The sequence below is a fragment of the Medicago truncatula genome, chromosome 6, assembly GCF_003473485.1.
Source record: "Medicago truncatula cultivar Jemalong A17 chromosome 6, MtrunA17r5.0-ANR, whole genome shotgun sequence".
NCBI classification, from domain to species: domain Eukaryota; kingdom Viridiplantae; phylum Streptophyta; class Magnoliopsida; order Fabales; family Fabaceae; genus Medicago; species Medicago truncatula.
In genome coordinates, this window is record NC_053047.1 from 10,645,224 (window position 1) to 10,717,312 (window position 72,089).

Here is a 72,089-nt window from a genome sequence, read left to right on the forward strand (position 1 = left end):
CATAAAAAGAAAAGAAAAAAAACTAATTTGTAATACTTTATCTTCCAACCAGACAAATCAACCTTTTTCTTCAGTTCTTCAAAGCTCCCTAGGGTCGTAAATGCCTAGACGGACCCAGATGATGAAGTAGCCTGCAGGGAGAAAAAATATATATATCTATTAAATTAGACCTCCAAGACCTTTTTATCTACTATAACATCGTATAACAACAACAACAACAACAATAATGATTAATAATAACCTTAATGATTAGCGTGTTTATGGTTGACAGAAACTTACTTCTATTCATTACTATAGGAATCCACATTTTGTAAATTAAGTACAATATTAATCCTTTCATGTGGATTCCATCAAAATCTGCGTTGGCAATTATAATAATTTTGCCATATCTTAAAAGAGAATTTTTCTCTTTGCTGAGTTCCCTTCTATTAATATTAAAGTGTAATGATCATCCTTTTTGTGACATGCATCCTTCAATCCAGGTATTTCATCATTCAACACTGTTTTCATGGTATCTAAATTGAAAACGATATGATTAATTAATAACAATAGTATAAAAAATCTATTAAAAAAATTGGTTAGTGTAGAATAAAAGGCTCATGACAGCAAACTTATATTTAATGTCTAGACTAATTTTATATCACTTTAGTAGAAAAGTAATTGTAACATATCTTTGTAATTTAAGTAATTGTATAATGACTTGTAAATGCTTAAAACATCAAACGTTTTTTTCATTGTTAAAGCTTAAAACAAACAATCTTATTTAATCTATATCTCCCAACTTGAGGGAGAGTGTTAAGAGAGTTAGTCATTGTCGTTGGGATAAGTTATTTTTCACAACAACAATAATATTGTTGTTGAAAAATATTATTACAACAATTTAAACCTGTTGTTATATGTATGTAAAAAAAAATTGTATTATTCTCATTGAGATTAATTGTTGTTGAAATAAGTTATTTTTCGCAACGACAATAATATCGTTGAGAAAAATAACAACTTATTACAATGATTTAAATTAGTTGTTGTTATATGCATATCAAAAAGTTGTATTGTTTCTCGTGAAAATAATCGCTGTTGAAATAAGTCATTTTTCGCAGCGATAAAATTATTGTTGATAGAAATAATAACTTATTACAACGACTAAAATTAGTCATTGCTAAATACAAATAAAAAAGTTGTATTATTCTCAACGATAATAATTGTTGTTAGGATATGTCATTTTTCGCAGCAATAATGATATTGATGAGAAAAAAAAAACTTATTACAATGACTTAAATTAGTCGTTGATATATGCATGCTACTGCCAACAAGTTCATTGTCGGTGAGAAAAAGTTGCTGCAAAATGTCTAATTTCTAGTAGTGATAACACAATTTTACAATAATAAAAAGTTCATTTTTCTCTCTAAAGTTTGAACTACGATGTTAAATCTTAAAACAAACAATAAAACAATCATTAATTGTACTTCTTAATTGAAATTGTAAACGACATGAGTAAGCCCTCAAACTTAGTACATTCTACCACTAATCTACACACTCATATTATTCCTGTGAATTGAAGTGGTCAGGTAATAACAACAACATAGTAGAGTATGTCTAGTAAACAACAACTCACAAGGTATTAATAAGTCAGACCCACATCAAAACCAATAATACAATCATATCATGGCACATGATACATGAACATCAGTAAACACCATAGAAATTTTCATTCTTACTAATTGTTCTTTATTCAACAAGTCACACTCAAAATTACTTCAAGTATTTAAATAAAACACTAAACTCTAACATAAGATTTGTGTTCACTTAATTGCTCCAACATAAGATTTGTGTTCACTTAGTTGCTGAGATGTATGGCTACATGCTAATATTATGAAATTCACTACGAAGAAACTACTAGTTGTCTTCTATCAAACGCAACTAGTCTCATTGAAAATAGAGTTTTCAAGCTCAAGATGTGCTCAATCTAAGCATTCAGGTTTCAAAGAAATTTTACAACACAACGGCCTTATTCATAATACCATAAAAAAAATCGTATAAATAATATAAAATTATAAAAAATTTCCAGTAAAAAAGTGCTATAATTGAGCTTTCAAACCCAATTGGTTTCATCCAAAAATTATGTTTCTAACGTAAATTATATGTATTTGAGTTTAGCTACATGTTAATATTTTTGAATAGAAAATCACAACTTCTTTTTTCTTTCTATCACTTTTCATTCTACAACATATCTTTCCTCAAATTTAACAACCATATCAATACATACTAAGACACTATAACTCTAAATGTATGAATTCACCGATCATATTACATTAGGGTATAGGGTAACTACCTTATTTTTCTATTATTTTCCTTTCCTAAATTTTCTTAAAGTTGAAAAGGAATCAAAGTAAATACATCAAACATCTAGAATGCATTTCAATTTTATGTAATAGATATAGACATAATCACATGGGAACATAAATTTACTCAAACATGCAATTAATTCAAGAATACTAATACACCCTACAAAGGTTTTGAGTTTGGGATAAGACTATGCTACCTTGAATTCTTCAAAAGAGGAAAATTTAGCTCACAACTTCATCTCCTTCCTTGAATCCTAACTTTCTTCAATTTTCCTTTCCTCAATGAACCCATGACCATGGGAAGGTAAAGCTTTGGTTTTCCTCCTAATAATTTGTGGGTGAATAAATACATGGAGCTTAATCTTCATCTATGTCGACACTTATGGGAAGGTTGTGAGCCATCCTAACTTTCTTTCATTCTCCTTTCCTCAATGAACCCATGACCATGGGAAGGTCAAAACTTTGATTTTCCTCCAAATAATTTGTGGGTGAATAAATACATGAAGCTTAATCTTCATCTATGCTGACACTTATAGGAAGGTTGTGAGCCATCCTCCTCCTCCTCCTCCTCTCTCTCTCTCTCTCTCTCTCTCTCTCTCTCTCTCTCTCTCTCTCTCTCTCTCTCTCTCTCTCTCTCTCTCTCTCTCTCTCTCTCTCTCTCTCTCTCTCTCTCTCTCTCTCTCTCTCTCTCTCTCTCTCTCTCTCTCTCTCTCTCTCTCTCTCTCTCTCTCTCTCTCTCTCTCTTGTTTTTTTTTTCTTTCCTCAATTATGTGGTGGTGGAATAAATGGGAGACTTACTAGTTTTGCTAAGTGTGGTGGATTTTTCCAAAGTGTCCTTGGTCAAATGTAGTAATTTTCCATGTATCATATCATATGATTTTGGCCAATTGATAGTTAGGTTTGATTCAATCTAATATTCTACCTGGTCTAATCTTCTAACACTAACACATAATTACAAACATATATGATTTACTCAGCAATATGAATAGTCATAAAATAAGGGTTAATAATAAAAATAATAATAATAAAATAAATATTTAGTCATCAAATTTGGGGATGTTACAAAATACAACGTATTTGTCATCTGTATCGATCTCGTACTGATCCTAAATGTGCTTCTTTATCTCACCTACTGTGATATCTAGTTGTTTATCATATGCAATAAGCTTTTCAGCCTCTGTATTAACACAAACTAATTTATCTTTATCCGTTTGATCACCCATTTGTGAAAATCTATATAATCTAAGAAGAATGAAGAAAAAGAAGAGATAAATGATATGGTTTTTAGGGCACACGCAGCTGCTACTGGGTTAAGTTATTCTGCAATACTTAGTTCAAACAAATATTAAACTTTTTAGAGAGTTTTTGGGGAACATGTGGGCCAAGGGGGAGTAGTAGACACGTGGTCTTGTGTAATAAAATCAACTTATTGTAAATAAGTTTGACAATTTTGAAACACTAATTGTCACAATTATCATTTGGAATTGAATTGCACAATGTCACAAATGTTTGTCCTACCTGCACTATGTTAAATTGGTATAAGGTATAATCAACACTAGTCGAGATACTAATCCTTTAATGTGGGTTCCATCAAAATTTGTGTCGGCTATTATAATGATTTTGTCGTTTCTTAAAGAGAATTTTTCGCTCTTGGATGTTAGACCCAAGATCTACATAAGGTTGTTGATGAGCTTATTGTTCAGAAGGTCCTCTAACTTCGACTTTCCAATATTTGGAAGCTTGCCATTCAGCGATATACATCATAACGTTTTCTACATTTTTCAGACTATACATTGAGTCCATTCAACATATATATATATATGAGTCAGGATCCGTTGACACCAGGTGTCAACGGATTCGTTGACACCAAATCTCAACCGTCTATTTCAATTAATCCAATGGTTTACCTCACATCGGCATTCCTTAACAGTGCACCATATTTTGTCTGTTCAATCTGCTTTAACAGAACAAAGTCTTAAAGAACATCCATGAAACCATCTGTCTTCTCACCGATCTCAACCACACAACACATGATTTCTTGTTTATCAAAAACTAATCACCAATTCAATTTAATTTGAAGGGTTTTTATTTTACAAAACTCATCGAAGAACTACGTATGATCACAACTATCACACAATCAAATATGCAATTGCTTTTAATTATTAATCATGGCAAAATATTCCACCAATAGAAGCAAGCACATCAAAAACTCAATTTCCACGCCTGCAATTCCACCAATCGAAGCAATCATATAAATACTACTTTCCCCTAATTATGAAGGGTTTCATACTTTGACCTAAATTGTTTGTTGCAATCTAATCTATATGAAGAATTAGTCAATTAGCCCAAGAAGAATAAAGATGTTATAGAATATCGATGAGTGGAGGGGAATAATTTTTCCAGAAGCAATAAAAGTATATGATTAAAATTCAAGATGTCTGCGAGGTCAAAATTCAGGACTAGCATGGGTTAACTTTAAAATTGTTTTAAGCCGTTGATCTAAAAAAAGAGACGGTTGAGATTTGGTGTCAACGAATGCGTTGACACCTGGTGTCAACGGATCCTAACTCTATATATATATATATATATATATATATATATATATATATATATAAAGAAAAACATAAAAAAAATTATTTTTAACATGAATTGAATAAATAAAAATGTTGCGAAGTTAAATGACTTATAACAAGGGAATTTAGCAAAAGTATGTTTTGGTCAAAGTCCATGAAGTCTCAATCAAAGCATGATAGCCATCATGAAGTGAAGCAAAACAAACAACATCTTCTGAAAGTAAATTATATTGTCTGGATCAACATTCAATATAGTTTGGTGGGATCAACGGTCAAGATGGTCCATCTGAAACAACATACATTCAAGACAATCCTTCTGATTCAATGTTCAAGAAGATCATCTAGAACCCTCTTAAGAACACTTCCCTTAGATCAACCTCAAAGAATCAACCATCAACTAGTCATCTGTATGAAGATCAACATCATTAAAATCCTCACCTGCTACAATCATCTATATCCATGTCCACTACATCCGTGCATCAACGTAGGGGCGAATCTCTTCAGAGACCTCCCAGGTGCCACTGCACCCTCCAATTTATATATAAATTTTATATTATGCATGATATTTCTATTAATGCATTGTCGTTGAAGTGGTTATCCCCATGTATTGTATCAGTAAGGCAATATTACCCACTAGACCAGATAACAATGTTTTACATTTTTATAAACTATTTAATATATATTCTTCAAATATTTGGCACCCTCGAAAAAAAAAAACTCAAGATCCGCCACTGCATCAACGTCCACTACTGAATCATATGATAAATAAACTCAATTACGGATCATCGAACGCTTAATTACTCTGGATTAAGTACTTAAAAACAAAGTTAAATTTTGTTTGAATATTTCAAGACAAAAGTTTCGTTGAAGATAAAATGAAGACAAGATTTCGCTGAAAATAGAAAATACGAGATTTGAAGCAATAATATAACATTAATATTCATTGAAATCAATGAGACGTCCTTTTGTACGATTTATACAGTCTTTCAAAACATGTTATCACTACAATCACGTACAAAGTCCACAACCAGATATTTGGACGAACATCTATCTCGCATTAAACTCCAGCATCTTTCTTCTCAATAAATAGTTTTTCGTATTAAAACCTAGATGATCTAATTAATTGATGTGTCAATTACCATGGATGCTGTGTAAAATAATTATACAACAACAAAATATACATATTCTTGCAAAAAAACAAAAAACAAAATATACATATTAAATTCTAAAAACACATATAAAAATAATAATTTGTATTTACTATTTACTTCTCTTGTACCTCCCTTCTTCATTCAAATAGCCGCATCTCTCTCTCTGACTAGGGCAAACAAACCAAACACCAAAACACTTTCAGTCACTACGAAACACACAGTCACTACGAAACTTCATTTTCGTACAATTCGTACCATTTTTTCGCAACGATGAGAACCAAAACCGTTGGTGGCAAACGCCGTTCGTTAATCAACCCTAATTCACCATTCACTCTTTCAGCACTGGTAAGTACCTTCAAAACGACACTCCCATTTGTCGTTTTCATTAACCCTATTTTTTCAATTTTTTTGAAGTTTTTGAAAATTTTCAAACCCTAACCCTAATTTTCACCCCTTTTTGCAGGAAACCGATGAGGAAGAAGATCCAAATCCAATTTACCGAAAATCAACGGTTTGGAATGAATGGGTTATCTTCAAGCAAGATAAAACGAAGAAAGCTTCAGACTTTAAGGGGAAATCGACGTATAATACGAATCCTAGTAGGAATAAGCCGTGTGTGTATTGCATTGGTCATGAAGATGAATGTAGTGAGGAGATTTTTAGGGTTCCGTTTGATGAACCGAATTGGAAGATTAGGGTTGTTGAGAGTCCGAATCCGGCGGTTTTGAGGAGTTTGGATGATGGGTTTGTGTTGGATGGTGGTGAGGTTTTGGATGGGTTTGGGATTCATGATGTTGTGATTGAGAGTCCGGTGCATTCGGAGCAGTTGTTGGATTTGACGCCGAAGGATGTTGGTGAGGTTTTTATTGCTTTTAGTAATAGGATCAGAGAATTGGTTCATCTTGAGTCTATCAAATATGTTCAGGTTTGTGTTTTTGTGGATTTGGTTTTTATTTTGTTAAAGTTTTGATTTTTATTATAGAAATTTTAAATTTTTAGGGTTCAAATTGTTGTTTTATAGGAAAATTGGTGATTTGAGTGGGATGGAAGTGTAATTGTGTAGTTGGTGTGGTGATATTAGTCGTTATCTATGAAGCATATGATACTGAGTACTGACGACTGGCTGCGACATTGACAATGTATCTGTTTTGAATGAATAGTAGTACTATCTGTTTTGAAATTGTGTGGTTGGTGTGGTGATATTTGTCTTTTTCTATGAAGCACGGACACTAGACATGATATTGATTGCTACACTGACAATGTAGACAGCGATAATAATTTCAGAAAATGGAAGTGATTTGAGTGGAATGAAAGTGAAATTGTGTGTAGCTGGTGTGGTGATACTAATTGTTATATATGAAGCACAAACACTAGACACGATACTCCGACTGACTGCGACATTGACAATGTATCTGTTTTGAATGAGTAGCAGTACTATCTGTTTTGTAATTGTGTGGTTGGTGTGGTCATATTTGTCTTTATCTATGAAGCACGGACACTAGACATGATATTGATTGCGACACTATACATGATAATAATTTAAGAAAATGGAAGTGATTAATATATCTATATCTATATGTGTAAGTGTTGTGTCAATGTCAGATTTAATCTGAAGTATTTGAACATGACTTTAATTGGAAGTGTCAATGCTATGTATTATGCACTTGATAAATAAACCCTAGGTTGGTTGAGCAACAGAATTCAAGAACTTGTTATCCTTTTGAGTCTATCAAAAACGTTAAAGGACTTTAAAATAAAAAAATAATAATTGAATCTTGTTGTATAGGAGAATTGGTAATTTGAGAGTAGTGAAATTAAAATTGTCTGGTTGGTGATAGTAGTTGTTTTCTATGAAGCATAGACACTAGACACGATACTAACAACATAGACGCCGATAATAATTTGAAAGTAGAAGTGTTAGTGTTACTTAGGTTGGTATAGTGGAAGCATGGTAGATATGCAAGTAGGAAGAATGTGTGGAGTGGTATACGGTAGGAATGATGTCTACCATTATTGTTCTGTCCACCTCAGAACAAGGTTGGCTCTTGTATATGTGAGTTTTGTAAGGAAATGCCTTTGATTTAATATCTGTGATCATTTTGCATTCTCAAAGGCTGCTAATGTGATGTTTTTTATCTGTAAGCTTTTAAATTTTAGAGTTATGTTTAGAATAAAATAAAGGAAAACTGTAACGTTATCATCACTTAAAAGTAGTTTTTCAATGGAGAATAGGTAATGTGAGAGTAGTGAGATTTTTTTTCTCTTATTTGGTGATATTAGTCTTTATTCACTTGGTATGCAATGAGGTGGCTTAGTGGAACCATTCTAGATCTGCTAGTAACAAGAGCGTGCACCCTTGTTGCTGCCTTAAAGATATGTTCCTGGGAGGTATTTGGTTTGATTCATTGTGAAAAATAAATCCTTTAGGGTGATGTCAAACCTTGTTGCTCAGCCCATCTCGAACAAGATTAACTATGGTAGAGGAGGATGTATAAGGATACAAGTGGTCAGTTTTCACCCGATGCATAGTGTTTGTGTGATCATTTTGCATCTCGAAGGCTAATGTGATAATTTTGAAGTAAGCCTTCAATATAAGTGGGGGTTATATATTTCATCACTGAAAGAAGAAATTATCACATCAGTTCTTACAATAATGTAATTTGTTAGTTAAGTAAGCTCTGGGACTTATTTTCTTAATTTCATTCAATGTTTTCTAAAATAATGAACTGAAGAATCTGCATGTGTGCCAATTAGGACCTATTCGTAAATTTTAGAAACCGAATAGCCAATGAGTATTACTTATATATTCACCGTAATATGTAAACCTCTAAGTAATTGAGCCACGCACTGCCTCCATTCCCTCTTTTATTTGTATTCAGCGTGCCTTCATATATATATATATATATATATATATATATATATATATATATATATATATATATATATATATATAATTGACTCAATTCAACCACTTTGTAGCTTCCGCTATTGGCCATCTAACATCGCAGATTTTTGGCGTTCCGCTATTGATAACATTGATTTCACTATCTATTCCTTGTTAATTTTGTGTCCTTGTTGTACAAATTGTTATTTTCTTCACAAGTTATGTGAACTTGAATCTTTTTGGCTGCTTTACAGTTGTGTTTGTATGGGGTTTGACACTTCTAATATGAAAGTAGGAAGTTTTGATATGCTTTTTATTCTATATGCAGTGTGCTGTAGTGAGCTATGATTTATGATCTAGGCATATTATAATTGTTATTTGACTTTAGGTAATGAGAACATCTGAGCAAGTAAGCAGTGTTGCTTGCATGCTTCACATCACTGACTATGGTTCTATTTACTTTTACAGTTTTAGTTATTATTTTCTACAATAAGATTAATAATTGCAGTTAACCTAGTCTTGCCTTGTTCTGTATAAATATAAATATATTAGGACGGTTGTCTTCTTCTGGCACCTGTTTCATGTAATTTGTCATTTCTAAACTTGATTTTATTAATCTTTGAAGGTGTTTAAAAACCATGGTGAAAAAGCTGGTGCAGCAATGAGTCATTCTCATAGTCAAATCCTGGGCTTGCCAATTGTTCCAAACAATGTTTCTGCCCGTCTTGGAAATATGAAGGATTTTTTTTATCAGACAGGAAAGTGCTGTATTTGTGACATTCAACTTGAGGATCTTTTGATTGATTCATCTACCTACTTCTTTTCATTGGTTCCGTTTGCTGCTTCATTTCCTTTTGAGATATGGGTTGTTCCTCGGTATCACTCTGCACACTTCCATGAATTGGATGATGAAATGGTAACACTTCATTCTATGCAAAGTCCTATTTATGTTGAAATGCTAAATGTGTAGTTTGATTTTAATGTAAATGCATCTCGTATCACACATGATTTAAAGGCTTTGTATTAATTGTTTTGTGAGACTTGCAGCTGATTGTTAGATGTTAGATCTTTTATAAGGGTGATTACATGCGACACACATGACAGAAACACATTGAAAAATTAAATAAGAAATGGTGTTTGAATGTCACGGTATTTTAGAATATAGTTGTATTATATTTGGTGCCTTAATCATACGGGATAGGACATAAATTTTGATTAGGAATTATAGTATAACTCGGAGATGCTAAGTTCTAATTGTCATGTGCCTTCAAATGTAACTGAATAACAAATGTTTTTCACACATCTGCCTGTGTGGTAAACCTGGATCGTGTTATGCTGTGTTTCAAATTTAATATTTATGAACAAATTCAAAATACAACTCCATTTCAATTTATCATTCAAAGTTTAAGTTAACCATAAAATGCATCACAGTCTTGAATCATAAACTATTTTTTTCTCAAAACTATGAAATAATTCTGCAGTCTAGGTGTTATCAGAAATATGTGAATGTTAGGGGGATAAGCACGGTGAGTCGTGATATTGGCTAAGAGCATGATGGAGAGTGATTTGACAGTGAAAGACTGAGCACAAAAACTGAAAAATGCAACTAAAAAGCAGCATAAAACTGCTGGGAAGAAACCCATGTTTATTAATCCGTGAAAAAAAGAGAAGAAATATAGTAGAAGAAAATAAAAGGTTCAACAGATGCAACACGTGAATTTGGTAGTCACAGTCCATTAGATGACCTGACTATATATATATATATATATATATATACGTGGTAATTTCTCCCGTTTGGAGGTTATTGTTTAAAAGGCTGACCATTATATCTTGACATTTATTTTACAGGCACTTGATCTTGGAGGTTTGATGAGAACGACTCTTAGAAAGATGTCTTTTCAATTGAACAATCCGCCATACAACTTTATGATTCACACTAGTCCACTGCGTGGTGATGGGTCAGAGCTGGCATACAGTCATTGGTTTATACAGATAATACCTCAGCTGATTCCGACAACTGGTTTTGAGCTTGGAACTGGGTCTCACATCAATCCTGTTTTGCCTGAGGATGCTGCAAAGATTCTAAGAGAAGTGATTGTTCCTGTGTTTGCACATGAAAGGTATGAAATTTACTCGGTGACCTAATAAATGTTTATTTGTATATTTATTTCAATTTATGGTAAGTGACTCTGTTAGCTTAGGCGCTGTGAGACTGAGTTCTTATTTAGGTGCATTTGAGAGAGTTGATTCCTCTAAGTTCTTGACACCAAATAATCAAATGTATGCTATCTTTAGTTACTGCTGATTATAATATTAGCATCTTGATTGAAATATGGACTATGGAGAATCATTTGGACATGTAATATTGTTGGTTCCTCCTTTTTCACGTTATTCATTTACTTTTTTGAATTTATCTATTATGACATGGATACGAGAAGAGGAAGAGATTAGAACACAGTAAATGAGTCAAGCCAAGACATTGTTGGTAGCCCAGATTTTTGCTGGATTTAAATTCCAAAAGTTTATCAAGTGTTATGGCATTGGAATTTAAATTCTGGGAGTTCATTATCTCTTAAGTTTTGAGATTTGGTTTTTGGAAGTTTATTTTTTGTTTTGTAGTGAAATTTAGTTTCTGAGAGTTTATTTTAAGGTGGTGTATTGTTGAATTTTTTTGAAGGCGCATGGTGGGATTTTTACCTCCAACTAAGATTGTGGATTATAGTGATGCATTCACCACTAAAGAGGTAATTGAATTCTGAGTTTTTTTTTTAGGAAAAGTTATTGCTGTCATGTTATGATGATTCTGTGAACATTATAGTTTTATTAATTCTTATTTTTAGGTGTTTCCTACTCGCGAGTATCTGCTGAATTGGGCACGAGCCATTGGGAGAGAGCACGGGTTTACTGTTATCATTCAAAGATCAGACAATGGTGGATTGAAGAAGAGGATAGGAAGGAAAACAACTGTGATTTTGGGTTGCGAAAGAAGTGGAAAATATAGACAATACAAGGATGCATTAGCTCGCAAGACTGGAACAAAGAAATGTGGGTGTCCATTTAGACTGAGAGGAAGACCCGTTAGAAATGGTGATGGATGGAAAGTGAACGTAGTGTGTGGATTTCACAACCATGAAGTAATTGAAACTGCGATCGGGAGCACATATGCTGGTAGGCTAAGTGGCGAAGAGAAGTCTTTGGTCGATGATCTGACAAGAAGCAATTACAAACCGAAAGACATATTACAGACACTGAAAGAACGTAATGAAGAGAATCTCACTTCTATCAAGCAGATTTATAATTTGCGCCAACAGCTAAAACGTTCTAGATTAGAATTAGAAATGGAAAATTCGGCATAGATTAAAAGTGGAAAATTTGGCTTAGACCTTAGTTTTAATTGACTGTGCTGCATTCAACTTTTGAATTGCTTTCCATTTTTTTGGGTACTTTCTGTTATTGTTCATATTGCTGTTATCATTAACTAGTCAAGTTTGTTCATTGTACTATGTTTTGTGTTTATGTTTCGAGCTTAAAATCAAGTTTCAGACTCAAGCTATACAGTTGTTAATCATTAAATTCATTTGCTAGAAGGATGAAATCTGGCGCAACAACGAAGATTTTTTTGCACCTTAATAATTTTTTTTATTCTGATAACCCTAATTATTATTTGCACCTTAAGTCCATAATTTTTCACCTAGACCCCAAATATCTCTAAATTATAATAATCTATCACATAAACTTTTTAGACTGCTCTGAACTCAGTTATAGAAGGATAGACATCACATGATTACTTCAAGTGCCGATGGTTTTCTATATTTTTTTTATTTAATATATTGCATGAATACTTCTTTTTTTTTGGCATTCGAACCACCCTAAATTTTTTATTTTTCATCTTAGGTCCAAAGTTCATGAGAAGGCTAAAAACTAGGGAAATATTAAATTACTTCTAATCGTACGAAGAACAATGAATCCTCTAATTCTCTTTAGAACAAAACCTCACCCTAAATGGCATAATCTCAACCCAGATCAAATTGTCAGTGCTCATAATATTCGTCTCCAAGTTCTAAGTTCCTCCCACTAAACTGATGGGGCTATTATCCCTCCGCAGAGGAGCTAGGTTGTTTATCTCAGCTTCTTCAACAAGATGCGACTCCTCATCGACCTCATACATACAACTACAAGCGTACAAGAGGGATTCTCTTCCATATTTTTGTACTCGGGAAAATTCCAAAAAACATCATAGTCATTCAAAATTTAGGTGTGTGCCACCTAAAGCAATTATGTGTACTTCTGGAACACGCCTAAATATAGAATTGATTCAATGTTTCTGGAATTTTATTGAGGATGAAAATATAGAAAAGTATTTCTTTTGTATTAGTATTTATGTGTTCGATGAGGACAATAACTCTCCACTTGTTGAACAATCTAGCTCATATGCGAAGTGTTGTTAGTCTCACCAACTTGAGGAAGGTAGCTTGCAACTCGAAAGAGGAAAATAAGCATTGATTTGGGATAGATTATTTAGGGTGAGATTTTCTTCTAACGAGAACAATCTGATCTCAGTGCTTTTCAATGTCCTTTTTCTTACAAGGATAAGACATTCGATGTAAGGGATTTCAATTTTTTGGAGTCTTCGCTTTAGAAGTGATTAATGAGAAGGTCTTTCCCACTATCATATTAGATTTGGGCATGAATTAATTATTGTGTGGGATATGTTCCCATTTTCTTTTTTCATGTTTGTATCTTTGATTCACTTTGTTCATGGAAATTATTCAATTTTTGTAGACTATAAGAGGAGTAGAGGATGTGAGGGGATGCCCAGACATAAAAAATAATTAGAGTAAAAGAGTGCATACAATTGTATAGTTGATGCAAAAATATTAAGTTAAAATGGTAAAAACACTCTCTTCCTCCTCCTTTCTTCGTTTTTCAAGTGATGTTTGATGGTGTTTATTTATAGGGTGAGAAGAAATTAAGTTTCAGATCCAGAAGTCCTAGCTCAACTGGCAAAATGCCGAAATTGTTAGGTCGGATGTCGTGATCGGGGTTCGAACCCTGGTACCTCCACTTGTGTGTGTGAGTTTATAATGGCTTTGCCATTTCGTCTATCTACCAAAAAAAAAAAAAAAAAAAAAAAAGAAACTAAGTTTCAGAACCTACTACACATGTGTTATGTTTGGATCAAAATAGTAAAAACAAAAAGCAAATGAAAAAGCAAAATTTGGACTATGCTCAAAATTTGTTGGTGCAAATTGTGTAATGTAGTTTTTTCTTATTTTTATTTTTAAAATATGCATAAGTGGTCTGTGAAAGTAAAATGGGAAATCAAAATTTGAATTACTCTTAAGATAGAAACATCATAATTTTCTCTTTGTTATTTTTTTTCTACATTTGAAAACATATAAAGGACACTGCAGATGAAAAACAAAGAGGAGACAATTTTTTTTATCATTAGTGATATGCCAATTTTAATTGTTTAAATGTTTGAATGCAACTTCGACCTGTTATAAAAAAAATGCAATTTTGAACTCTTATTTTAACTGAAATAGAATTCTTGTATCTTATTTAAAATTTGAGTTTTTGGTTTTAAAATTTCACACATTATTGCAATTTTGAACTTAACACAAATTCTTGAAACAAAAAATGTTGCTTTTTGAACTAAAAAAGGTGACGAATTTTGGTTTCTAAAGTGATATTTTTTTTTAATTTTCTCCTCAAATTGGAAAATGAGGCAAAAAAAAATGAATTGAGACCAAGATTATAATAATGTGTAAAATCAGAAGACCAAATTTCATAATTTATAAAATAATGGCACCAAATCATGAGGCTTGAATTGATTCACCAGAATATCATAATGTGTCCTCACTAGATATAAGTAAAATTAAGCACGAATTATTTCTCCACTAGGAAAAGAAGTCCATGAGTTAGTTTGTATGTTCACAGATAAGTAAATACAAACTAATCAGGAATATTTTTCTTATTCCGTCTTCGCTTAGTGGCGAAATTGAGAAGAAGATGAATTCATTTGGGTGGGGTTACAAAGGTTCGCAAAATAAAGGAATATTTTGGGATAAATTGTCTATGCATAAAAATGATATATGGATGGGTTTTAAAAATCTCATGGCTTTAAATCTTGCTATGCTTGGTAAGCAAGGGTGATTTATGTCGGATCCTCTTGTCTCTCACCTTTCTAAGACTATATATTTTTCTCAAAGTAATTAATTATCTTGGTTTGAACCGAGTTACATATGGTGTAATATTTGGAATGGAAAATGTATTGTACATCAAGGCAATAAAATGGTGTATTGGCTATGAAATGCATATTTAGTGCTATCAATGATGATTTTGGTTTGGATCAATTGACTGTTGCTAATATTATGTTGTCTGATAGTAAAAATTGTAATGAGAGTTTGATCAATAGGTGGTCAACATAATTTTGGACACACCTTTTTTACGAATGGTCGATGGATTTAGAAAAGGACAATGCTTACTTTGTGAAAAATGTTTATCATATGAGTTAATTGGCACAACTTCAGTATTGCCTCACAAAATTTAAAATTTAATTTGGCGAATTTGTCGTGAATGCTTGCCTACTAGAACCCGCCTTCATGTGAGTGTTGAGTAGGTTGTCGTAGCACTTGCATTATGTGTAGTCATATTGATGAGGATATTCTTCACCTTTTCTTCAAGTGTTGAATAGGCAAAAAGAAAAAATCTTCGGTTATTTGTACAATGGGAGCACACAATATAGCTGAGGTTTGATATATTGCACCAATACCCCTCGGACCACCCTAAATTTTTTATTTTGCACCTTAGACCCAAAGTTCATGTGAAGATTAAAAACCAATGAAATATCTTAAATTGAGTTATTGCTACTCATACGAATAACAATGGAAACCAATGAATCATCCTTGTCCTTGTCACAAGAAAACCTCACCCTAAATGCTTAAAAGACGCATTCTCTCCTAAATCAAGATGTTTGCACTCATTTTCCTTCTTAGAGTTGTAACTTCCTCCCACTAAACCAGTGGGCCTAACAACACTTTAGAGATGAGCTAGGCTGTTTACCTCCACTTCTTCAACAATAGGAGAAGAGTTTTGCTCCTCATTGACCTCGTAAATACCAATCCACAAGAAATTATCCCCATTCATATTTTGTCCTCAAGAAGATTTCCAAGAACATAAAATCCAATCAAGTTTAGTTGTGTGCCACCTAAAGTAATTATGGGTGCTTTAAATGGTATACACCTAAATATGGAATGACTTTTATGTTCTTCAAAATATTCCTGAGGATGAAAACATGGATAAGTTCATCTCTCGCATATTGGTATTTACGTGCTTGATGAGGAGATAAACTTTCTATTGCTGATGAGAGTGTACACTTGCATACTTAGAAAAAATTCATTAATAGTCCTATATATTTGCATTTTGATCACCCTTAAAATTTTATTTTGCACCTTAAGTCCAAAGTTTTGTACCTAGATCCCGTAAATATCTCATTTATAATAATTTGACACATAAATATTTTTGACAACTTTTTTGCTCCGAACATAGAGCTACAAAGGGATAGACATCACATGCTTGCTTTAAGTGATGAGATTTTTTTTTATTATATTATCTAATATATTGCACCAATACCCTTATATTTTTGCATTCGGACTATCCTCAATTTTTTAGTTTGCACTTTAGGTCGAAAGTCATGCGAAACTAAAAACCAATAAAATATCTTAAATTGAATTCCTTATACTTGTATGAAAACAATGGAAACCAATGAAATTGCTATCACCCTCTTGAGAAGGAGAATACACCCTAAATGGCGTAATCACCCAAATCGAGTTGTTGACGCTCATTTCCCTCATCTGGGTTGTAAGTTTCTCCTATTGGATTAGTGTGACTAACAACCATTCATAGAGAAGCTTGGTTGTTTATCTTCACTTCCTTCTCTTGTTGAAGAAGTGAAGATAAACAACTGAGCTCCTCTGTGAAGGATATTTAATATCACTAATTGGGAGGAACTTATAACACAGAGTAAGAAAATAAGCTCTCCAATCTTGATGTGGGTGCTATATTGATATTTAAGATAAGGTTTTCTTCTGACGAGGATGAAGACAACTTGATGGTGTTTAATATTCTTTATACAAGGAGAAGGTATTCAAATTTTACTCATTTGTAGTCTTGAATTAAGGCTCTGTTTGGATTGAGCTTATGAAAAATAGCTTATATAAATAAATAAGCTTTTATTTTAATTTATAAGCTCTTACTAACGAAAATTGTTTCTTCATAAATTGTTTTTTCATAAACTACCTTAAAAACTTATAAATAATAGATAAAAACTTATTTATTTACATAAGCTGTTTTATATAAGCTCTAAAATAAGCTAATCCAAACAGACCTTAATTGTGGTGTGGGAGGGGTTCCCCTTTCCTTTTTCCACACATGTATCTTTGGTTCACTTTTCAAGGAGATTATTGAATATATACAAATTCAAATAATTTCTTCTCTATGTTTTCTTATGTATTTCCTATCTTATTAACTAACTTGTCACGTAAACGCTTATTTTTAGTTTTATGAAATATTTCTAAATTATTTTGCCTTTAAAGATCAAATTAAGAGTATCTTAATTTTAAAAACAAATTCATGATTCACTGATCAATTGGTTATTAGAACTTTCTTTGTTAAACGACACATACAGCTTTGAAAAATGTTAAAATGCTTTTATGATACATGTTAAGAAAAATTATAAGTTATGTTATGAGATAAAAAAGTAAACATAGAGATGTAGGTGATTGTGTTGCATTATTGTTGATTGTGTTGTTACTTGTTACTAGTTTTAGTCTTTCTAATTTTTATTCAACTAACTATTATTTACTCTACATGACTTTTATCATCATATTTATTTACGAGTTGTAATCTAATTTAATGAAAGAATGCATATATATAATAACAACAAAGAAGTATAATAAATGGTTTACCCCTTGTAGATAGGATCTAGTATGAAAATGATTTTTTTTTTTTTTCCATTACTTCTGCCCATTCTTCTTATCATTATATGTGTATTATCACAATATTGGTGAACAAAGATTATGTTAACTCCCTAAAAAAAAATATTGCCTTATTATCTTTTCAATACTCACTCAAACACTATTTTTTTATTGAGTCAGATCAATGTGAATCTCACGCTTTAGAAACGAGATCTACTAAAATGGTGAGACACACATATCTTTCATCCAACTAAAATGATAGTCTTTAAATGAGTGTTGAAAAGAGAGTATTACCGACACTTCTAAACAAACATTTATGTTAACCAATAATTTCTATTTTCACTATTGAAGCACTCATTCTTTTTCTTTTTTGTAGAACTTTCTTCCTCTACCATTCTTCGTGTTTCAAGCAGTGTTCGATGGAAGTATTTATAGAGTGGTAGATCAGTGAGAAGAGACTAAAGTTGCAGAAAATACAAAAGTGGTCCTACACATCTGTTATGTTTGGAGCAAAATAGAAAAAACAAAAAGCAAATAAAAAAGTAAAATTTAGACTAAGCTCAAAATTAAAATTTATATTTTTAATTTTAAAATATGAAAGGTTGGTAGTAGGTCTGTAGAGGAGACCAAAGTTGTTGAAAATAAACAAGTAGTGGTCCTTGTAACAGATGGGAAATCAAAATTTGGATTACTCTTAAGATAGAAAAATCATAATTTTCTCTTTTGTTATTTTATTTTATTTTTCTACATTTGAAAACTTAGAAAGGACACCACAAAAGAAAAACAAAGAGGTGACAATTTTTTTTTTTTATCATTAGTGATATTCCAATTGTAATTGTTTATATGTTTGAATGCAACTTTGACCTGTTATAAAAAAAAATGCAATTTTGAACTTTTATTTTATCTGAAATAGGGTTTTAGTATCTCATTTTAAATTTGAGTTTTTGGTTTTCGAGTTTCACGCATTATTGTAATTTTAATCATGATACAAATTTTTGAAACAAAAAATGGTGCTTTTTGAACTAAAAAAAATTGAATCAAGAAGTTTGAAACTAAATGTAATCTTATCTTAGATTATTAACTGTTTCTTCATTTTATGACTAGAGTTAACACTAAACAACTAAAATTAATTCTCACACCATTAGAAAATTAAGAAGATTATCTGCAACTCTTAATTTAATTCCAAACTTGTGGTGAATATGAATCAATTTTGAATCATGTTGGTTTGAGTTAACTTATACATTAATTTAACTAGTATAGTGACCCGTGCCAAGCACGGAAATAAAACACTTTTTAATATATTTTATATTATGTTATCTTAAAGTTATAACTGTGGTTATAATTTAAATTTGATATGGAAAAAAATATCATCTTGTTAATTTTGTATATATTTTGAAATATCTAAACATTGCACATAACGATTAAAATATTTGGATTTATACTTATACTAATTATTTGTAGTATAAGATGTACTCATTGTTAAACTTAACATATGTAATATTTTTGCAAAAAATACGCCGAAGTACTGTATATTATTATTTGTTGACATAATGTATTCTATTAATCATAAAAACAAAAAAAATTGTATTTGTTTTTATATAATAGTCAACTTCAGATGTATACACCTAATTTGTGAATGCAAACGTTAAATTTTTTACGGATGTGTATAAGTTTGGGCTACTGAAACGCCGATTGTTATTTGTTTTATTACAAAATCAATGGTCTAATGCAAATATTGTATTTTAGGTTAACAACAATGTAAAAAAAAAAAATAGTTTCGCGTATTGTTATACCTGAAAAGTGCATCATTTAAAAGTCAATGACAGGAGGATCTGCTTATATAGAAATTGCATGTCATGTAATGACCAGTACGCCTTACAAAGAAATTAAAAAAAATGACTTCCAAACAATGCACAACTTTAGTTTTCTAAATTATAGCAACAACAATTCTAAACCATAACCAATGATCATACTTTTTGAAAAAGTTCACGATACACAACATATGTGGTCTCCTTGCAAACATTATTATATTCATCCAAGATGAGCAACTTCAAACCTTTTCTAGAAGTAAGTCGAGAGACAATGACATAGAGTTGTCCATGCGTGAACACGGGCTTAGGAAGATAAACTCCCACTCGAGATAAAGATTGACCTTGACTTTTATTTATCGTCATTGCAAAACAAAACGTCAATGGAAATTATATGCGCCTGAATTTGAAAGGTAGTCCTGGATCACTCAGAATAAGATTCATCCAGGGAATGAACACCCTGGTACTTTCCCTTTTTAATGTAATTACGGTAGCAACAATCGTGGTCTTCCCTAGATGTGTAATTGTCAGCCTCGTACCATTACACAGTCCATTGACCTGATCGATGTTTCTCATCAGCATAACTGGACATCCCACCCTTAGTTTCAACCGGTGATTTGGAATTCAAGAGCTCTTAATACCATTAAGAAATTCCGTTGTGAACCACTCACTTTGGACATCAAAATTTTCACCCGATCGACAAACAGAATCATAGCTTAAATACTCTTTCTCTTCACCTGGAATCAGTGACATCATATATTCGTTAACATGCTCAATTGAATCAAGTGTTGGAGCGAGTATTCCCTTTTCTTGGAAAAATAGCGGGTCACCAAGGTTATCATTCAAATCGGGATACACAAAGTCTATAAGTGACATCAACGGATTTTTTGTGTCCAATATGAGCAAATATTCAGGAATTTCTACCTTCATTTTACCATTCTCATCCGAAGCGTCGTTGCCGTCTCCAATTGAGAGCATCCACGTGCGAAAATTAGCAATTTCTTCCTGCTCTACAGGTATCGAAGATGCACCCAATCTCATATTAACAATAAGCCTCAACACATTACAATAAGCTCATATCTTTGATGAATTGATTGAGGCATCAACAATATCCTGTCTCGTTCCTTTTCGGACAATAGGCAGGCATGGCAACAAAACCCATACCCGTGGTTACCCGCCCGAACCAAACCCAATTTGACGGGTTTTCCCCGTTTTGACTGGGTTTGGGTATGGGTATGGGTTTTCCCCGATCTCAAAACACGGGTATGGGACGGGTATATAGGTACCCACCCCGAACCCATACCCAAACCCATCCCAAATGTAAAAAATTATTTTATGTTGATATATTATGTTATTTTGTTCGATAATTGTCATGTTAATAAAAACTACCATTGATATTTAAAGGATCAACTAAATCATTTTGTCTAACAAATGTGAAAGTGAGCTTATTGTTGGATAATGTATTACAATGTTGCTCTTGGGGATGCAAAAAAAAACTGTTATTTTTTATTAAAAAAATATTCAATGCGGGGACGGGGATGGGGCGGGGATACCCGAACTCGTCGGGGACGGGGATGGGATTCAATTTCTCATCCCCGTTGGGTATGGGTAGGGTAACAGGTAAGTATATGAGAATCGGGTATGGGGATGGGGAAGGTAAAACTCGTCCCCACCCCGCCCCATTGCCATGCCTAACAACAGGCAATATATGCATTGATGAGTCAACTGCCTCAAAACACCATTGGTGCATCATTAGAGCCTCATTCCAAATTATCAACTTTGCAGCACGCACCAGGTCTGCCCTACGACTATCCTTTTCCATCGTAAGCGATGATGCCTCATTAATCTCAATAGGGACTGTCAACATCAAGTGTGCGGTTCTTCCACCTGGTAATAGAAGAGCCGCTATACCGCTGGCTGCAACATTCAATACAATTCACCCCTTCAATCTAACATAAGCCGACAATGTTTTCCATATAATTAACCCCTTTAAAAAGTTACGTGTAATTATTTATTGATCCAACCTAATGAAACTTGATTGCATCGGGTAATATATATTACAATGAAAACTGACCCATCTCGTGAACACCTGTAGGCGTGGATGCTAAAGCATGTTTTCTTAATTTCCCCATACTTAAAAGAGAGAATGTTGTGATGTATCAAATGTCGGTTACAATCCAACGTTGAATAGAAGTGGTGAAATTTAACAACATATAAGTGATTGCTCTCTCCAATGGGTTTATCCACAAAAGTGTCTGATCCCTCAAAAAATCCAATGGTAGTATCTTATTTAGATTCAACTTTGTGGGCAAGTGAGAGTGTTTCCTGGTGGTAGATCACAGTGCGGAGAGTGTTATACTTAATGTAGAGATGTTAAATGGTCAAGTGTGGGTGAAAGTTCCGCATCCGATGCAAGAGTTGACAAATTACATACTTGATAGACATTTAAAATTATGTGATGCTTTTTTAACCGAGTCTAATTTTTTTTTTTTGTAAAATAATCACTATAAAACCTCCAACTCCATCAACAAACCCATAAAATTACAGAAAATTCACACTATTTTGTATGCTCTCACAGAAAATACACAATAATTATTTTTTACTCTTGTTTTCTCTCATGTTCAAATTCATTTTTTCATTCTAAATTCCTTTATCTCTTCTCATGAAAGAAATGAACATAAATCTTCCTTCAGAAAATCACCACCAACCAACCTTTATGAACATTTGCTTATGTTTAACCTTTTCTTTGACTATGTCACATAGTTATAGACGCAAAGAGTCGTATACTTGATTAAGAGATGTTAATGTGTGAAATGTGGGTTAAATTCTATATACGATGGAAGAGTATAATTTAAACAACATATAAATAAGATGACCCATATATCTGATATTTTAAGGTTTTTGGTTAAGATCTATGAACCTCACTTGCATGGTTTATAGGCTAATGCGATGATCAAACTCATTGTAGAAGCCCCCTGAGAGTCTCAAAATTATGACGAACTTTTTGTTAGTTTTTTAGTGTCATTTATTTTTTTTTTATATTAAATTTTAGTTTTTGGATGTCATCACTTTCATGTTATATTTTTTTATTCAACTTCCATTATTTCATATTTCTTCACGTTTGGTTTTTGGTGGAGTCTGACAATGGAAAAGTGTGGATGTGTTCGACTGAGTGGACAAAATACATGTTTATTAGAAATTTTAAAATGATATAGCATTCGTCTAATAAGTTTTTTTTGCTAAAATAACTACCCCAAAATCTCCAACTCCTTCAACAAAACTGTAAAATTATCAACAACTCACTCTATTTCATATGCACTCACGAATAAAGCACACACTCTCTTTTTTTCCTCATCGTTTATCTCATGTTAAAATACTTTTTTTTATCTTATTTATATTTCTACTTTATTTTTTCTGTTTTCTTGTAAGAAAGAAACATAAATCTCCTTCCATCCCGTCAAAAAAAGAAAAGAAAATAAATCTTCCTCCATGAAACCACCACCAACCCACATTATTTTTACTATGTTGTGTCTCAGTATGAGCTTATTTAGCTATGTCAACAGAACACATATTCATATAGTCTCACACTTTAGAGAGATGTTAATTTGTCATATTGGAGTTAACATTCTATATTGGATTCAAGATATTAATCAAAAATATATTGGATGCAAGATTAGATGTTGAGAAAAATGAGTGGCAAGACTTAAATAACTAATGTCGTCATGGGGGAAGATGTGATGTCAATTTATATCTTTTATTTTATTTTTTGGATACCATTCTTTTTCATGCTATTTTGTCTTTTCAACCTGTATTATTTTAAATTGCTTCCGTTTTGATCTTTAGTGGGATGTGACAACGGAAAATGCAGATGTTTATTCTAAGTGGACAAAACACATGTTTGTTAAACATTTTAAAATGATGTTTTTTTTTTTAAAATTAAGTCTAACTTTTTGGTAAAATAATTACCCAAATATCTCCAACTCCTTTATCGAAACCATAAAAATACTGGCAACTCACTCTGTTTCCTACAATCTCATGGACAAAACACACTACATATTTCTTTCCCTTATAATATCTCCCATGTTTAAATTTCTTTTTCTTATTCATTTTGTTTCTTCTAATTTTCTTTCTCTTTTCTCAAGAAAAAAAAGGACCATAAACCTAGCTCTGAGAAATTACTTACAATCCACCTTTTTGAAAATGTTGTAACTCTTGTTGAACTTATATGATTATGTTACATAATTACAGACACAAATAGTCGCACACTTGATTAAAAGATGTTAATGTATCAAGTGTGAGTTAATGGTCTACATATTGGAAGAAAGAATATATTTTGAACAATATCAAGTGAGATGACTCATATACATATAGCTTTGAGATTTTGTGTGAAGATGTGATGTTTATATCACCTATGTGGTTGCTATTGGTCTAGTATGATCATCCATCCTAATATAGAATCCTTCGAAAGCCCCATCATTATGATAATTGTTTTGTTAGTTTTTGGATGTCATTTGTTTGATTTTTTTATCTTAAATTTTAGTAATTGGATGTCATTCACTTTCATGCATTATTTTTTATTCAATCTATATTATTTCAAATTCATTCACTTTTGATCTTTTGTGGACTCTAACAATAGACAAATGTTGATGTGTTCTTCTATTTGGTAAAATGCATGCATTCTTATTAGAAATTTTAAAATGATGTGGCGTTTTTTTTATTTAGTCTAATTGTTTTGTAAAATATTAAATTTAAGTTTTTTCAAGTTGTTTGCTATCATACCATATTTTTTTATTAAACCTGTATTGATTCAAATTCTTTCATTTTTGGTCTTTGTTGAGATTTAACCATTGAAGAACACTTATGTGTCATATTAAGTTAACAAAATACATGCTTATTAGACATTTTTAAAAATGTGGTGTTTCGTTAATTGATTCTATTTTTTTTGGTGAATGTGTTTGACCAAACAATTCAAATCATTAGGAACAATAAAACCAATAACTTTTTTCAGTAAAAAAGCAAGATGAAGTGTTATGTGAATTGAGTCTTGCCATTTGAAGTGTTAGAATTATTTTTACCAAGCAAGTTACTTGTTTTTCAATGTGTCGTGTGTGTTTGTGGGTGAGTTGTGTCGTGCCATATAGCATGGCTCAATCAAAATTCCCTACCTTATACAAAGTCAACATTCCCTCACCATAATTTTCTTTTATTAAAAAGAAATTTATTGTGATTTTTTTACAAATTCATTAAATGTTATACCTCGAGAATCATTATGATGCAATGATCATTAGAGAGTTTTCATGTGAACTTTACAAATAAGTTAAATGACCCAATTAACCAATTTTAAACATAAGAGACCAAATTAAATATTTAAAATAAGCGAAGGGATCAAAATAATATTTAAGTATTATTATTTTAAAATATGCTAAAGTTAAGGCTTTTATTTTGAATAGAAAATTGAGGCTTTTCGGCCACGACTATTGGAATTCAAAATTTATAATTTTAACAAAAGTGATGCTATATATATATATATATATATATATATCAAAAAGAGTGGTGACGGTGAGTTGTAAACTTTCCTTTTAAACTTTTCTTTATATAAGCCGAACCTTGTCATTTATGTTCATTTATATTAGAGGTATCAGTAACTTTAATTCTCGGATTGCTTTAAAAAATTATGTATATGCCCAACACTTACAGGTTTAGGTTATTTCTTCCCGCATTTTTCGTGAAGGATACAGCTGTGTAGATAGGCTGGCTTCTATGGATCACTCCAGTGTTGGTGTAGTCTGGCTAGACACTCTTCCTATTGATTTAAGGCTTGATTTCTATAGGGATAGATGTGGACTTCCAAATTACAGATCCTCATGATATGTTTTTTGATTGCTTTTTATTGTTTCTTCTGTTTATTTTCTGTCTCCTTCTCTTTTCGTTTTTTTGAGGGTTTTGGTCTAGTCCCCCCTCCTTTGGTAATTATTTTTCCCCCTTTTTTAATAAATTTTTTAGAGTGTGGCGGCATAGGATGGAGGTCTCTTGAGGTGCCAACCTAATTGGGATGTCGATGATGCCTCTTGATGTCTGTCTACGTTCCTTGCTTATAAAAAAAAAAAAAGATATTCCATTTTGATTTGTTCAAAAAAAAAAAAGATTAATTCAATGCCAATTATTTTGTACTATAATATTCACATCAATGTATTGATATAGATGATAGGTTTTGCTGAATTTTGAAACTTGAACATTGAAAAAAAAAAATGAGGAATTTGAAAGTGGTCTATAAGAAATTTTTTAGATGAGTGATCTAGCATAATTATTAATGTAGTGTTACTCATCTTATGAGTAGATTTAAAATTAGTAATACTTCCATTTATTTATTGATTGTCTTTGGATACAAAAGTTTTTTTTAGGATACAAAATAGTGTCTAACATTTATTGGAATTTAGAAATATTGTTATATTTTTTTATTCTTTTTATTTTTGTTCAAACCATGTGACCTATCAATTTAGGTATTTTTGTTAGTTAAGCTAGAACTTATGGACCTTATATAATATTAAATATGTTTTTATTCCCTATAAATATATTAACGTTCAGTTTTAGTCCTCTAAAAATTTCCTTAAAACCATAGTTGGGGTGTTGTGGTGGTGTTGGCCGGGACGCTCCTCTCAAGATTTCAAATCCATTTCTACATGTTGCTAGTTCGGTTGGCTATTTTGGTTTTTAAAAAAAATTACTTACGTTTTTTGTCTCTAACTTTTCTGTTTTCAAAAGTTCATGTTTTGTATTCAAATGACTTTTGTTGATGACATATCATCGATAAGATGATAAAATATAATTATTTCAATAATATTACTATTTAACCTTAAATTTAATCTTTAATTTAAAGTTATAGTTAAATTAATAAAAACTGAAGTCGTTCTAAACACGAAACGTAAACTTTTGTAAAAAAAAAAGAAAAAGGGACTAAAATATTAAACAAAAAATGGAAGAATTTTTTTGAAACAAAAGGATGATATATTTAGATGACTAATATGTGTGTGTTGTGTGAATGTATGTATTTTACTTATTTATTTATTTATGTACGTGTGTGTCAAACCAATAAATATATACAAAATTAATCAAAAAATTTACTATGACATAAATTGCTTCACATGATATTATTTCAAATGATAAAGTACAACATAAACTTAAACATGGAAGCTTGTAACAAAATACATCGCGGACACATAAAGAAAAAAATTAATAAAATATTAAAATTATATTTAAACACGAAAGCAGAATTATTTTAAAGAATTTCAAATAATTTGAATCAATCGGAAAATGGTGTGGAGAATGTTAAATGCATAAACAATATTTATAGCAAACAAAATGCAACCAAATCGATATACTTTTGTACTGATCGAAAAATTTGCGATGAAATTTTATTACATTATGTGCAAAAAAGGAAATAAAAGAAAAAATGTTTAATGTTGAAATATTAAAAAATTGTAGAATTAAAACAATTTAATAAATGAATAGTCTTTAAAAGGAGGAGAGTCAAAGACTCAGTATGGAAACTGATTTTTTGTAAGGTATGATGATGCAATTTGATTGAATAGAGTTAAATGGTAAAATGATATGATAAGTTAGTATGAAAATTTCACAAAGATAAATGACATATTTTCATTCATAAAAATAACTTTTTTTACTTGTTTTTCGTATGGTTCATCACATAAAATTTACCTATTGTGACTATAACAAACTTTGAGAATATTGTAGATTTAAAAACTCATTGATTTTTTTTTAGGGAATTTAAAAAATCATTGTTAATAATGAGAATTTTATATGAAAAACCACATAAAAAACACAAAAGAACATGCACATAAGTTTGCCAATTTTTTAACTCTATCATCAAACTTTTTTGTTGGGCATAAGTTTATCTTTTCTTAACTCTATTATTAAACTGTAACATAAAGTGGTTTTTTCTTAATCAATTAATATTGTTTTAAAATGTTTGAATGTAGGAAATTTTGAAATGGAGAGAAGCAATATCCATATCGTGTGAAAATATTGACAAACAACAATGTTTGAGTTAATGACAGAAAAATTTAAAATAAAATAACAATATTGAATTTGAAAAAAAATAAAAAAGGATAGTTAGAGCGAAAAAATGCTTGAATGCAGGAAATTTTAAAATTGAGAGAAGCATTATCGATATCGTGTGAAAAATATTGACAATTGTAAGCAATATTTATAGTAAAAGAGTGCAAATCAAATGTGTTGGGCAATCACAATCAAAGGAATTTGGTAATTATTGACATTGATTGAAATTAGTAATTAGTAATTAGTATCGTAAATGGAAAAATGAAACAATCACACTAAAAATTGGGTCAATTGTCATTACATTGATTGCTCACTAAATGACTGTAAAAATCTTGTACCAAAAACAAAATGATTGTAAAAATATAAAAAAAATAAAAAAAAAAAAAAAAAAAAATACCGCTTTCAAAAAAATAATTTGTATCTACCAAAAAATAACTATCATAATTGATAAATTAAAATAACACAAATTAAAGTGAGAAGTTACCCCCGCTTCTAAAAAAAAGTGAGAAATAATGAATTGTGCTTATTTTTGTTTTTCTTTTTTTTGTCTATGAAACCGTATAATTCGGTTATGGAAATATCATTGAATTCTAAATAAGTTTTTTTCTCGGAAATCAATGCTTCATTAGTAGTTAAGACAATGTTTATCAAAAAAAATTAAGAATCTCATTAACTCATCGGTTGCGGCTCATCAGAGTAATTCAACGTGTAAATCTCATTAGTACTTTTTTATTTTGATGTTTATGTGAAACAAAACATTAAATGCTCCTATGAACAAAAGGTTGCCATGTGTACTATTAAAATAAAATACTCCCTCCGTCCTTATATATAAGACCCTTTTGTCAAAATCACGAGAATTAACATAGTGGATATTTGTATTAAAGTTGTTTGTAATCACTATTGTTTTTACAATTTTATCCTTTAAGAAAGAAGGTTAGTTTATGTTTTCAACATATTATTTATTGTTGATTGAAGAAAAAAATATATAATAAATAATGGCATGTATGTAAAGAAATAATTAATGTAGTTGGAAATAACAAAGGGGTCTTATAAAGAGGGACAAAAAAATTCTCAAAAGGGTCTTATAATTAGAGACGGAGGGAGTAGCTGAAATGTTTTTTCTTTTTTTGAGCAAAATTGAAATGTTTATAATAGAGATAGAGATTCATAAATTTATATATGAGAATAAAAATAGACACCTTCAGTCAGTTGACAGAATCAATATATAACAAACAAAAAAAATCAAGTCTAACACCGTTCTTAAAAATAAAAAAGTAAACATCTATGATGTTTACGTTCCTAATGCATTCTCTACAATTTTTATACAAATAAATGAATAATACAATCCCTACTATATATATATAAACATCTAAAAAATATTTGCCACATTATTCCAAATTTCTTTGATGCGTAAAACCATTTGTCCTTCTTCAAATTTCTCGCAAGCCACAGCCGAACGATTCGAACCTGATATTTCAATTTTCTTTCAAAGGATATATAAAAAACGAAATCAATTTCTGATGTTATTTGAGCTAATGATGCAATCTTTACATTTTTTATTTATACAAATAATTGAATCATACGAGATATATATATATATATATATATATATATATATATATATATATATATATATATAGATAGGGGTTTGCTAGAATACACCCACTTGCTTTTTCTAGAAGATGTGTTATAGCAACATACACCTTAAGGTGTATTTATTAACTTTTTAGTTATAACTTGTTAAAACACTCTCACATAAAAATTAGAAGTTTTTCTTCTTCTTTTTTTTTTTTTGCCTCAATAAATATTTCTTTAATTTTTTTCCCTATTGTTAAGGAAATCAAAACATATCGTGTTTAATTGTTTTAATGCAATTACATATAAAATATGTTTTACATAGTTTTAAACAAATAATTTATTTTTGAATAAATTAAACAAATAAATTGTATCACATTATTATTATTATTATTATGAAAATAAAAATTAAGATATTGATTTCAATGAAAAATATGATTTTATTTAAAAGAAAAAATTAAAATTGTCTGACAGTATTATTATTATTATGAAAATAAAAATAAAAATTAGTTAAGTTCATTAATTCATTAATTTTATTAATTCATAAAAGCATAAAAATGTGAATTGGTTAAAAAGAAACATGAGTTGATAAGGTTATATTATTTTTCAATTTTTTTTGTTTGGTTTAAAGCTTATATAAGCTATATTAAATCATATTTTTATTATTTGGCATATATCAATTATTTGATCTCTTTGACATTAAAATATTTAAATTTTATTATTTGTTTTAATATAATATCTGAAATTAAATATTTAAATTAAAATTATTTGATTTAAATCTGTATTATTTGAATTCAAAATGTTTGATTTTTAATTTAATATGAAATATTAGAAATAAAATTGAATTTGAATTTGAAAAACTTCCTTTTATTCATAAGCATTAAATACAAATTTTTGAGGATGAATGTTGTGAGAGCATTTTGTGAGGATCAATATGGTGAGAGTATTTGTAAAAAAGAAAGGGACATGTGGCAACACCAAAACAATAGTAATTCATTTCCATAAAAATCTATGAAATGGGTCATAAATTTATATTATATAGATTACAAATTACGTGAAAGGTGCACTAAAATTTCCAATATAATAAATACAATCTTCAGTTTCTTTGTCATTCTTGTATTTGAAAAAAAAAACAATTAAAGAATAGTGCACTATTTCTTAATACACTAAATTCAAACGCTTATTATCAATGTCTTTTGCAATGCTCCATCATATGACTCTTCTTCCTCGTAAACGACTTTTTGTGCGTCACAGTTTCTAATCACTTTGTCTCCCTGTCTAAACTAAAAAACAATAAAAGATATAAAAATAAAAGCTTTATGTAATCTAAATTAAAAATGAAAACGGCAATATATGTTAATGAGAATGAGAGATTAACATTTTTCAATCACATATAAATCAAAGTCTAAAAACAAAAACAATGAAAATTGAAATGATTATTCAAATAGGAGTCATAGAAAATAATATGAAAATTTGTGTTGCATTTTCCAAATGATGTAAAACTTGTGAGTATCATAAACAATATTTATAGGAAAAATCATCAAGTAATAACAATAATCATTCCCTTGATTTCTTAAAAAAATAAAAATAAATCACTTCCTTGATTTACGGATAAAATAAATGTGAAAAATATCCATTAATTTTCAAAAAGTCACACATTTGAAATCAGAAACAAAATCATATTATGTTAATCATATTAGTGCATTTGTAATGGTTTTTTTTATTATTCCTTTTTTTGTTTCAAAGTCAACAAAGTTAATTATGGTATATTTTTATTCTTCCAAAGATCTGAATATTTTTAATTTAATATTTTTTGTGGTAATTTTCTTTGGCTAATGAGGAATTACATGAATATATATTTTTCGTAATATTAATAATAAATATATGCTAGTACTATTTGTTTTTAAGAAATAATATATTTGTAATCCAACAAATTAAAAAACAATTTATTAATCTTCTTGTTAATAATATATCAATTAGTACTATTTTCTTTCTTTGCAAAATTCTAATATATTAGTATCATTTTATGAAATCCAATAATTTATAGACGTCATTCATAATAAAAACAATAATATATTACTACTATAGTTAATTATTATATTATGAAAAAAAATTATGCACAATATTAGGCATATTCTTTTTATTTTGAAGAGATAGTAGGCCTATTCTAAAAAGTAGTATATAGAATCATGCATATTGGTGTATAAATTTAATTTGAAACTACAATGCATATTTTGGTTACTATCATAATAACGTTTTTCTCTAAAATATAATAATCATAATAATGTTTTTTTAGGAATATTAATATTGCAATTTATTTATAATATCAAAATCAAAAATATAAATGGTTATAAAAATTAATTTGGGATAGCATTAAATATGAAATGCATGAGAGAAGAGTGCCACATGTTGAGATTTGGAGCAAATGCAAATGCTTGAGGAAGAGTGCCACATGTCATAACCAAAAGAAGAGAAAATAACTTCCATAATGGGACATGAAATAGGTCCTAAATTTATATTATATAGATTATAACTCCATAAAGTAAAATAAGTTCATGAATTAGTTTGTTTGCTGACCGATACATACATCTAAACTATTCATGAGTATTCTCTTCTTACTACCATTGTTGCACCGACACTTATTTTTTCAAAATTTTATTGATGTCAACTTAATTACATCGGTGCCGTGTTCATATATGCGTTCGTCTTCATCCTTCTTCATTTTGATGAATTCCTTTTGAGGTAATCACATTAGTGTCGTATCCGATGTCCGTGTCTATGTTTATTGAATTCAAATTCGTTGTGGGACAAAAGCTGGATTTTTTATGGTTCGATGTTGCCTAAGTCAACAATAATCTAATATTATTGTTGCCTGATAATAAAAATTGGAATGAGAATTTGATCAGTTTGATGTTTGATTAAGTTGGGGGTGGAATAACTTCGATGATTTTAGTGTATTTAAGAGATAGATGAATGATTAAAATAAAATAAAAAATGTTAACATATGTCCTAAGGGCACATGATAATATAACAAGAATATAAATTATGTATTAAAAATTGTTCGTATTTATTTATGAAAAAAGTTAATTATTAATTTTTCTCAATAAATACTTGATATTTGTGCAATTCTTACCATGTGTCTTAAGGATACAAAAAATATTATCACGATCCTAAAATAAATGATTTAGATGAGAGAAATGATTGATTAAAAGAGTTAGTAACGGAAGTTCAAAATTAGTCAATCTTGACCCGACTTTTTTCTTTTTGGGTTCTAGGAAAGGTAGTTCTTTATGTTCTTCTGTACTAAAATAGGTTACTGAAAAAATAAACACGCATAATAGGAAGAGTTTTTTGAGGGAAAGGAAAAGTTAGAGGTAACCCAACGAACAATTCAGCCCGGTTCAAGCTTGATGTTACACTATTATTTGAACATTTCTTGTCAAAAAAATTATGTGGGACGAAGTTGGGACCAACCTGAAACTATTGGGTTTGGACGAGAAGTGAAGAGAGTTCATATATTGTTAATTGAAAAGTGAATGTATGCCACTAATATCATGAAGTTATGGGGTGCATTGAATTAAGATTTTAGGAGACTGTTTTGGCAAAAATAAATAAATAAATAAATAAATAAAAGACTCTGTAAGAATATAACGAGTTTTAAATTATTATTTTTTAGACTTTTTTTGCAACCAGGATTTTAATTTTGGATTTTAATGGATTTATATATAATACAAACTTAAAATTTCAAAGTATTTTATGAAGTTATAAGAGTTGAGAGGACTTAATGAAATTTTCGCAAAAATTAAAAGTTATACGGGTGAATAGAAGAAGATAATAAATAAATTCTAAAGCTTTGATCATGATTAGTTTTCCATCATTTTATGATTAAATGATTTGTTGTATTGGAATGTTTTCTTTTTATTCCTGGTCGATGAGAAGTATATCTTAGATGTGCCTCTCATAATATTTTGACCATCTCAAACATTTTGTACCTTACAAATACCCTATGGAAGAGTATTGGTTTGTTGCCTATCTTTTTTGAAGATTCATGGAGAATTCGACTTCTCACTAATGGAAGAAGAATACAACCTTTTTTATTTTATGTCTCTCCAACAATAATTTTCAAGGGTTGACAAAGTGGAAAAGAGCATTAGAGAAAAGGAGAAATGAAAAAAATAAAAATGTATAGAAAATGAGAAATGGGAAAAATATAAATGTATAAAAGACATAACAAAATTGGAGTGGAAAATTGGAGATGAGAGATCCATTGAAATGAGAAGGTAGAAGTAAATGAGAAATGAGAATCCATTGAAATCTCATGATGTGAGGAAAGACTTTTTAAAGGTAAAAAATCACTAAAATTTTCATCAAAATCCATTAAAAATCATATCTTTAAAACAATTCATCAAAGTTAGAGATTTTTTTCTAATAACATAAGACTTTTGATAAGTTGTAAGAAGTATTGATTGAATACCGCAAGATTTTTGTAAAAGTTTAGAAAACCCTAATTGAACTAGACATTTTTTTTTAATCAAACAAAAGTGTTTATCGAATGTCGCGAGACTTTTTCATCATAAAAATAACTTTTAAAATCCTTCTAAATCTCGATCGAATATGTGTTTGTGCTTTGGTCAATTTGGGTTGTGAAAATGATTCCCCATTGATTATTTATGAACATGTCGTTTGCCAAATTAGTTTATTAGTGTTGGCCGATATGACGAGAACAACAGTAAGCTAGAGAGGGAGTGAATAGATTATCCTCATTTATGAAAACTTTTCCCGAAAGCGTGGTTTTACAAAACTCTTTTGAAATTGTATGTTATATTGAATTACGTAATAGCTTCAATGATAATACAATAAGCTATGATACAACAATTCAAATTAGAACGAAAAATTCACACTTGAATTGTTATTAACTAATCAATTATTAATACATAATATAATCCACAAAACCAATAACTATATCAAACCAAACCTAATCTTAAATAAGAAATAACTATCACAAGAAACTAAAGAACTTTGATATATGCGATAAGTTAATTTCTAATATGAAAGGTGATTGACTTGATGAATGTGTTGATCTAAACAATGTTCTTGGAAATTAAATTTTAAAAATGATTCGATCACAAAGCATACCGTAATTAACCTAATATATCACCATCATCGTTTATCAAAGTAAATTTGCGGAAATTAAAGATAAAGGAAAAATACAACACTTGATTTACAGAGGTTCCCTTAATCGTCCTCGTTATGGCGTACATCCTCTCTTCGTAGAAGAGAACGTCTTTTCTATAGGCTTCCACTAGAACGATGAAAGTGTTTATAGGAGTTATTACAAAGGTTCCTTCAATATGCAATCACCATGATTTTAAATCTTCTACACTGTGTAACCACTTCAAAGCCATCTTCAAGCTTCTTGAATTTGGAATTGGATGAATCCCAAGGTCTTCAAATCAAGCTAGCATGCAATCCTTCGAACTTCTTGCGCAAGAAATCTTCTTTGACATGACATCCCTTTGATCCTCTTCAACCTTGATTGTTTGAGAAACAACCCCCACAATTAACTTTGGAAATGAAAAGTACCTCTTTTTCCTTTAAATCCTTGATGCTCTATCAATATCCTATAATGAAACCAAACTTACAATTATCCAATAACACCCTAACAATCTAGATCTCAAATCATATAAGTGTTCTTAGAAATGTGTTTAATCTGAAGAAGTTTTTTTAAAAAAATAGAGAGAAAAGACTCTAGAGTGTTTTTGCAATCTGATTCAATGAGTGATAGAAAGAGAGGAAGCAACTATATATATAGGTGAACAAGATAGAAACAAGTTTGGCTAAATGATATAACATCCTGATATAAAGATGAGACAGAACCATGCATCAAAATTAAACATCATCAAAACCAAATAATCTTAGGTGCAACTACGATTTAGATTATGCCACGTTTCTTCCAATAAGAAAATAAAAAATTGGGTCAAAAAATTGAATTGAGACCAAAATTTAAACAAGCCTGTGATAATATCAAAAGTTATAATTTAGAAAAGAAAAACTATCTTCGCGAGCATCAGATTAAATAAAGAGAAAAAGAAGAATAATATAAACAAAACACTCTTTAATACATTTGTAAAATTAGCCCAGACATTAATTACTAAGAAGCATGAAATTTGTAAAATTAGGAATATTTTAATTAACAAGAATTCAATTTTTAAGTAGGTTTACACTACGCGTTAGCACAAGAACTCCCCTAAAACAAACAATCTAGGGTTTATCATTAAAACAAACAATCCTATCCTAACAAGAAGAAAGTAAAGATTTAGAGAGAAGAGGAAAAAGAACATTAGAGAACATACAATAAAAAATAATAAACACTCATTTTTTTTTTTCATTCTTTGTTTCTCTCTTTTTTTTTTTTTTTTTTTACTATTTTCGTTTTTATTTTCATTTATACTATTTCATTTAAAAATATTAAATAATTTTTCAATAAATTTAATTCAAAAATATTACTTTCAATTTTTTATGTTAACCCTCTAGAAAAAAGGTGATCGAAAGATTAGTAAAGTCTATCTAAGAGCTGTCCCTTCTTAAAATCTAATTTGAAATTAAGTAATTAATTTGAAAATCTAAAAAAAAAAAAACTAATAATTTATTATATCTATTTTTCGTATTTAAATTTTTATTCCCTTCTTAAAATCTAATTTGAAAAACTAATTTGAAATTAAGTAATTAATTTGAAAATCTAAAAAAAAACTAATAATTTGTTATATCTATTTTCGTATTTAAATTTTATAAGATTATATTTTAAAATAAATTTGTTCTTATTAAGGGATTGGGTAACTCAACTAATTTGATCTAAAAAATAAGGAGTTTGAATTTCTGGATTCAAATATGAATAAATCGGAGAAACTAATCAATTTAACACTAGTTAGTAACATTTGTTAAAGAATTTTGTGAGAAGAATGGAATATTATTTGAGTTACCCAACCGCGTTATACTTTGAGAAGTGCGTTAGAAAGTCTGTGTTTTGAGTAAGGATCCCCTTTATTTGTCAAAATAAATGGAGTATGTAATTTGGAGATAGATAGACACACACAAAATACATAGTGGGTCTGCCATCATCAATTATTTTATACTTTTTTCAAGTTTTTTCTATGTCTTTATCTCTCTAAATGAAAGAAAAGAAGAGAATGTAGAGGATCACTCGTGTGTTCTTACATCTTCCCACTCTCTAACTGACTAAAGAGAATGTGTTAGAATAGTGATATATAGTATTCGAGAATCAGAACAACTTACTCAACATCTTACAACCATCCGATCAAGATAATTTTTTTATTCATTATAAAATTTCGATATTGAAATCTAAATCATCCAATCATGATCAGACGTTCCTGACTTCGCCGACTACATGATTGCACCATTTTTCGACTGCACAAAGACCCAATACTAGTTGGGCTTTTTAACTTGAAAAGTCCAAAACCCCAACTCTAGCGGCGACCCCTTCTCCAAGCTTCTCTCTCTTTTATAAATACGTAACTCTTCTTCTCTTCTCAAACCCTTTCTCTCTCTTCTTTCTCTCTCATCAGCTGCGCCGTCGATTTCCACCATGTCAACCGTTGTTGCTTCTTCACCTGACACCACAAGTATACCTCTCTCTCTCCCTCTCCCTCTCTCTACCTCTCTCTCTCCCTCTCCCTCTCTCTACCTCTCTCTCTCTCCCTCCCTCCCTCCCTCTCTCTCTGGAATTCAATTTTTTCGATGTTTTAATTCTCTGATTAATTTCATTTCTTCAGATATTTTTGTGTGCGTAGTGAGGGGTTTGGTTCATTTTTTTGTGAAAAGGGTTTTTCTTGATTAATTAGGGTTTTTCTTGTGAAATTAGGGTTTTTGAAGGATTTGAAAAGGGTTTTTGGTTAATTTGGATTTCAAATTAGGGTTTTTGAAAAAGGGATGCCTCTCTCTTTTTTCTTAATTTATTGAAATTTGCTCCCATAGTTTGTTTATGTAATTCAATTTTATTGAATTGTTTATTTGTGCTGATTCATTTCATTTCTTGAGTTTTTTTTATGTGTTTATGCGTGATTTGGGTTTTGTTGAATTTCAAAGAATTGGGATTTTTTTTATCTGTGATTAATTAGGGTTTTACTGAATTTCACTGAATTAGGGTTATTATGGTTTTGCTGAATTTCTCAGAATTAGTGTTTTTATCGTGATTAATTGGGGTTTTGCTGAATTTCACAGAATTAGGATTTTTTTTATCTGTGATTAATTAGAGTTTTGCTGAATTTCACAGAAGTTTTATCTGATTTATTTGGGGTTCTTACCTGTGATCAATCTAAAGTGATTATGGTCGCGTAACTGTGTGTAATTAGGGTTTTTGTTTTCTAGTGTTGATTAATTTGTCTTAGCTGAATTTTACCATAATGTATTATTTACAAGGTTATGAATTATGTGTAATTATTTTTTTTTCTATGGTTAATTAACTTCTCTTGCTGAATTTTACTGTAATATATTGTAACTTTGTTTTGAATTATGTATATTATTGATTCCAGTGGAATCAAGATATTAAATTGTGGGTGGATGCGAGGCTGCCATGATGTGATTGTGGAGATATAGTTGATTAGTGGTAATTGTGTGCTGGCCTAATTTATAACTGACCTAATTTACTGTGTGCTGAGTTTTCAGATTTTTTTGGCTTTTTCATTTTGTTCATTGAAATGTGTTTTTTTGACCCGTGTTTGCTGAACTGTGTTACATGGTGATTTCTTTGGCAAATGTTTAAGAATATTTATATGTTTGTGATCCCATGCTGTCAAATGGTGGCTATAGCAGTGTAATCGATTGTGCATGGCAGAGAGCACTATTGTGTAGAATTTAAGATAAATCAGTAATTTAAATTATATTACTGTTATAAATTTTTGGTGTCAGTTGCTATTGTTTCACGATTCACTATTTAGTTCAAAGTGCTGTCAAATAGAGGTTATATCACAGTAGTGTGGGAGTCCAAATACTTGCTGTCTACTTTATCCATAGCTTCTCTTTGTGAATTTTACTATAGAGTATACTTGTGTTGAGCTGCTTGAACTTTTTCTTTCTTTTTTCCTCTATGTTCATTGCAAGTGTATTTTCTTATGCCTGTGATTTGTGAAATGATTCTTTCAATGAAAACTGAATTTCCTTTACCTTCATTGTTTTAGAAGCTGCAGATTTAATGCAGAATTTGTCCTTGGATTCTGCTGAGCCTAGGACCATCGCTGTTCCAGAGCCTGCAAAGAAGGTGAGGATTTAGGAGTGTATTATAGCATTGATATATGGAGTTGTCGTCTATTACTTGAGTCTTATAATCTGTTTCTGTGCACAGGCTGGACATGGTCAAGCTAACGAGGTGCCGAAGACATTTAATCCAAATGCTAGCTATGTTCCTAATGGACATCCTTCTATTTCATACTATTATGGAGGTAAGGTAAGGTGTTATGACTTGAGTGGATAATTTGGAGGTTGTTTATTGGAGAAATTTGTATTTTTTCTGGAAAAAATGATGTGTTTATGGGAATATCTACCGCTGCAGGCTATGATGGGCAAGGCGATTGGAACGATTGGAATGTTTACCAAAATTATGTGAATGCTAATGGAGGAATGGCACAGGTATGTACTTCTTATTCTAGTTACTAGACTTCGAGATAATTGTGTGCATATATTTTTTACTTTTAATAATTGGGTATTGTTTTTGAAATGGTGTAAGCCTGTTGGGATAAGATTTTAGCTCTATTGGGTGTTGGGTAATTTCTATTATATATTGACTTCAAAATCTGATGATGTGGGTTGTTGCTTAATACTCTAAATCACAATTCAATTTTGTTTCTTTCATAAACATGAACATTTGCATTGCATTATTTGTGATTTCTTTTTCCGATGATCACTAATCCTAGACTTTTTATTAATCTAGTTTCAGTTTGATCATTTTTTCTTGCCGTTTTTATACAATGAATTATACTTAACAGAAGAGCTGGATCCTTGAGCAATTTTAACCAGGTTTTGTTTAATGAACTTACAGGGTGTTTATGGAGACAGTGGTTCTTACATGTACCCTCAAGGTTATGGTTATGCACCATATGGATCGTATCCGTCACCCAGCACATCTCCATCCCTCCCACATGATGATAAGCTCTATGGGCTGCAGCAGTACCAGTATCCTTCTTATTATCAGCCTTCAGCTTCTGCCAATGGGACATATGGTGCTACTGCTAACAAGACCAATGTCCATGGAGGGAAAACTTCAACCCCTGTTACTGCTGAACATGTCCCTTCGTCAGTCATGAATAAAGGAAGCACCACTACTATGACCAATGGGTATTCTTCAAATAACAATGTGTCAAATGATTCTTACCAAAGGGCTGGCTATGCTGCGTATGCTCCTGTGTCAGGATATGCTGGTACTTATGGGACTCAACCATCGTACCCTTCAGATCCCTTGCTATTTTCTGATAGGCAGTCAAAGAATGGATCAAAAACTGGATATTCTACACCAGCTGTGCCTCGCAAAGATTTTTCCTCTCAAAGGAATTCATCTCTTTCCCAGCCACTTCCACAATACTCGGTATGTCCACTCCGTCACTCCTTGATTCTAACCTTTAGACTGGATGTAAGTATTTGCTTACATTTGTTTTGCCCTTTACAACTTAAGCTTGATTGCATGACGACCTTTCTTTTGTATGTATAGTTTCCTATCTTAAGTTCACAATTGAAGCTATTATACTCAACCATCTCTCTATTTATATATGAACTTTTCATGATATTTGATTCTGGCTAGGACTATTGTTGCGGTGATACACGTTTTGATAGGTCGTTGTATCTGTTACCTAATTGACTGTAGAGCAGGAAGTTCTTTTTTTGTTTCTGCACATACATTTATGCTTTTATTAATGTATTCAAAATTCATCTCAACTATTGTTCCCGTGTTGCAGAATTTGCATGGCTATTCATCTGGACTGGGACCGTATTCTGGATATCCTAATGGGATGTACCCAAGCAACACGATGTACAGCCAATATGGAAACACATACAGAGGCAGGTCTAACTATGGATCTACTTATGGATCCAGAACAGGTTCCTATGATAACAAGTATAGATCCACAAGCTATGGCCGTGGTTTTGACCATGTCAAAAGAAATGTGGATGGCTTTGGTGAGCTGAACAAGGGACCGAGAGGTTCCAATAGTTCTGATGATAAAAATGACAAAAGTCTTGGACCTGTCACATTATTACTCAAAGGACAGGACCTTCCTATTAAGAGTGACGATGATAAAGAAGTGCATCCAGTTCCCGACAAGCAACAGTACACTGGGGAAGATTTATCTGAGAATTATTCTGATGCAAAGTTTTTTGTCATCAAATCTTATAGTGAGGATGATATCCACAAGAGTATGAAATATAATGTGTGGACAAGTACCCCTAATGGCAACAAGAAACTAGATGCTGCATATCTGGAAGCCAAGGAGAAGTCTGCTGACTGTCCCATATTTTTGCTATTTTCGGTGAGTTAGCGTCTTGATCCAGTATTTTGTTGGGCATTCCTATATTCTATCTGTTTTACCAGGCCTCACTCTTTGCCTCATGATTTTTGTTACAGGTCAATACTAGTGGCCAATTTGTTGGTTTAGCTGAGATGGTGAGTCCAGTTGATTTTGACAGGACCGTCGAGTATTGGCAACAGGACAGGTGGACTGGTTGCTTTTCTGTGAAGTGGCGTATCATTAAGGATATCCCAAATAATGTGTTGAGACACATAACTCTAGAGAACAATGAAAACAAACCTGTTACAAACAGTAGGGACACTCAAGAGGTATTCACTCAAGAGGCTTTTTTCGATTCCCATTAACCTCACACACCTTTCAACAAACAATGCTTAACTATATCCTTGTGCAGGTCAAGTTTGAGAAGGGTGTTGAAATTCTCAAAATTTTCAAGGAGCATTCAAGCAAAACATGCATTCTGGATGATTTTGCATTTTACGAGGCTCGCGAAAAGACAATTCAGGAGAAAAAAGCTAAGGAACAACTGTCAAAAGAGATAGTATGCACCTTTACAATTACTCATTTCATTTATTTCAACAAATCTTAATTGAGGATTACCAAGATACATTCAAGAACACACAATTTGATTGATGTCATACTGATTCGACATTCCAAATACCTTGTTCAATTACAGGTCAACAAGTCCAATGATTCGGCAACTGTTGGAACTGATGTATTGCCGAAATCTCAGGATGGAACCTTGGTGAATGAATCAGTTGTTCCAGATGCAGCAGGGACAGGGGAGAAGCTTGTAGAAGCGAATGGACCTACTTCACCTACTGAACCACCTGCAGACTCTTTGAACAGCAGCTTAACCAGTGACGATGTCAAGCAGTAGACCGCTAAAATGTGATTTTGAATACCCCAAAGCCCGGTTTATCCTTTTTCTTGTTTTTCATTAGTATGGAAAAAGTTGGTTTTTGTTTTGCTTTTTAAAAATGTTCTCTAGCTTATTGGACCTAAATCTTGTAGTGGAGTATATTAGTTTTAGCTTTTTATTAGCTAGTCAAATACATGGCAGTATTGATATTGTGTGTGGGAGTGGGTCTCTTTAATCCAAAAAGATATGTTTCAGTTTTTTCTGTTTGATTTTCAATGGAAAGCAGTGTCAATGCTATTAAACCTCAGTTTTTTTTTTTTTTTTTTTTTTTGATATGGTGATATAGGTTCTGCATGTTTCTTTGCCCCTTGTATAAGTGAAACATCAAAACCACAGACATAATTGAAGCCAATAGAAATAAACAGTGGATTTGGATGGAGGTTAGAAATTCTCCCACCCTTATGGTTTGGACATGCAACTAATTACATGCAATTTGTTTGAAGGCTTGAGATCTTAGATCCAACGGTTCTGTAGTGGTTGCAGCAGCATTGTAAGTAGTTTCAATATGAAAGAAAGTGTTTGGTTGGTGGACTATTCACCGCCCTAGAATACAAGTCTATATCTCACAACTTTTCCTACAATCAATAGTTGAACTTGAACAAGAGGGATTTGTTAATGTTCTGACCTTTGTTTCAAATCATGTGGTTTGATTTGGTTTAAATATTTGTTCCTTTGATATGCTCAACCTATAGGCCAAACTTTGGTGTAAGCCAAACTATCAACATCAAAACTCAATTGAAATTTGTAAAGTTAGACTATTGGATGGAGCTTAAATTTTTTCTAGTTGAATACGCTTTTTGGAAAAAGAATACGTGGCTTTTTGATTGGTGCATATGCTTTCAGAGGAATGTACTCCTCTCCTCTCTATTAAAGAAAAGCTACATTCCCAAAAGCTCAGATTTTGGATTTAGATTCTCTAAAGCGAGTACAGTTGAAAGAAAGAAAATTGATAGCTGTTATTTTAACAGCCATGATGTACTTACAATATCTACATTTGATTTATTTTATTCATTTTACACTCCAAAGTAAATTGCTCGCTTTAAAGGATTCCAAATCCCAAAATCTTGCTCATGATGACAAAGAATCTCCACTTTCACTCACTGAAAATGTAACACCCTCTTCATCCCAAGCTCAAGCTCAGTCTGTGGCTCAATTCTAGAATCAAGCGTTTTGTTGAAAACATTAACGACCTTTCAATTCTAAAACCAAGCGTTCTGCTAAAAACATCAACTCACTTTGCAGCTGACGGTGGTGAGATTAAAAGAAAAAAAAAAGTGTTCTTATGACGCTGAAAAATTAGTTGTTTGATCCTTTTATTATGATTATGATCATCCAACTTGTTCCCCCAATATTATTCTTCTTCTTTTTTCACACATTATTGATTTATTTTTTTCCACTATTATGCATTATTTTTGGTCATTATTATGCATTCTAACACTTAAAAATATTAACGAAGAAAAATTTGTATCCATCTTAAAATCATTTCATATTAAAATTATCATATAATTGTTCTGTCTTGAGAATGAACGAACTTTCCAAAACAATTTATCCTTTTTTAGTCAAGTAGCCTACAGAATCAGAAACAATAAATGAAAGTGAACATTAAACAAAAGCTTGTTTTTTATAAGATGGTAAACAAATTTAAACTAAAATTAAATAATTTGTTTTAATTAGCTAAAATTAAATAATCTTACTAGAATTTTAGTTTAGGACTAATTTATTTTTTCTAAAAGAGCGAAAATCCATCTCAATACTTTAGGAACCACTGCATGTGTGCAATGGACGTAACCAAGCCTAGGCCGTTATAAATGCAATGTGGATGCATCTTTTTCCAACTCTCTCAATAAAGTCGGAATCGGTGTTTGTATTAGAGATGAAGAGGGACTTTTTGTCCTTGCAAAGACAGAATGGTTTGCACCGATTGTCGACGTTGATTTAGGGGAAGCGATGGGGCTCTTGACCGCTACGTAATGGGTTAAAGATTTACATCTGCTGAATATGGATTTTGAAATGGACTCCAAAAGATAGTAGATAATGTTTATGGAGGAAGCAACGGTGTCTCAAATAATATGGTCATTATTAATGACTGTAGACACATGCTAGCAACTGATTTAGCGAACTCAGACTTGAAGTTCATTCGGAGACAAGCCAATGATGCTACTCATAGCTTAGTTAAGAAAGCTCCGTTTAATCATAGTTTCCACATTTACTATAACATTTCATCTTGTATTTCTGACATTATTTAATGAAATGCAATAAGTTTATTTCCATCAATTTTTTTTTTTTTGCGTGAACCAATTTAATCAACACGAAAAGTAAAAGTTAAAATAATCCTTACTAACAATTTTTATTCCCTAAAAAAAAAAAAAAATCCTTAACCATTGACAATACATTATTTTTCCCTCTCACTTTCTTCAATAGCTTCTCTCTTGCAAAAACCTCATACCCTCATTGAATCAATTTCAAACTTTACACTTTCAGTGTAAACAACAAAATCTCCAAATCCCCCATTTCTTCATTTTAGGGTTAGGGATTTCGTTCTTCCCACAAAATGGCATACGGAATGCAATCGATGCTAAAAGAGGGTCACAAGCATCTCTCTGGTCTCGATGAAGCTGTTCTCAAGAACATCGATGCTTGCAAACAGCTTTCTACCATCACCAGAACTTCTCTTGGCCCTAATGGTAACAATAATCACTTTCATAAATTTTTAGATTTTCTTTTTTGTTGCAATTTTGGATGAATCCCAATTGAATATTGGGCTTTTAGATTCGGAAAGTTTGAATTTTGATATGTGGGTATTGTTGATTTTGCATTTTTATGATGATCTAGTATTTTTTAGTGATCATGGTGTTTAGAGTTAATTTTAGTTCATATGAAAATTTGTGTAGAATTGAAAAATAGTAGTAATTTTTAGTTGATTTTTTGTTGTAATTTTATGCTAATCCAAATTGAATATTGTTCTTTTAGTATGAAAATTTGAAAAAAATCAATTTTTTCATTTATGAAGAGATTTTTGTTCATGAGTTATCTTTCACCATTTCTTAGACTTTTTTTTTGCAATTTTTTATGAATCACAGTTGAATATTTTTCTTTCAGATTCAGAAAGTTTAGATTTTGATATGTGGGTATGCTTAATTTTGCATTTTTATGATGATCTAGTATTTTTCACTGAACAGTGTGATTAGAGTTAACTTTGTGAAGAGTTGAAAAATAGTTTTTTTTTTTTTTTTTTTTCTTCATTTATGAAGGTAATTTGGGATCTTTGTGAATATAAAGATAGTAACAAAAATCACATTCACCATTTCTTAGTTTTTATTTTAACTTTTATGTTCGTCCCAATTGTAGATTTTTCTTTCAAATTCGAGAAGTTCAGATTTTGAAATGTAGTGGTTAGAGTTAATTTTAGTTCATATGAATATTGTGGAGAGTTGAAAATAGTAATTTTTTTTGTTTACGAAGAGAATTTGGGATCTGTGATAAGTGTTTGATTGTTGATGAGTGAATTTTTTTACTGGACATAATGATTAGAGTTAATTTTACTTCATATCTGGAATATATTGTGATTGGAAAGTTACTATTTTTTTCATTTATGAAGAGAATTTGGGATTTATGATTGGAAAGTTTTTGCATGAGTCAAATCTTTTAGTTCATTGTGTTTGCATAAGAAAGTGAATTGGATTGGAAAATGAACTGGTTTGGTTTGGCTAAATTTAGAATGGTGTTGTTGGACTTATGTGATGTTTATTCTGCTTCAGGAATGAATAAGATGGTTATAAATCATTTGGACAAGCTTTTTGTCACGAATGATGCAGCGACAATTGTGAATGAACTTGAAGTTCAGCATCCTGCTGCCAAGATTTTGGTTTTGGCTAGTAAGGCTCAACAAGAGGAAATTGGGGATGGGGCAAATTTAACTATTTCATTTGCTGGGGAGCTTTTGCAAGGCGCCGAGGAACTTATTAGGATGGGTTTGCACCCGAGTGAGATCATCATTGGATATACTAAAGCAATCAATAAGGTATGTTTGTTTTCTAATGAGAGTCTCAATATTGACTAATGTTTTAAAAACTGGACTGAAAATCGAATCTGTGAGACCTCCTCTGGATCATGGTTCAATTGGTTCGACATCAATTGGCAGTGGCTCACCTTCAATTGTTATACCCTCTAATTGCTTGTCATGTTTTAGACAGTTGAAATATTAGATGAACTTGTGGAGGAAGGCTCAGAGAATATGGATGTGCGTGATAAGGAGCAAGTTATTTCTCGAATGAGAGCAGCAGTTGCTAGCAAGCAATTTGGTCAAGAGGATACCCTATGCTCTCTTATTGCTGATGTAAATATATCCTGCTTGTCCCATTTTGTTATGTTAAGATGCTTTGGTTGCAGCAGCGCATAGATTGATCATTCTTACTTTTGTTTCGAAAATACAGGCGTGCATCCAAGTGTGCCCAAAAAACCCTGCAAACTTTAATGTGGACAATGTCCGTGTGGCAAAGCTTTTAGGAGGGGGTTTACATAACAGTGCAGTTGTTCCGGGAATGGTTTTGAGAACTGATGCTGTTGGGAGCATAAAGCATATTGAAAAAGCAAAGGTTAGATCTTTATAGATGCTGTCTTATTGGAGAGGGTTGATTCCAAGCTATGATCTTATGATTGCTTGCGCTGTGTTGGTAGAGTTTGCCGAGATTTTGAGAGAGAGAAATGGTTCAATTGTAAACAGAATTGTATTAATGGATCTCATGATTCGAATAAGTGTTAGGTGTGTGTAGTGCTAACAATTGAACTCATGGACAGTTGTGAAAACTGTCAAGCTAACTAGTGAGAACAAACTAGAACATAGAATATTCTAGAACACTTATTACCTATATCAGTGACATTAGCAGAAATATATCACATACACTTTTAGTTTTGGCCCGCATTTTTAGTAATATGTAGGCTATACCTTTGGCTTTAGGCCCATCATATTTGCTTTTCACATACTCTCCCATGATCCGTCTAATGCCTTACGACTTACATGCAGTAAACAATATTAAAGTTATAATAATAAAGAACATTACAATAAACAAACAACATAGTGAGCTAAGTAGATAAGATGGAATAACTGAGATACCATGTGGTAAAAACAAATATCTTGTGTTGTTACTTTGTTTAAAGATTGAATAACGGAGGTACCAGGATCAAGACTGTTGATTAACTGCTTTAGCGCTATTTTCTTAAATTGATGTGTGAAGTTGTGGATGTTATTTTATTTTACTGTGATTGTGAATTGTTTTCATTTTTAATCATAATTTATATAGGCTCTGATGAAGCTGTTTTCATTTTTCATTGCAAATGTTCCACCTTACTTTCACTATTTGTAAAGAAAACAATTTTAAAAAATTTATATTGTTTTTACTTTTCCTATACAAATAAGCAAGCATAAGATAAAGTGGTGGCATTTTTCATAATTAAAAATGCAAATAAGAAATGAACTAAAATCATTTTCTGAAACCAAACGGCCACCAAGTATGAAAAATAGTTACTCTCACTTATTGTTGAATTCTAATGATTTTACCATCATGGATCAAAATCTGTTTGTCTGTTTGTTTTGATTGAATTTGATTAGAAATCATCAAGTCAATGCATCAATTTTTTTTTTCATCTCATCTCCATGAAATTTTACTGGCAGATTTTCATATTTTGCATTTCTGAGATCTTTTGTTAATGTTATTTAAGGTTGCTGTGTTTGCTGGAGGTGTTGATACCTCTGCAACTGAAACTAAAGGAACTGTTCTCATACATTCAGCCGAGCAGGTATAACAAATTGACTATTGAATTTGATTACTATAGCTTTTCTCTTTTCTTTTAACTGGTTGTGAAATTTATTAATTGTTATGAGTTATGAACCACTGACAAAGACACGGACACCAAACACGACACCGACATGTTGACTCCAATAACAATCCAAGAAAATGGAATTATTGAATGTAACCTATGTGTAAGTGTCGATGTCAAACACTGTAGACGTCTTCAATTTGAAGTGTCGGTGCTACATTGATTTGTGTCTAGTCGTATAAGCATGGAGTTTCTCAAATTATGCCTTTATTTTTTTGTACCTCCATCTATTTCTGATATGCTGGACATTTCTATGGTGTTTTATTGTAAATTCTTGCTAGAGCCTTTGCTTAGAAACTATTTCAAATATTCAAGCTTAAACTTGTAAGTTGTAACACGATATAGAAACAGTTTTAAGATAATTCGTGCTATTGATTTTTAACCATTTCTTACTGTGTAAGGTAATAGCTTTATTTATTACCTGATACTGTACAAATGGAGCTTATGATTTCGGCCGATGTTTTCCTTTTATAGTTTACAATGAGCTGTTTACATTTTTCAAATTATTTGATGGTTTAGGTTATTGAGATTATTTTACTTGTTTTGAATCGTATAGCTAGAAAACTATTCAAAAACTGAAGAGGCCAAAGTAGAGGAGCTCATCAAGGCAGTTGCGGATTCTGGTGCGAAAGTAATTGTTAGTGGTGGAGCCGTAGGAGAGATGGCTTTGCATTTTTGTGAACGTTACAAGTGTGTGCAGTTGTTCTCTTTTTTGTTGTTTTAAATAATGTCTAATGCTATTTGAAGCTGTGGTATGAGTAGAGTTTATTTTCTAACTTCAGTATTCTTGTTTGTAGGCTTATGGTTCTGAAAATCAGTTCAAAGTTTGAACTACGTAGATTTTGCCGAACAACTGGTTCTGTCGCAATGGTTAGTGTTGTGCTTCTTTGGTTACATAGAGACTCTTGTTACCTTCTGCCTAATCCATTTTATTTTCCTCCTACAGCTGAAACTTTGCCAACCAAACCCAGATGATCTTGGATTTGCGGATTCTGTTTCAGTCGAGGAAATTGGTGGTGCCAGGGTAAGTTAAAGCAATATTTTTGTTTTCCGTCATTTCCTTGTTTTCTTATGTAATTGTTTTTACAAGTATTGGCTTATTCCCTAACTTATTTTTGTTCTTATTTTTATGTGCGGCATATTATTTTCAGGTGACCATTGTGAAAAATGAAGTTGATGGAAATTCTGTTGCCACTGTGGTTTTACGAGGAAGTACTGATAGTATCCTAGATGATCTTGAAAGGGCAGTTGATGATGGAGTGAACACTTACAAGGTACTCCCTCCTGTCTTTAATATAAGTTAAAAATTGCTCATACATTTTGGTCTCATAAACAAATATAACTTCCGTTCACTCTAATAATTTATATACTAAAATACATTTCAACTTTTGTGACTCATTTGTCATAGAACAAGTTTTAGAATACACTTATATTTTTTATGAGATCAAGATGATTAATTATAATTAATTAAATTTCTTAATAACTGTGAAGTTAGTTACTTTTGCCTCTGTAAACCAAAGAATTCATATTAATTGGTTTGAATTACACTTCCAAAATGCATTTTTCTCTCAATAGTTGTTGCTAATTGTAATATTAATTGTAGATTAATCTTCTTCTGTTCAATTATTTTTCAGGCCATGTGCAGGGATAGCCGCATTGTACCTGGAGCTGCTGCAACTGAAATTGAATTAGCTAAAAGGGTGAAAGACTTTTCCTTCAAAGAAACAGGGTACGTTGCATGTTGCTTAAGTTTTTCCTAAAAAAGAGACGTGTGTTTTCAATGTGGGAATACACACATTCATTACTTGGGGAATGTAATATGATTACTAGTTGCGTATGTTATGCTGTACTGTTTCTGAATATATGCTACACATCTCCATCTGTGAGTATGAGACATTGGCATAATTATCTATTGGGATATAATTTAAGTATACCCTATGTAGGGTCGACACTTCACATTGAAAGTTTCGGTGATTGACATTCAATCACTTACATTTTCTTAAATTGTTAAGGTGTCTACTTGTCCGTGCATTGTTGTGCCTGGTGTCTGTGCTTGTATCGGGGGCTTCATAGAGTATGCCTCACTATTTATTATCATGATTATTTATTTGTGGTTCAATGCAGTTTATTGGTTTGATCGATATATTTTCTCGCTAAAGTTTTTACAAGCTCGATCTTAGAATTTTTAATGCAGAACTTTATCTTACAGATTATTACTGAATTAGGCCCTGTGTCTCTGCTTTAGGACGTTATTTTTGTTTGTTTAATAATCTTTTTTTTTTTTTTATGGTTCTACAGATTGGATCAGTATGCTATAGCGAAATTTGCTGAAAGCTTTGAGATGATTCCAAGAACTTTGGCTGAGAATGCCGGACTAAATGCAATGGAGATCATATCTTCTCTTTATGCAGAACATGCTAATGGAAATACCAAAGTCGGCATTGATTTGGAACCGGGTGTTTGTAAGGATGTCTCAACCATGAGGGTTTGGGATCTACATGTGACTAAGTAAGCTATTTTTTAATGCATGTTTTATATAAATAGATTTTTGAGCAAATGATGATCTTTTCCTAATTCATGAAACTAGATTTCTCTAAATAAATTTTTCTAGTTATGGAATACTCGTTTCATAACATCGTCTTTTCTGCTCAGGTTATTTGCTCTTAAATATGCTACTGATGCTGCATGCACCGTACTACGAGTCGATCAGGTAATTATTCATTGACAACTCCTGATTGCCACCTTCAAAGCCCTTTTTCTTAAGATGTTATAAGTGATTTTTATAAGCTCTCAAACACTTCTGCAAGTACGTTTGTCACAAGACGAAACTTAAAGAGCAGTAAATAAGTTATTCCAAAATCTCATTCTAAGATTATTTCCGACAATTATTGCAAATACATACAACTTATGTTAAGGGTGCAAGATTGTCATCTATTTTTCTTTCCATCTGTTCATTGAGATTGTGTTTTTTGATACTTTCAGATTATTATGTCAAAACCTGCTGGTGGCCCAAGGAGAGACCAACCTGCTCCTGGCATGGATGAAGACTAATTGATTGTTGCTTTACTCATGTCCCACAAATCTCCTTAAGAAATTTTGAATTTTAATAGATTGTAGTCTGTAAATTTAATTTCTTTCCTCTTTTTGAGTGGTGTTCAGTTCTACTATCATTTGGATTTTCTTTTGTTGCTATGTATACAGTTGTTTTGGAAATTTTGTAGAGCTTAGTTGACTACTATGATTTTGAATATAAACAGAAAAAATTATGTTTGATGATCTAAAATGTAAGCAGAAGTTAATTAATTTTATCTCATGATTGTTATTTAATCTCATCTTCATTATAGAACAAATTTCTATTAAAGGATGGTTTACAGAATACTTCTTTGCGAAAAAATTGTCCTAAATTATTAGTCATTTTACATGTAAAAATTAAACATTTAATGTTATTTTTCCTATGATACCCTTAACTATTTATTTACTCTCTAATTTCAAGTTTTTAATTTATCTTTCTCACACCATAAATAAAGGATAGTATTTCATAATTTCTCTTTACCATACAACATTAAATATATTTTTTAATTTGTTTGAAATGGCCAAAATGACTATCATTTTGGACGATGGAAATAAAATTTATATGAATTACATCAGACTGACCAATATATTGATTTGATATAAAATTACTTGGTAGATATATTTGAGATCTGGCATAATAAATAATATACTAAATTATTGATTATTAGTTTAAACTTTTAAACTTTGAAATAATGTATGAAGCAGAAGACCAGTTCGATTTTTCCTTAAAATAATTTGGGTCAGAACTCAGAATATTATTAGTTGATTTTTTTTATCAGTTGATTATTATTATCATAACTAAATTAAGATTTCATTATCTCTTTAACTTACAACTCAATTTTTTTAGAAAATAAAAAATACATTGTTGAATATTGCAATGAAAAACAAGCAAAAAGATACAAAAGCTTATAGAAAAAGACAAAAGTTAGAATAATATCTTGAAATATCAGAAATGCTAAATAGTAATGTGAAAAAAAAAACATCAAAAACCTTATCTACTCATGAATCAATTTCAAGCAAGAAAACCAACTAGAGGATCAAAAAAAATTCTCTCCTTAATGCATGAAACAATACCTCATTTATTTATGAAGCATAACCATGGCTTCAACTTCACTTTTTTGCTCCAATATCTTCATTCCAAAAACTACTAAAAACACACCACCATCACAACTTTGTTTACCATTTCCTAGCTATATTCAACAAAACCAATACAAGAGAGAGTTTCATCTCCCAAAAGTAGCTTCAGTACCTTACCAACCAATCAACTATGACTACTTAGAACAAGAATTCAATGGACATGGAGTCACATTTGAAGAAGTTGGTGGAAGTTGTATGGCCAAAATGGAATTGAAAAATGGAAGCATTGCTACCATGTTGCTACCAAGTGGATTGATTACTTCCTATAAGGCACCTATGTGGCATGGTGGAAAAGTTGAGTTGCTTAATACTGCAGTTTCAGAAGGAGAATTTGGTGATGCTGTTATTCAAGGAGGTGTTTCTTTAAACTTCAATCTTCAAACTCATGATGATAATGATGATGAAGTTTCTTGGTCTCCTTCTAATTGGGTTTTGCATAACATTAAAGGCAATTCTGAGGAATCTATTCAGGTATGTTTAATGGTTATTATCAGGAGTAATAGTCATTTTGGTCCCTGAATGTGTAACGAGTAGCCACAATAGTCCCTTAATGTGTCGAAATTTCAAAATAGTTCCTGATTGTGCACTTTGTTAGTCAAAATAGTCTCTGACGTTAAAATAATTCGTTAATATTGTCATATAGTCCTTTAGTATACTTATTGTCATATCAGTCTTTATAAGTATTTACTTATTGTCATTGCAGTGCATATATGAAAAGAGTTATTGTGAGTATTGAAGGATTATTTTAGCGTCGAAGACTATTTTGACTAATAAAGTGCACAATCATGGACTATTGTGACTACTTACACATTCAGGGATCAAACTGACTATTACCCCTTAGATGGTTATTTTAGAAGTGTCTCGGACGAGATTTGAACTCTGTCTCTTGAGGTTACAAAAGGAAAACCACTAATCTAACACCTTATGATTTTTCTCACAATTTTTTTATTGCTAATTATATATTTTGATACCTTGAAGATATCTTATGCAGGTAGTATTAATAAACAAAGGACCGTATGATAAGATTGGATTAAAATACATTGTGACATTGGAAGAAGATGGATTAGGATCAGAGCTTGAAATCTCAAACTCAAACTCTTTGCCTCTTCAAATGACAGGTTCCATCTTGAGTCATTTGACAGTAAGCACACCAGAAGCAACTTATGCAATAGGATTAGAGAGATCAAATTACTATAGCCGACCGCCTATTGAATCGGAGTTTATTTTGAGTCCTCCGGATTCGATCGAAGAGAAAGGATTCGGAAAAATATGGAAATCATCTGTTAAGCAATTTTTGCCAAGTTGGGGAACAGATAGTCAGAACAATGAAGCAGAAGATAGTGAAGATATGAGTGGTGAGGAAATGGATACCTACAAGCAGCTAAAAGAGAGAATAAGTCTTGTATACACGAATGCGCCTCGAAGTTTTACACTCATTGACAGGGTATGAAATCGTAATCCTCAACAATAGATTTAATGATAAACTTACACATATACTTAGGCCATTTATAACAAAAGATTAAAATAAAGTCGAGGGAATATAACGGCACTCACGCATCTAGGGACTAAAATGACTAGTTACTCGTTTTGGTTTGCTATTATTAATAGAAGATATACTCAGCGATGTTTATTTAATTTTGATCAATGAAGGGAACACACTGACACTCTCTCACGCGTCTAGGGACTAAAATGACTATTTACGCGTTTTGTTTTGCTATTATTTGGTGATCACGTCCAATGATTTTGTTTTGTTTTTAATCAGGGTAGAAGAAACTCAGTATTAGTTGGAAGAAATGGATTTGATGAAACATACCTGTTCAGTCCAGGCTCATCAGGAATTGAAAGTTACAGCAAGTATGCTTACATATGTGTTGGTCAAGCAGCTGTCCTCCAACCAATAGTATTAAGTCCACAAGATGTATGGAAAGGAGGAGCCTATCTACACAATCCAAATATATAATTGAACAGCGTGTTCAAAAATATCAAAAGTTTAACTCATGAACACATTAGCTTTTGGATTTTGTATACACCGTCAATGTAAAAAAGTTTTACACATTCATTTAGTCATAGCCAATCATTATGCTACTTTCTTTTATGAGTTTCTAAAATATATGTATGATAAAATATGATTAGATGCATGTGTAAGATGTTTTTACGCTAATAGCGTATGTAATTTAAACTCTGAAAATTTTCACAAGCATGCAAGTTCTTTCATACTTGGTACTTAGAGACCAGTACAATGTGGGTTTCCCAAAATCGCGATAACGCCTTGATTATGCCAAAGTCACAGTGAATCCAGATATTCACCATATTTTTACCTAATTTAAATTTAGCTGAACACAGAAATGATTCATCTAATTCCAACATAAGGTAGAATTCAGTCAAAAGTTATTACAGACTCTTACAAAGAAAAATAAAAGCACATTGAAGGTGCTAAATTGTACTGATCCTCTAGTTCTACGCTAAATTTCCCAACATTTAGTTGGAATTAACCAACCCCTTTCATAAAACTCTATTCATAATTCTCTTGATTCTCATATTGTACACTAGAACTAGAATGAACAAACACATTATGTAGGAACAAGGAAATGTGCTTCTTCTTGACTATTGAGCCAAATTAAAGGTGTGGCCACTGCAAGAATGACGAAAGAGAGTCCGCAAACAAATCTGCGCTTTGTCGTTTGAATTGGCTTTTCCATGCGAACAATTTGTGGATCTTTTCTACTTTCACGAACCTCTTCAGAAAGCCTCTGGTTATCAGCATCAGCAGGAAGTTCGTCGGTTGATGAGACTGATTCTGATTCTCCTTGATACTGTCCGTCACCGCATGAGCTTCCGTACTCTTTGCCATCATACTTGTCGTGATTTGCTAAACCACTCTGGTCATATTTAGAATAAGCTGATGGACTCCAGTCAATGTTGCCCGATGATAGACTCTTGTACCTTCGAACCGGTTTTTCAGAACAATCTGAACTCTCATCGGTTGGGTCTTGAAGAGAGCGAATGAGCCTCTTTGGAGTGTCAAAAATCTGAATGCTGTCAACATTGACGCGAGGGTGTGATCTCTGAGCACATGAAACGATACATAAGCTTAAGAAATCATCAAGTTTCAATAAACAAAAAGGAACACTAATTTAACTCGATGTACTACCATAACAAAAAGAAACACTAATTCAAAATCGGAACTGATTTATGCTCATGAAAAGCTTGGGCATAAAAACATTATGATAATTAAAATTTAAAGTGAAATAATGCATAATTATTTCATGAATTAATAGTTCTTTCTTTATTTCCATTGAACTTATATCAAAAGTACTACAATAAGTATGTACAATAGTGATTATGCATAAACAATTCATTAGCAGATAACATAAATCAAATAATGTCGAATAGGGTCACAAATATTTAAGACACTTACGAGAGGACTTGTGTTGGTACTTCTGGATATTCCATGTCTAGGACTTCTGGGGATGAAAGCAAACTCCTCAGTTAAATCTCCGCCATTCAGAAACGTGTGATCCATACCATTTCTCTCCTCTGCACTTGAGAACAGACCGTCCTTGAGAGACACATCAACCCCTCCATTTTCAAGGCTCCAAAGCTTCCTATTGACACTCCTTCGTGAATAGTTCAAATTATGAATAGACTGACATGTTGAAATAGGAGACTCGGCCAGGGATCCATATCCAGGGAAGTATTCGAGAGTACGTGACTCTGGTGAATCAGATGTGGGAGTACGGTCTCCATCACCTGAAGAACTATCTCCATCCATGAAATCTCTCCGACTAAAATTGGAACCCGTCACTGAAGCAGGACTCTTCATGCCTCTCAATTTTTTGTCGTTCGCAACTTTCTTAGCTGTTTGCAATGCTTCAAGTGCAGCGCCTTTGATGAACGCCATTTTGTCAGACTGACACTGCTCCATCTCCTCAATCACTTGTTCGACCTCCGAGAAAATACTCCTTGGATCTAAACACTTCATCAGGTAGTTCACCATTTGAATAGCTGCGAACCGCTTTTGAGAATTACCATCCATAGACTCTCCACTGACATTTAACATGCGCAGCCCAGATTGTATGAGCAGTCGAGCATATGCTTCAACGATCAAAGAGTTATGCTTGGCTAATGACATAACCAAACCCATATGCAAATTAGTCTGAGTAGACTTTCCTTCTAACGCTACAGCAACGTTTTGGCAAACCCTATTAACCATTTCATCAGAAGCAAACCGCCAATTATCCGAATCAACAAGAGCCTTCAAGCAAAGAGCTGCACCGCAACTCAAACTATCCAGAGAACTCGTGAGGGAATCAGATAGAGGCTTACAAATAGAATGAATTATATGTTTCTTCTTATCCTCCGGCATCGTTGGATCAATTCCATATCTAGCGACAGCTGGAACTACCCTCGAACAAGCTTGTTGAAGAGGGAAAGACCCTGCACTCGAAGCTAGAGTCTGAATTATGGATTGCATGATACTTTCAATCATTGGAACAATTTTAACCCCATGAACCCTAGCAAGAACTTCATACAGCGAAATTGTGAATTCTCCGGACACAGTACCGGTTTCCTTGGTCTCAGAAACTTGAGCAAGAAACATAGGAATTGCCCTAAAATCCAAATCTTTCACATAAGATTTTAATGCTCTCATCGCAGATTTGCGACTATCCGCGTCTTTGTCGAGATTTTCAAGCTCTCTTCGTAACACAGGACTCAAATTCCTTCCCATCGTTGAACTAAACCAAAAAAAAAAAAAGACCACCGTAAGTAACAACACAACAAAATCAAATACAAAGAATCATGAACAAACACACAAAATCAACCACATTCCATATCAGAAATTCTATAAAACAAAATTCACAGCCCCATTTCATTCTTCAGCTATTTTCACAAAGTTCAAATCTTTTCAAAACAAAAAACAATAAAATCAAATAAATACAAAGAATCATGAACAAACAAACACAAAAAATCAACCACATTTCAAATAAAAAATTCTATAAAGTCATAAATTTACAGCCACATTTCATTCTTCAGCTATTTTCACCAAAAAATCATAACTTTTCAAAACAAAAATCAACAAAACCACCAATCTTGCAAAAGGGTCAGTTCAAAATTTCACATTTTAAATAAAAGATTCTATAAAACAGAAATTCACAACCTTTTTCATTCTTCAGCTATTTTCACCTAAAAATCAAATTTTTTCAAAACAAAATTAAAAAAACCACACAAATTGCAAATGGATCAGTTCAAATTTTTCACATTTCATATCAGAAATTCTATAAAACAAAAATTCACAACCCCGTTTCATTCTTCAGCTATTTCGACCTAAAAATCAAAACTTTACGTAACAAAATCCAAAAAAAACAAAAAATCTTGCAAATGGGTCAGTTCAAAATTTCACATTTCACAATTAAATACAATAAGCAAACTAATTTAAATCAAAAAGTTAAAAACTTTCTTTAACAAAATCAAAATTAAAGACTAATTTTGAAAATGGGTCAGTTCAAAAAACTCAAAACTGAATCAAAAACTTCACTACCTAAAAACCCTAATTAATTCTAACTCTATTAAACGAAAAATGAAAAAAAAAATGATTTTTTTGTTAATAATAATAGAAATTATATAAAATAAAAAAGAATACGAAACCCTATTGTATAAAAATAATGAAATTAAAAAAGATTATACCTTTATGGTTAGGAATGAAGAATGTTGAAGAATTGAAGTAGAAATTGTGAAGTGAAGACCAAAGAGAAAAGTGTGTAGCAATGTTTGAATGTGAAATTAGGGTTTTGATGATGCGTTTCAATTTTGAATTGTTTTGGGAAATTCTTTTGTACAAATTCCACCGCTATCCTTTCTATGGTGGGGTCCACAAGAAAATGACATTCAATTTTTCTATTTTTATCAAAGTTTTCTCTTTTTCTTTTCATTTTTCCTTTGAATTTAAATTATATACCCAAGATTGAATTTATTTTTTGGTCAAAGCAAATATCTAAGAGGATTTTTTGGTCAAACCTTTTAAAAAATTTCATGATAATGCGTTGCTTTAATAAATAGAGCTTAACTCAGTTGACAGGAAGAATGCATAATATATGTATGGTCCGTGATTCAAACTCAGACACCACAAAAAAAAAAAAAAAAAGAACTTTAGTGGGGAGGAATAGTGCAGGAAGGGAGCGAGACCAAGCCGAGCCACTAGGAGAGTAAGCCCTTCCCACGTGTAAAGTTGAATAAAAGAATGCAGCCTCAACCAGAGAGATCAACCTGCGCCGCCGGCGGCGCAGAACGCACTAATCCGCGACTAGCAAGTTTTCCTAAACCAAACTTCATAAATAGAATTGTTACTTTCAAAAAAATGCTTGCTGAAAATCAAAGAAAGGAAAGAAGGTCCATTTTCCCACGTAGTTCGTCGGTCAAACCAACGATTCTCTTCTCAAAGTTATAGAGAGATCTTTTTCTAGTTAGACTTCTATCAATGCAATGAAAGAACCATCCCTTCCTATTTCTTTGTCCTGTCAGATAGAAATATAAGAAGACCCAAAAGAGCCCTTCTTTACCACTTTAGGGGGTGGGGGTGAAGGGGGGGTGGTTTACATACAACCGAGGCAAAGTGGTTTATGATTGAATCTCAGAGGCATTCTTATCATTTGGTAGATCCAAGTCCATGGCCTATTTCGGGTTCACTCGGAGCTTTGGCAACCACCGTAGGAGGTGTGATGTACATGCACTCATTTCAAGGGGGTGCAACACTTCTCAGTTTGGGCCTAATATTTATCCTATATACCATGTTTGTATGGTGGCGCGATGTTCTACGTGAATCCACGTTGGAAGGACATCATACCAAAGTAGTACAATTAGGACCTCGATATGGTTCTATTCCGTTCATCGTATCGGAGGTTATGTTCCTTTTTGCTTATTTTCGGGCTTCTTCTCATTCTTCTTTGGCACCTACGGTAGAGATCGGGGGTATTTGGCCCCCAAAAGGGATTGGGGTTTTAGATCCTCGGGAAATCCCATTTCTTAATACCCCTATTCTCCTTTCATCCGGAGCAGCTGTAACTTGGGCTCATCATGCTATACTCGCGGGGAAGGAAAAACGAGCAGTTTACGCTTTAGTAGCAACCGTTTCACTGGCTCTAGTACTCACTGGCTTTCAAGGAATGGAATATTATCAAGCACCCTTCACTATTTCGGATACCTTTTTCTTAGCAACTGGCTTTCATGGTTTTCATGTGATTATAGGTACTCTTTTACAGAGTATGATCGGTCAATGTATTTTATCAAAAAAAAAAGGTTGATTAATTTATTGACACAGGCCAATCAGAATAGTTCATGAAGATCGAGAGAAGTAGCATTTTACAATATTTACAATTTCCTTTTTTTCAACGTTGTTATGTACCGCAAACTTCCTTAAAAAATTATATCGTGGAGAAACCATTTTGAAATTTCATGATACGGATGTGTTGCTTTTTTTTTTTGGTCTTAGATGAGGTCCCGGGTTCGAACCCGTGTCACGAAGTCCAGCTTTGTAATTTCGGAATTTGCCAGTTGAGCTAGGACTTCTAGACGTTGCTTTAGTTAATTAGTAAACGGATATGACAATTTAATTTCCGATTTTTACGAAAAATATAGTTGATCAATGGACTGACACTAGCCAATCAGAACAATTTACGAAGATTTTGATAAGTAGCTTCTCGTAATAATTATCATTTCCCTTTTTCAACGTTATTTTATACAGCAAAGATAACCTTTTCAGAATTTTCATAATACTAATGTGTTGTGTTTTAGTAAACATAGAGAAAACTTTAATTTTCAAATTTTCACGCGAAATATGGTCGGGTAATGTATTAATTAGCCGATCAAAACAATTCGCAAAGGTTTCGTAAGGTGGTTTCCTGCATATTTATCATTTCTCTTTTTAAACGTGTCAAAAATAAAATTATTTCTCTTTTTAATTAACTATAGTGATTATTTGACTTTGTTTTAAAAGTGTTGTATTAAAATAAATGTTGATTCAGTTGATAATTAGTTGACTCACCTGCAAGATGTATGTTCAACTCCAATCTCGATGTAAGGACCTTAGTAAATGATATACAAGTACCTCCATATGAGTTGTTGGAGTCTTTATCTTAAAGCATGCATGTCTTGACCCAGATGAATTTCCGAAACTTAACTCTCTTAAAAAAAATCTATAAGAGAGAAATCATGTTGTCATAAAACTATTTATTAAAGGGAAAAATTCATCTCTTTTCACTAGATAACAAATCATGAATACAAGGCGGTTCATCAATAGATAATTGGGAGCTAGCTTCTGATGGGGTTGCGTGTACTGATTCATGAACCACCTCATTTGCTTGCCTTCAGTTAAACACTACCTTAGAGTTGGTAAATTGGGTGCTAGTAGTTGTCGACAATGACTAATAATACTTCTAAAATCATTGTTACTACTATTATTACTATTGTAAGCATCAATGACGAGCTTTGAGTTCGAAGAGAAATCAATGATACCCAATCCTAAAGTCCTAAAGTTTTGTCAACCTCCATAGAACACAAAGACGAAATACATGATGTTTTAGTAAGCTAGCACATAACCCCGTCGACATCTCAAATACGAATACTAATATCAATTTTATTATGGGACTTCGAGAAGGAAGCCCAAAACTGTTGACTGTCGTTAAAATATATTGTTTATTTAATTTTTAAAATGATTGATAAGGTGATTAAGTTAATCTAAGTAATACTCCCTCCGTCCTAAAATATAAGCAAAAAATTCTCATATTCTTTGTCTCAAAATATAAGCAAAAAAGACCAACTTTTATGCTATTATTATGTTTTTCCAAACAAATCATCTTTTCCAATATAAAATTAAATGCAAATTGCATTCAATGTGTTCTCCTTTTTATTTTCTCCATAATTTTTAACCAATGAGAATTATTTTTACATCTTTCGATGAAACTTATTTCAAGGAGAACACTAAAAATTATACCTCAAATCACTAAGTGTTAGTTTTCTTAATAAGTGTGAATTAGTGTTTTTTGCTTATAAATTAGGACGGAGGGAGTATGGTATAATTGAAACGGAAAAGTTAAACATCATTATGAGACATTTATTTGATTATTTAACATTAATAATTTTTTATACTCCTACTATTATTACTAGTCAAGATTATTTTTTTGATTGTCCAAACAAAGGCATTGTTTTTACGTATATTAAATAAAATAAGGGAAATGTTAATCAGTGCCATGAGAGTACTGGTTAAGAAATTTAAAAAGGAAGTTTTTTCTTGGAAATGATGCATTCAAGACATTAAAAGTTTAAAAGTAATTTTTTCTACAAAAAATTTATAAATTATTTTCATTTTTAAATTCTTAACCATTGCCCTGAAAACACTGGTTAGCAAGACCCATAAAATAATGTTCAGCGTATAACATATAAGAAAACTCTCCAACAAGCCGGCCCTAATCTTCTCTAGGTTTTCTCTTCCCGTTTCTTCATTGGGGGTGGTTTTGGGTCAATTCTTGACCTGAAATCACCCCTCTTCATCTTTCTCTCTCTACTTCAATCTAAATAAGTGACTTTTACATATATCTATGTTTTTTTCTTTGTGATTTCATCATTTAAGTGTGATGGTTTGTTGTTCGTCGTCTTGTGCGGCGTTGTTTGCTTTCCCGTCTTCTTGTGGTGTTCATTTTATTTCTATTGAAAGATTGATTATTCAATCAAAGATTTGGACGTCAACGTTGCAGATCCGGAGGCCATGGATATTCCGGTGACTTTAATTTTATCATATATTTTTGTAGGCATTATGCCGTTATATGCTATTAACTTGGATACTGTAAGTTTGTTCGCAAATTCATCCTTTACGTTTTTAACGGTGTTGAATGATATAATTATCTCTCGATTTGAATGAATGAAATCATTTTATTTTTGTAAAAAAAACAGATAAGAAAATGCTTTTATGACTTGACCAAAAAAGAGAATAGTATGTTTTTATGAAGGTAAATTTGACAGAATATTATCTTGTGTAGCATAGCAGATAAGAATATGCTTGAATGAAAGAAATTATTTTTTGACAATGCACGGATATAACAAATGTTCAACATTAAATTTAAATGAAATAATTTACTAGTAAATATAAGTCAGGAGTGAGATCTTTCAACAAAAAAAAAGTTAGGAGTGAGAGACATATCCTAAACAACTATGAAGTCTGGATACTTCAAAACGGAGACGTACCCGTATCAGATACCGATACTCCACGTATATTCGCGGATACGCACCCACGAAGTATCAGAATTAATTATTTAAATTTAAAAAAAAATATTTTAATGGATACTTATACGATTCTCTGCGGATACACAAGAACACTTATAGATATTTCACATATACGTATCCTTCAAAAAGATGAAGAGTAAAAAAGTGAGACAATGTTGCAAACATTCGATAGAGATGTATATGATTCAATTATAGATATGCATAACTAGAATTGTTTTTTGATGAACCACTTAAAATTATACTTCTTGTGAACAAATGTAACGAGAGTGAGGTGATTTAGTTAATCAACATTAGATAAAATTTAGGTTGAGTTATTTTAATGAATGTTTATTTTGTTCAAGTATTTTACATACATATATGTTTTAGTATAAATTTTTTATTAACGTATCTTAGTTGTATCGTATCCTAAATTTTGAAAAATTCATGTCCGCGTGCTCGTATCGTACCCGCATAATAAATGTTCAACATTAAATTTAAATGAAATAATTTACTAGTAAATAAGTTAGGAGTGAGATCTTTAAAAAAAAATTAAAAAAAAAGTTAGGAGTGAGAGACATACCCTAAACAATGATGATATGAGACATTCCTTAAAAAAAATTATGATATAAAGCTTATTGGATTGGATAGAAGTTAATCTAATTTTTTTTATCAATGTAGTAACTATTTTGTTTTTTTACCGCGCTTGGTTTGGAAGCATTTAGCGGTTTCCCTCCCTCCTGTCCTTTGTAAGTTTTTGATTTTGAGATTTGAATTTTGAATGCAGCTCAGCTCATTTGTGTCTTATGTACAGACCATTGGGATTGCGACCTGCATGTGATGTGCATAGAGAAGTGCGACTGAAGTCATAAATGTTTGACCTTATATGCATCTTCTTCTTGGACTCACGTCACGTGATTTCAATTCACATTTTTTCTAATCTAACAACCATTTTTTATTGAGAGAAAATTATCAAAATTTCACCACTTTACAAAAGAATCATTTCTAAAATATGAGGAATTCATTAAAAAAAGAGTTGGTGTTAAAAAATGTTAACACATGAGTGCAGGTTGAAAGTCAATTTTTATAAAAGTATGATGTTTCAATCTAAGATCCTTACGAGAACCCCCCATCCACTTTCTCTCAATCATAATCCTAATCCTAGTGATCGACTCAGTAGAAACAACAGTAATAGAGACACTCTTCTAAACAAAGAATCAACTCGTGCCTACAAATTTTGAGTGATTCAGAGTTTTACAACTCAACTATATAGTTCAACTCAAATATCAAAGCGATACGAGGGTGGCTCACAAATTACAAAGACAGGCCAAAAACCTTAATTGACCCTTTAGTAAATTGCGGCTTCAATAGTAAATTAGGTCTTGAATCTTCCTTTATATAGCCTAATTGCATAATGGGCTTGATGCACAAATCGGGCCAGACATCCAGCTGAATCACGATATATAAATCAGCACAATTATTCTGAGAATCTTCACATGAAACAAATCTTCACAGAAACTTCAGGAATCTCACACTTAAAAATAAACTCCAAGAAAACGGAACAAGGCACGCTATGATGTCGCACCAACATGTCAAGACATCTTGTCCGACATCTTTTTATAACTCTTGTTTATAACAAAACGCAACTAATACATGTCTATAAACCTAACACAATGATTCGTTGTGCATGGCTCACTGTGGCATCGTGGAGGATCAAGACCATTTGTTTTTTACAGTCAACTTTGACTTTTGATATCGGGTTGACTATGTTTTTCTGCGGCTCTTCATGGTTCGTTAATTGATCATTTTACTTAGTTTGGAGATCACTTGCGGCTTTTCCAACAAGACTCGTTTGGCTTTTAACGTAATTTGGATTTCAGTTCGTTTTATTATTTGGAAGGATCGTAATAGGAGGCATTTTCATAATAAGACGGAACATCTTTTCTCTTTATTGGAAAAGGTTAAATTCAAGCTTATTGGTGGCTAAAATCGTATTATGCCCTTTCGATTTTGACTACACGGTTTGGAGATTGAGTCCTTTGTTATGCTTTCAGGTTGTATCATAATTTTTTATTTTGTTTCAGCTATTGTGCAGTAGCTTGTCAGTGTTATTGTAACATCTGAACATTTTAGCTTCCTTTGATACACCTTGTACTATAGAAGTTTTTGTTGGTTTTTAATATATTTGATTAATTGTTTAAATTAACCATTTAAAATATGCGATGTCTGAAAAGTGACCCTGTAAAATAAAAAATAGACATTTTTACCTTGTAATTTGAGATTCTATCTTATTTTCGACTCTATAGTACACGCATGGTCCAAAAAATTGATCTAAAGATTGAATTTTTTCATGATTTTTTAGGCATCTTTAGGATGTTAAAATATGACTTTACAAAAAAAAAAGACTTTTTCGACTAGGGACGGATTTATTTTAAATTTTTATTCCCCATAATTATGAATTTCTTAAACAATTAATAATTAATTCGTATCTCATTTAAAATCTTCAAAATTTCATGGTGAAGGTTCTTATGTTGTTCTAACCATGCCTAGAAAATTAGAAAACGAAATTTGACTCGTGAATATATGTTTACTCAGAACAAAATTGCAATTTCACACGTTTTGGTTGAAAAATAAAAAGAAATCGAAACATCTTTGAAATACTATGAAATTTTGCAGATCCTTTATATGTATTTCTATAGATGCATCTGCAAACAATCTGCTCAAAATTCGATTTTTAGGTTGGGGTTTTCGTTATTTTGTTTTTTGAGTGTATGACACTTTAAAAATTCATAATTAATTCGTCCTTAGTTGAAAAATTCTAACTTTTTGTGTGTAAATTCATATTTTAAAGTTCTAAACATGCCTGGAAAAAATCATGAAAAAAATTCAAACTCTAAGTAGCTTTTTCGGACTTCAACTATATTACAAGATAAAAAATAATAAGAATATCAAATTACAGAGTTAGAATATGTGCTTTCTATTTACAAGGTCATTTTTCAGACTTCGCATATATAACATGGTCAATTTCAATAATTAACCCTAATTTTTTTTTTGAAGGAATAATTAACCCTAATATGTTCGCTTAGCTTTTTAAATAAAAAGCTATTATTTTATCATAAACCTATAATTTATTTTATTGACTTTTTTTAAAGAATTGATTGACTTATAATCTCTTTTGATAAGTTAATTTAACATTTTTTTATCATATATTTACCCTTGTAATCTTAATTAAAAATATATTTTTATGTTATTTTGTATTTAGCAAATAGTTCAATAGTTCCCTCTAAAAGAATACATTGTTCAAGGGTTATTCTTAGTTTTATTAAACAATACAAGTTCAATATCTTTATATATCGATTATTTTCCACCAATGCTTTACAACAATCAACTATATTTTATTGAGTATAATCAAAGAGTACTGGTGATGAAATTGTGGATGAAATTAAAGTGGTGACTTAGTTTTGAGCTTTGAGTAGACTGAAGATAGCTTCTTTCCTCTTTTATGAGTGGATTTGGAATCTTAAAGAGTGTCTACACTCTACATAGAAGATGAATGATGTTATTTTTTTGGATCTACTATGGGTACGTTTTGCGGCTTCTTGAACTGTTTTGTGGCAGGTTTTGTATTTTTGTTCAGTGAGGTGGGAGTGGTGTTGTGTATAGTGCTTGCTTTTTGGTTAATCTGTTTTCTCCCCTCCCTTTTGTTGTTTCCGTTTTTCTGCCCAGGAACCCCTGCTGTTAGAGTTGTCAAAACGGGTTACCCAATCCGTTTCAGGCCAACCCAAGCGAATAACGGACTTTTTAGGATCGGACTAAAAAGCCCTGTTTAAATACGAGCTCAAATAATAGAGCCCGAGCCCAGCCGTACATGGGCTCCCGGACTAACGGGCCATCCTGCCTTACCTATTTGTTATTTTATTTTTATTTTAAAATCCTTTAAAAGACACTGCAATAGAAAGAAAAAAAAAACATGAACATGTGATTTTACAAGGAAAGAAGAGACAACAACTCAAAATTAATTGATGGTAACAAATGCTAAGGTCCATGATGGTTGCACGAGAGGAAAATCATGAAACATCTTTACAATTTATTGAATCAATGCTAAGATATGGTAACAAATTCACATACCAAAACAACACAGTTGAATCAAATGTAATAAAATACACAAAATCAACATGAAAAGTGAGTTTTTGATAGAAATAAATTAGTGGGTATGAATGAAAAATGAGAAAACTAGGTAACCTGAAAAATGATGAGAATTGACGGAGAGGAGAAGAAGGAGAATGGTTCTTTACACGGGCTACCAGACTACCCGTAGCTCGTACGAGTTACAGTCTTTACAGGTCGGTATAAAAAGTTTTAGAAAAATTTAAGCTTCAATTTTTAAGCCCAAGCCCTATGTTTTATTCGAGCTTTCAGACCGGCTCATACAGGTTAGCCCGTTTTGACAGCTTTACCTGCTGTTGCGGTATGTGCTTGCGGCTGGGGGTTTTTATTTGTAACAGTTTGCCTGTTTTGCACTTCTTGTGCCAGGCCTTTGATATATGCTGATTCAAAAAAAAAAAAACACACACACACAAATTCATGACATCATATATGTCACATATAAATACCATATATTGTGATTTATTTTTTTTTTGTTGTCAAAATTCGTTCTATGTGATTAATGAAGTATTCTAAGTGTTTGCTTGTTTGTACGGTGAGTGACCGCTACCACACGTTCAAAGCCAATCTAAACGTGGTTTTGAGAAGCTAGTTGTTGCAGCTTTTTGCATAACATGTATTTTCACCATGGTTTTGTGAGTTTTCAAACACAAGTTAAATGGTTAACGAAGTATTCTATGTAGTTAACAAAATACTTTAAATGGTTAATGAAATGTTTGTATACTCGAACTTTTAGCTTTTATTTGAGAGTTTAGAGATGACGGAGGATTTCAGGGTGGAAAATATTGGAAAAAATTGAAAAATCTTTTACATTTTTGAAAAAACACATTTTTTTTTTTGTTTCAAAAAATGATAAATGAATACTTATAACTAATATATTTTAAATTTGAATAATATTACAACAACATAGACTTAATTTAAAGAATTCATATAAACTTTCATCCAAAACAATTTTTGAATTTTCCCAAATAAAAAAAATTGTATTATAAAGAACACTAAATCCCCATAGACCTCCCATCCCAAAACTCTCAATTCCTTCTACCAGTTCCTATCATTTATCCAAAGCCAAAAATTAAGCAGGTTTTATGTGTAAAACAAGATAATTTAAGCAGTTCCTATCCCTTTTCCACGAAACTCGCAATCAAAGTCTTAACCCCTTAAATTAAGCAGGTTTTATGTGTAAAACAAGATAATTTAAGCACCAAAAATTGTATTTTATCTTCATATTCAAAACCAAAGCAGGGGATTACCCAATTTTAATGCCAACATCCACCATTTTTAGAGGTTAAAGGTATGTGTTGAGACAAAAATTATAAACAGAAGTGAGAACGATAGAAAATGAGGTCGATGTGTAATTAAGAGAAAATGTAAAATACATAAGGAATAAAAAATGTTGTTTATGAACTTGGGCCAGCACGGGCCACACGTTAAACAATTTGAAATTCTTAAAAAAAGTTTAGGTGAATTGAGTTCTCTATTCATCAAGGTCAAGACTAACCTCAAGACTCAAAGAACGTTTATAAATATATTTACATATCACCCAATAAATAGGGCATACATCGACAAATGAGGTTGAAACCACAACCTTGTGGGTGAATAAACTCTTTACCAATTGAATTGACATTCATCCACATTTAACATTCAACTTAGAGCTTATATCTCCACATCCTTTATGGGCATATCAGATAAACAACTTAAGCAAAAGGTTATTTATTTCTATAATCAAAGTGAAAATGTGATTAAATTATCTACATAAATATATATTTTTTACTAAAAATAATTCATTCATTCAAAGTTTTTGGCAAGCTTTCTCAAACTTTTACATAAGTGTTTCTATATCAGTACGAAGAAAGAGTTTAGAGTCGAATTCTTTCGTATTGGTAACTATAATATTATGGTCGGGACTCGGGATTTAAAGGGCAATGAATAACTTAACAAATGTCGACTAGTTTGCCTTCTTAAAAAAAACTTGACAAATGTATATAAGATAGATAGACAAAAGCAAGGTTCTAAAAAGTGATCCGTTGTCGTGAACACAATCGCGTTAAAGAGTCATTTTTTCCATTTTAACATAACAAATAAAAATCATGGACACGGCATGACAAAATGCCGTTACGCCACAACAAAACATTGTGATATCCTTAACGCAATCACGACCTCCACCCATATCGTCATTTAAAACCTTAGATAGAAGTACAACCCTTATTCAAATCCGGGTAATTAGACAACAAAACTTTGTCGACATTAGATAGTTAGACAGCTTCACTTTGCTTGGATGGATAACTAACCTAATCTAACACTTTCCTCATGTGGCTGTTCCTAGTACGAACCAAAGTCCCATGAAACATAAAAACAACTTTCCTACGTAAAAACTTTGTAATACAAATCAAATGTTAATCCTCCGTCCCTTCAACTTCTACTCTCAATTGCCATTCAAATTCCACACCAAACCCATTTTCAACAATCACAAGGTAATACTAAATCACTATCTTATCTTCATGCTTCTTATGTCTGTAACACCAACACCTCTGATCAAAGACATATAAGATGTCTGCCACTTGTTGGTGTCTGACACCAACACAGTTAATTTATTATTTTTTCTTTTACAGTTGTTGATGCATCAGTATCGTGTTCGGTGTCTATATCTTTGTTAGTGCTTCATGTTTATTTACGACACGTCTCAGATCAAATGTGTATCAGATGTCTGAGACGTGTTAGTTTCCAACATTGACATGACACATGTGATTACTGTCATGTGTTGTGTCATGTTTGGTGCCTGTGTCTGTGTTAGTACTTCATATGTTCTTATTGACAAAACAAGTTTTTTTTCCTTCTGTGTAGTTACTATGTGGAAAATTTAGTTTTTCTGCATTCAGCAACACTGCATTAAACTATGCACACAACGATGATGAAATTCCAGAGAAGGAGAATGAAATGGATGGAAATGCAAGTGGAATTGGTTACTTGCATCTCATGGAACAACACGGAGTTCGTGCAAATTCGCAAACTTTTTTATGGTTATTAGAAGGTTGTTTGAATTCTAGGTCGTTTTATGATGGTTTGAAGCTTCATGGGAAGATTCTGAAGATGGGTTTTTGTGATGAAGTGGTTTTATGTGAAAGGCTTATAGATTTTTATCTTGCATTTGGTGATTTGAATTGTGCCGTTAATGTGTTTGATGAAATGCCTATTAGAAGCTTGTCTTGTTGGAATAGGATTTTTAATACGTTTATTGCAGAGAGGTTGATGGGCCGTGTTCCGGGTTTGTTCCGGCGAATGTTAACGAAAAATGTGGAGTTCGATGAGAGGATTTTTGCTGTGGTTTTGAGGGGTTGTAGTGGCAATGCAGTTTCTTTTCGCTTTGTTGAGCAAATACATGCTAAGACTATAACGAGTGGTTTTGAAAGTAGTACTTTTATATGTAATCCTTTGATTGATCTCTATTTTAAAAATGGTTTTTTGAGTTCTGCTAAGAAGGTTTTTGAAAATTTAAAGGCGAGGGATAGTGTTTCTTGGGTGGCTATGATATCCGGTTTATCGCAAAATGGGTATGAAGAAGAAGCAATGCTTCTGTTTTGTCAGATGCATACATCAGGAATCTGTCCCACTCCTTATATTTTTTCGAGCGTCCTAAGTGCCTGTACAAAAGTAGAATTTTTCGAGTTTGGGAAGCAGCTCCATGGCCTTGTTTTGAAGCAAGGATTCTCTTCCGAAACATATGTTTGCAATGCCCTTGTGACGTTATATTCCCGTTCCGGGAATTTGTCATCTGCGGAGCAGATTTTTCATTGTATGTCGCAAAGGGACAGAGTTTCATATAACTCACTCATCTCAGGTCTAGCGCAACAAGGATATATTAACAGAGCTTTAGCGTTGTTTAAGAAAATGAATCTTGATTGCCAAAAGCCTGACTGTGTTACGGTTGCAAGTCTTTTGAGTGCCTGTGCATCAGTTGGAGCTCTTCCGAATGGAAAGCAATTCCATTCGTATGCGATAAAAGCTGGAATGACTTCAGACATCGTCGTGGAAGGTTCACTGCTTGATCTTTATGTAAAATGCTCGGATATAAAAACTGCACATGAATTTTTCCTTGCATGTGAAACCGAAAATGTGGTGTTGTGGAATGTGATGCTTGTAGGTTATGGCCAGTTAGACAATCTAAACAAATCGTTTCAAATATTTACACAGATGCAGATTGAAGGCATTGTACCTAATCAATTCACATATCCAAGTATTTTGAAAACTTGCACTACTTTGGGAGCTACTGATCTAGGAGAACAGATTCACACTCAAGTACTGAAAACCGGCTTCCAGTTCAATGTGTATGTCTCTAGCGTGCTTATTGACATGTATGCTAAACATGGAAAACTAGATCATGCACTGAAAATCTTTCGAAGACTAAAAGAAAACGATGTTGTTTCATGGACAGCTATGATTGCTGGTTACACACAACATGATAAGTTCACCGAAGCTCTTAACCTCTTTAAAGAAATGCAAGATCAAGGAATAAAATCTGATAATATAGGATTTGCAAGTGCAATAAGTGCATGTGCAGGTATCCAAGCACTTGATCAAGGACGGCAGATTCACGCACAGTCATGCCTATCTGGTTATTCAGATGATCTTTCAATTGGTAATGCACTTGTTAGTCTTTATGCTAGGTGTGGGAAAGTACGAGAAGCATACGCTGCTTTTGATCAAATATATGCCAAAGATAATGTATCATGGAACTCGTTGGTATCTGGTTTTGCACAAAGTGGTTATTTTGAGGAAGCGCTGAATATATTCGCTCAAATGAATAAAGCTGGACTAGAAATTAATTCATTCACGTTTGGCTCTGCGGTTAGCGCTGCTGCGAATATTGCTAATGTTAGAATAGGGAAGCAGATTCATGGTATGATTAGAAAAACTGGGTATGATTCAGAAACCGAGGTTTCTAATGCTTTGATCACACTATACGCTAAATGTGGTACAATTGACGATGCCGAGAGACATTTCTTTGAAATGCCTGACAAAAATGAGATTTCTTGGAATTCCATGATTACTGGTTATTCCCAACATGGTTGTGGATTTGAAGCACTGAAACTTTTTGAGGATATGAAACAGCTTGATGTATTGCCAAACCATGTTACATTTGTGGGAGTTTTATCGGCATGCAGTCATGTGGGTTTGGTGGATGAGGGAATTAGCTACTTCCGATCAATGAGTGAAGCTCATAACTTGGTGCCAAAACCTGAACATTATGCATGTGTTGTTGATCTTCTTGGGCGGTCTGGTCTTTTAAGCCGTGCAAAGAGGTTTGTGGAGGAGATGCCAATTCAACCAGATGCCATGGTGTGGAGGACCCTTTTAAGTGCTTGTAATGTTCATAAGAATATTGATATTGGAGAGTTTGCCGCGAGTCATCTTCTAGAACTGGAACCGAAAGATTCAGCAACATATGTTCTGGTTTCAAATATGTATGCAGTGTCGGGGAAATGGGACTGTAGGGATCGGACGAGACAAATGATGAAAGATCGAGGTGTTAAGAAAGAGCCTGGTCGTAGTTGGGTTGAGGTTGATAATTCAGTTCATGCATTTTTCGCCGGTGATCAAAATCACCCACGTGCAGATATGATATATGAATATCTCAGAGGCCTGGATTTTCGGGCAGCTGAAAATGGTTATGTACCTCGGTGCAACAGTCTTCTCAGTGATGCTGAAATACGTCAAAAGGATCCAACAGAAATCATTCACAGCGAGAGACTAGCAATTGCT

At 32.0% G+C, this 72,089-nt stretch overlaps 7 protein-coding genes across 12 annotated transcripts in view; 6 read left to right on the forward strand and 1 right to left on the reverse strand.

Annotated features, from left to right (window-relative positions):
- The first annotated feature begins 6,179 nt into the window (after positions 1-6,179).
- LOC11427700 (ADP-glucose phosphorylase) lies at positions 6,180-12,499 on the forward strand. Its single transcript, XM_024786375.2, has 6 exons — positions 6,180-6,411; positions 6,530-6,991; positions 9,576-9,866; positions 10,799-11,070; positions 11,628-11,694; positions 11,791-12,499. Exons 1-6 carry the CDS (start codon positions 6,337-6,339, stop codon positions 12,304-12,306), a joined length of 1,683 nt encoding a protein of 560 aa, XP_024642143.2. The 5' UTR covers positions 6,180-6,336; the 3' UTR covers positions 12,307-12,499.
- Positions 12,500-36,866: 24,367 nt separating this feature from the next.
- Positions 36,867-42,081, forward strand: LOC11422103 (YTH domain-containing protein ECT2). 3 transcript variants are annotated; one of them, XM_024785663.2, is made up of 9 exons: positions 36,867-37,024; positions 38,579-38,658; positions 38,743-38,839; positions 38,950-39,026; positions 39,436-39,978; positions 40,346-40,915; positions 41,011-41,223; positions 41,307-41,453; positions 41,589-42,081. In XM_024785663.2, exons 1-9 carry the CDS (start codon positions 36,988-36,990, stop codon positions 41,790-41,792), a joined length of 1,968 nt encoding a protein of 655 aa, XP_024641431.2. In that variant the 5' UTR covers positions 36,867-36,987; the 3' UTR covers positions 41,793-42,081. The 3 variants fall into 3 exon arrangements, with proteins under 3 accessions (XP_024641431.2, XP_024641432.2, XP_024641434.2); XM_024785664.2 differs by having other exon boundaries at positions 36,978-37,024; positions 38,743-38,844; XM_024785666.2 differs by lacking the exon at positions 36,867-37,024 and adding an exon at positions 37,928-38,007.
- Positions 42,082-44,216: 2,135 nt separating this feature from the next.
- LOC11413023 (T-complex protein 1 subunit theta) lies at positions 44,217-51,038 on the forward strand. Its single transcript, XM_003618963.4, has 13 exons — positions 44,217-44,518; positions 45,593-45,855; positions 46,024-46,170; positions 46,268-46,429; positions 47,553-47,630; positions 48,268-48,401; positions 48,509-48,581; positions 48,658-48,735; positions 48,863-48,985; positions 49,346-49,440; positions 50,010-50,219; positions 50,364-50,421; positions 50,694-51,038. Exons 1-13 carry the CDS (start codon positions 44,386-44,388, stop codon positions 50,760-50,762), a joined length of 1,623 nt encoding a protein of 540 aa, XP_003619011.2. The 5' UTR covers positions 44,217-44,385; the 3' UTR covers positions 50,763-51,038.
- Positions 51,039-51,757: 719 nt separating this feature from the next.
- LOC11412540 (protein NDH-DEPENDENT CYCLIC ELECTRON FLOW 5) lies at positions 51,758-54,015 on the forward strand. Its single transcript, XM_003618964.4, has 3 exons — positions 51,758-52,391; positions 52,912-53,364; positions 53,683-54,015. The coding sequence occupies exons 1-3, from the start codon at positions 51,882-51,884 to the stop codon at positions 53,878-53,880; spliced, it is 1,161 nt and encodes a 386-aa protein (XP_003619012.1). The 5' UTR covers positions 51,758-51,881; the 3' UTR covers positions 53,881-54,015.
- A 233-nt stretch (positions 54,016-54,248) lies between these two features.
- On the reverse strand, positions 54,249-57,738 carry LOC25495866 (protein SINE1). The gene is made up of 3 exons (XM_013596123.3): positions 57,606-57,738; positions 55,339-56,656; positions 54,249-54,985 (listed from the first exon to the last, which is right to left on the reverse strand). The coding sequence occupies exons 2-3, from the start codon at positions 56,647-56,649 to the stop codon at positions 54,491-54,493; spliced, it is 1,806 nt and encodes a 601-aa protein (XP_013451577.1). The 5' UTR covers positions 56,650-56,656; positions 57,606-57,738; the 3' UTR covers positions 54,249-54,490.
- A 334-nt stretch (positions 57,739-58,072) lies between these two features.
- LOC120575974 (cytochrome c oxidase subunit 3) lies at positions 58,073-59,218 on the forward strand. The gene has a single exon (XM_039826907.1). The coding sequence runs from the start codon at positions 58,538-58,540 to the stop codon at positions 59,216-59,218; it is 681 nt and encodes a 226-aa protein (XP_039682841.1). The 5' UTR covers positions 58,073-58,537.
- A 9,339-nt stretch (positions 59,219-68,557) lies between these two features.
- LOC25495868 (pentatricopeptide repeat-containing protein At4g13650) overlaps positions 68,558-72,089 on the forward strand; it is a 5,167-nt gene continuing 1,635 nt past the window's right edge. For all 4 annotated transcript variants that reach the window (XM_024785554.2, XM_039826727.1, XM_039826726.1 and 1 more), the window contains exons 1-2: positions 68,558-68,803; positions 69,174-72,089. The exon at positions 69,174-72,089 is cut by the window's right edge. In XM_024785554.2, coding sequence (XP_024641322.1) covers positions 68,723-68,803; positions 69,174-72,089 — 2,997 coding nt within the window. In that variant the 5' untranslated portion in view covers positions 68,558-68,722. The remainder of the gene's footprint in view (positions 68,804-69,173) is intronic.

Coding starts and splice junctions, on each gene's coding strand:
- LOC11427700 (XM_024786375.2), top strand. CDS start 6,337: ATGAGAACCAAAACCGTTGGTGGCAAACGCCGTTCGTTAATCAACCCT. Junction 6,412..6,529: donor CATTCACTCTTTCAGCACTG/GTAAGTACCTTC, acceptor CCCTTTTTGCAG/GAAACCGATGAGGAAGAAGA. Junction 9,867..10,798: donor ATGAATTGGATGATGAAATG/GTAACACTTCAT, acceptor TTTATTTTACAG/GCACTTGATCTTGGAGGTTT.
- LOC11422103 (XM_024785663.2), top strand. CDS start 36,988: ATGTCAACCGTTGTTGCTTCTTCACCTGACACCACAA. Junction 38,659..38,742: donor TTCCAGAGCCTGCAAAGAAG/GTGAGGATTTAG, acceptor TTCTGTGCACAG/GCTGGACATGGTCAAGCTAA. Junction 41,454..41,588: donor AACAACTGTCAAAAGAGATA/GTATGCACCTTT, acceptor GTTCAATTACAG/GTCAACAAGTCCAATGATTC.
- LOC11413023 (XM_003618963.4), top strand. CDS start 44,386: ATGGCATACGGAATGCAATCGATGCTAAAAGAGGGTCACAAGCATCTC. Junction 48,402..48,508: donor CATTTTTGTGAACGTTACAA/GTGTGTGCAGTT, acceptor TCTTGTTTGTAG/GCTTATGGTTCTGAAAATCA. Junction 48,582..48,657: donor CAACTGGTTCTGTCGCAATG/GTTAGTGTTGTG, acceptor TTCCTCCTACAG/CTGAAACTTTGCCAACCAAA.
- LOC11412540 (XM_003618964.4), top strand. CDS start 51,882: ATGGCTTCAACTTCACTTTTTTGCTCCAATATCTTCATTCCAAAAACT. Junction 52,392..52,911: donor ATTCTGAGGAATCTATTCAG/GTATGTTTAATG, acceptor TATCTTATGCAG/GTAGTATTAATAAACAAAGG. Junction 53,365..53,682: donor GTTTTACACTCATTGACAGG/GTATGAAATCGT, acceptor GTTTTTAATCAG/GGTAGAAGAAACTCAGTATT.
- LOC25495866 (XM_013596123.3), bottom strand. CDS start 56,649: ATGGGAAGGAATTTGAGTCCTGTGTTACGAAGAGAGCTTGAAAATCTC. Junction 54,986..55,338: donor GTACCAACACAAGTCCTCTC/GTAAGTGTCTTA, acceptor TCATGTGCTCAG/AGATCACACCCTCGCGTCAA.
- LOC120575974 (XM_039826907.1), top strand. CDS start 58,538: ATGATTGAATCTCAGAGGCATTCTTATCATTTGGTAGATCCAAGTCCA.